Here is a 72,089-nt window from a genome sequence, read left to right as displayed (position 1 = left end):
TGAAGAAAAAAAAAAAAAAAGAAAATTGATGGAAGGAACTGAGCAAAGCATAAGCTGAAAATACTTGTTCAGGACATGTATTGTTAACATTAAATACAAGAAAGTTCAAACGGAAGCTCATATTATACATACATGTACAGTATTTACCTATTTACATTATAGGAAGTTGTTATATTAGTTTTTTCCCTTCCGTGTATTACACTTCTAACATATATGGGTAATGCTGAATAAACAAGGAAATTTGATATAAATTGCTTGACTACAAGAATTTGTGCGTCATTCTGCTAGTCACATGACTTGGACCAAGCTTCAGTTTGAAACGTTAAAAGATAGCCACCAAGCATAAAATAATGTGGAAAATTGTTTCCAACCATATGATTTGCATAAAGAAGAAAAAATGCAAATGGCAGTGCTACTTTAATCATCTAGGTAACTGATGCAGGACCTTTGTGATTCAGCACTATTCTTGCAACTAAACTCAGGTTGTAGGTGTACAAAACAGAAACAAATATCAGATTAAAAGAAAGAAGAGAAGATGAAAGAAGATTACCCTAGGCAATCACACCTAAGGGTGAGAGAAATCACACCCCCAACTTGGCAATCACACCAAATTCTATAGAGAAACCTTCTTTGTTCATCAGCCAAAGCTGTCTTTCCAAATGAGCCTTACAAGCTTAATAAGAAGCTTTCAAAGGAAGAAACTTGCCCCCCAAGTTAGCTTGCCCAAAAAGCTACTTACAAAAAGAAGCTAGATTAGACTAAACCCGCCCCAAACAATTACAAACATAAAGCCAAACAAAGGGAAATTACTGGACTAAGACCTGTTCCCAAACATAACCCACTAAACATGCAAAATTATAAAAACACCCTTGCTGTCCAGAAATGTAAGAAAACCAAATAAGTCCTGTCCAGCAACAAGCTCAACCACACAAAGAGCATCTTAAGGTGGATTGAAGACTCTAGGGTCTTCCCAAGTTGATGCACAGCTAACTCAGCACCCATGGTGGCCCGACATCTTCATAATGATGCCAAATGAGCATAGGAGCAGCTTTGGTTCTCTTTTGATATGCCTTAGGTTGATCCCCATCAGTAACCAACTCAATCTGTGATTATGTAGAGGACAAGCTCTCTCTTATGCTAGATTATTACTAGTCAATAGGTATATGTCAAAGCCAGGAACATGATAAGGGAATGAAAATGATTGTTTATTGATATAAATAGAATCAATATAAGGGGAATCACAATTAAAATACATCTCTAATGAAGTTTGCAGCTGTGCTAGGATGAAAACCAATAAATGTTACTGGGACAGCTAGAAAGCAGGAAGGACAGTAATATTTATCTGTTTGCTGCATACAAAGTTACAAGAGCAAAGATACCAAAACAAGGAAGCAGGAAGCAAGTCTACTATCTGTTGTAATGTCATCTTAGATAACAGAAGATTGTACATCATAGAAAAACAAGTTACTGATCAGTCCCCTGGGATATTACTGATCTTGTATTTAGTGTACCGGCTAAGACAGCAGGCAGTGATTTGTAGCTGACGTCACAAGTCTAATCATCTAAGCCTTGTCCCAACCATTTGAGGTCGGCTACATGATAACATGAATACTGTTTCACAAGTCAGGATCCATAACAAAAGAGTTTGGCAGAAGTTCTAATGCCAGCTGCCAACCTGACACAATCCTCCTCCTTTATCTGGGCTTGGGACCATAAGTGTGAAACAAACTCCTACCTGCAGATTTTGACTTCTCCAGTCTCAAAACCACAAAAAAAAAAAACGTTCTATAATCGGTTCCAATTTTATAAATTTATTATATATTTGAGAGCATCAAATATAGAGTTACAGACATTCTAAACCAAAGGGTCAGAATAGATCTCTAATCCCACTTTCTGAAGGAGGATTATCATTTCTTTTTAAGGAGATGATTCTAAATGGTAATGATAGTAACTTTTCTAATTTATAGAAAGGGGATGTTAGTAATAATATATCCTGGCATGAAGAAAACTTACTCACCAGGGATAGGGACAACATCATCCCCTTGGTGGAGAATCCATGCTAGTGTTAATTGAGCAGGAGTGCATCCATGCTTCACAGCCAAGTTTTCAAGCCGAGTGAAAAAGATTTTGTTCTTTTCGAAGTTCTCCCCCTTGAACCTAGGATGTGAGGGCTAATAACAGAACCATGTTCATCAGTTCACTGGGATTATCATAAAGAAAGGGTTAAAATCTAAAATCATTTCTATCCTATAGAGTGTTCCTATGTGCAAATAAGAAGAAATAAAAAGATGGCCAAAATGCATGATCAAAACCATCTTCATACCAAGAAACTATTTGCAGGTAAACTTTCCACTACTGCCTTCCCAGCAAAGAAGCCCCTACCAAGAGGGCTGTACGGCACTATTCCAATGCCAAGTTCCCTGCAGAATAAAATGTAGCAAAGGGTATTACTTGCATATATTAGAATAAGATGGTAGAAACAAAATCAGATTGGCAAGATAGTGAAGGAAAATATACAGCAGACAATAGTTGAAGTCTATGATGTTTCACTTCCACAAGATAACAAACCATTCAGCATTCTAAATCGAGAGGAGAAAAACTAAGGAATTTAAACAATTGAACTCTTTAGAGATGTTTCTACAAATGACTTGTCATGGAAATGGACTGAAGTGGCACAAACAGATACACACAAAGAAGCAATGAGAATGAAATGGAAACCTCCAGGACCAAATGAGCTGAAACTAAATTTTGATGAGAGCTCTTCTGGCAATCCATTCCAGGAAGGGCAGGTATGGGGGGGAGGGGTTAGAAACCATCAAGGACGAATAGTGGCCTTGTTCTTGGGGCCAATTGGTTTTGGAACTCGGTTAAGGCTGAAATAATAGTCCTATTACAAGGACTAAAACTAGCAATACAGCTGGGTGGAGAGCTCGAAGTAGTGGGAGACTCCTTATTGGTCATTTTTTGGGAGAAACAAATCAACTCAGCCCCTTGGAATTATAGATTTTCCTTTAGGAAAATTGACTTTCTAGCAAAAAGTTATAACTCAGTTTTGGCTGGGTAAAAAGAACAGCAAATGGGTTGGCAGATGTCCTAGCAAAACAGGGAGCTGACAGATCCACATTATTTTGGGCAATATTGTAATCTGTGTTAGTAAAAAAAAGGGGGGATGGTAAACCAAAATAGGGTGGGCAAGCTGCTTTTCTGTTGAGTTTTTGGGCTACTGTGTAGCTAAAACTTTGTACCTTTCTCAAGCATTAATTAATGAACTCATTTTTCTGACAAAAAAAAAAAAAGAAAACATCTAAGGAATTTAAACTTGAAATCACCTTACATGAAAACATATATATACATGGGACAAGAACATAACAAATACTCCTTGAAATTAAATCGTTTGCCCAAAAGCTAGCTTTGCTCAATATGAAGGTTTCTTAAGAAATTGAATTGGGATTTTACATATACCTGCAAAGTGGGATAATCTCTTCCTCAATTTCACGAGTCCAGAGGGACCACTCCATTTGTACAGCAGTTATGGGATTAACTGCATGTGCCCTCCTAATTGTGTCTGGACTGGCTTCAGACGGACATATTCAGGAGTTCCCTTAACTACAAGATGAGTTGGCTCCATTCTGAAAATACCAAACTTAGTTGCCAGCTGGATGTTCTCTCGAGGCAACTGCTTCAGTGCCTGCAAAACTTTAGATATCTTTAATCACAATTGCAAGAATATCTCTCATAACCAACCACAACAAGTTACAACCAGTGTTTTAAAAGGCGTGGGAGGCATACGCCTGGAGGTGCACCTCCAGGCGAGGTGTTCCCAAAACGCCCTGAGGCGATGCCTCTTGCACTTTTTTCATGAGGCATGTTAGAGGCGTACGCCTCATGCGCCTCATGCACATCTGATATAAAAAGACAGAAAAAAAAAAAGAAAAAAGAAAAAAGAAAAAAAAAAGGAAAGGAAAGGAAAGGGAAGGGAAGGGAAAGAAAAAGAAAGAAGAGAAAAAATTGAGTTAGTGGGGGTCTTGCTCCTCCTCGGTGAGCGAGCGAAGCGAGCTCACCTCCGCTTCGACAAGACCCCCCCTTTCAACTAATGTTATGCATCTTTATTCTTTTTAATATAAAAGATTTTTATTAAAAATAAAGAAAAAATGAGATCCCCCCTTCCTCTTCATCCTCCTCCTAACCCCCCTCCTCTTAAGGAGGCTTATGCCTCCTTGTGTTCGGGAAGCTTACGCCTCTTGCGTTCTGAACTATGCCTCACACCTCTAGGTAGTGGAACGCCTTGCGTCACATCTCCGCGTTTTAAAACATTGGTTACAACTTACAACAAGAAAAACCACTAAAGTGAAGCTTTAGTTAATTGAGCCAAGTTATTTATACAGCAGAAATTTCTTGCCTAGTTTCACATTTTGTTTGAAGAAAGGTAAAGTAAGAAGCTTCATCAACATCATGAATTAAAATGTGGTTTGCAGTTATATGATAATTTTAACTGTATAAAGCCAATCTTTTAGAAACCTGAGGTGTTGAACCTTCAAACCTAACCTTAACTTAACACAACCTTCTTCCAATACACTTAACCCTAACCCTAACCCTAACCTAATCTATTTGAATACAGACTCCATTATTGATACTCATTTTCAAACTAGGACTTTTATTTCTCATCACACTTCATACTTTCTCAATTCCATTGATTGTGGCAACACCATCACTTCTTTTGTTATGCCTTACTTTATTATCAAGACCTTAACCCTAGTAAAACCTAATTTTAAATCACACATTTACTAAATTCATACAATGTCCAACCCCAGCCCAACCCCATTTGGATCAGTTGGATTAAAGTTGATCCCAACCTATAGAGAAAACACAGCACAATTTCCAGAAAAAAAAAAATCTTGTCCTGCCCCTTTCCATTAACCAGTCAGAAAAGAATGTTAGCCTAGTGCTCAAACTATAAAGAATCACCTTACTTGAATTATACAAAACCAGCAAAGACATTTACCTTTCCTACTAGGACTTCATTGGCATTGGCTCCATAAACATCAGCTGTATCAAAAAATGTGATTCCTTTACTAAAAGCATCCGTGATTATTGAAATACCAATCTCCTCAGAGACGGGAGTGTTGTAGATTCCAGTTAGGCCCATACAGCCAAACCCCAACTTTGAGACCTATAAAAGAAAAATTAATTAGAAAAAAAAAACATTTATTAAATACTTTGCACAGTGAGCAGGATAATTTCAAATCCCTCCCCCACAATACAAGCGGAGCACAACAATCATTCCCCAAGAAATATTTGTATTAGAAAGTAAAATGCCCATGGTTGCAACTCTAAGGCCCCGTTCGTTTACCGACTTTACAATGTTCTTTTTGCATTAACTAATGGGCCCTACGGTAAAATAAACTCCACTTACCTAGGTAAAAGTTACCCATCTCTCAGGTAGGTAAGTAACTTTCCCACCTAGGGGGAATTTTATAAAGCATAATGGGACAACTTTGCCCATTTTTATATTAGCTTTCTATGGATAAAAATGTCATTTTGTTACTTACCTGGGAATCCTGGAAATCAAAATAACATGGGCAAGTGCACTTACCTAAGAAACATTTACCCTGGGTAAGTGCACTTACCCAGGTAAGTTACAAAGATGCAAACGAACGAGGCCTAATTTAATTCTTCCATGTATTAAGTTTTCTCACACAAAACCTAGATTAGATTGGTTTTTCAATTTTCATCTTTAATTGTATCAATCCCCATGACCTCTATCATTTTAATCCTATTGTGTTTCCACTTATGCCCCGTTCGCTTTTTGGTAAGTCACTTACCCAGGTAGGTAAGTGCATTTACCCATGTTCTTTTATTTCCCATGTAAATAAGACAATGACAATCTTAGCCATAAAAATTCCATTATTAAAAGGGGCATTTTTGTCTCATCCAAGTATTGGCAACTTTCCCCTAGATGGGAAAGTTAATTTACCCACCTAGGAGGGTAAGTGCTACCCAAGAAAATGAACTTTCACTGGTCCCCACATAAATCTGAAAAATGAACATGGGTTTCTTGGTCAATGGGAATCAAAATCCCATTGACCAACTTTCCCCCCTCTCAAAATCCAAAAAAGAACACCCCTTAGTTATAAATGAGGAAAAAATTAAATTTCATAAATAGAAAAATTATTGCTGATAAGACAAAGGCTATAAAAGAAAAGAGTAGCTACACTGACAAGCAAAGCCCTTCCTATCCCAGAATTTACAAATTATCTTTAGTCAAATTCATCTACCTAGGAATTCATTTTATCTGAGCTATCGTATTAGCCAAAATCTCATTTAAAAGGTGAGCTAGGCCCTAGAGTTATGCTTTCCACTGTTTTGACACAATCTTACTGCATTAACCATTTTTCCGCCAATTATCAATTAAGATAATCAAGATTGTCTAGCAACCTGAACCCCCATAGGACCCTCGCTTCTGCTTCTATCAAGTCTATGTTCCCCATGGATCCACTAGAAACCAAAAAGTTTGACCATTCAGCTTAAGGAAGAACCTACCAACCATAGCAGGTGCTTAGTTCCCCTTAGAACTGCCATCAAATTGAAGTTTCATCACCCCATTCAGTGGAAATGAGTAAATGCTCATAGGATCTCAAGAAAAAAGAACTTACCAACCCTAGATGGCACTCAGTTCCCCTTAGAACTGCCATCCAACTGAAGTTTCATCACCCCATTCAGTGGGAAAAATAGCTGCTCATAGGATCTCAAGGAAAACAATGGAGGATCTAGATAAGTTTCTTCTTAGACCAGCAGCTGAGATGCCTTTAATTCCTCTGGAGTCAGCACCCATAAGCTAAGGAACAAGAGCACCCATACTTTCACAGGCTAAGAGTAGGCCTGGACATTATAAAAAATACACCTATTTTATTCTCCTCGCACCTCCAAATGAATGGATCTATTCATTGTTTAGAAGTATTTGAAATGAATAAAGTGATTTACTCAATCTAGACCGTTATGGCTCAATCATCAATTCTAATACTTTAATGATTCATACAAAATTTGACTAATTCATAGCATGAAATTTGGCCATATAGCTATTTGTTCTATCACCCCTTAATTCTTGCATGTAAGAGCTTTTGTTTCCGTTTCTGTTTTTTACCTTTCTGCCCAAATAATTGTTTTTCACTTACAGCACAGCACATGGAAGAGTTGTCTAAGTTATCAAATTCCTTACTCTAAGAGGCACAACCCAACAATAGCTATAACCCAGTTAAACAGTTTGTGCCTCAAAATCCAAAATTTAGTGCCCAATAGGGAGGGCTTTCACGTAGCAGCTTCTGGCTTTACAAGGTGAGCTCCACTCAGACAGCCCATAGGCAATGTTTGGTCATGAACACGGAGAGACAAAAAATAGTATCTTACAGCCGAAAATATGGCTTTCGACTTAAGCTTCTTTTAGTGGCTTCTCTAAAGCAGCTCAGAGAAAACAGCTTAATCAAAGCTTCAGTGCTCCCAAACGGGCCATTAGACCCTTTGGTTATCAAATGGCATATAGAAAACACATACTTACACCCTGATCAAACCTCACTTTAGTGGGAGAAAGAGAACAAGAAAAACCAAGAATCTTTATAGACTTGAAAGTGTCACCATATTCAAATTTCACGATGTTTCCGCTCTTCAGGTAATAGTTGGAGGAAGTCATTGCTTATAAAACAAAAGCTCAGTTAACTTCACAATGGACAGAAAAAGATAAAATGTTTCTATAAAATTTCAAGACAACAGAAACATACAAGTGAATTTCAAGGATGTCATTAATCCATAAATGATTAAACAAGAATTCCAATGAAGCTCAGGAAAATTGTCTAAAAGTCATACACACCATGGAGGCATCTTTAAAAATCTGCAAAGGAAACATTCTGCAATGCCAATAAAGTCAGAAATCAGGTTGGCTTAAAAAAACTGCAGAGACAGCTGCCTCATCCAAGATGGCAAAATATTGCGCTTCATCACCAATTTTTCAACTTTACATGCTTAAAATGACTCAGCCATAGTTTCTCACTTAAATAGGTAAGGTTTCATAAAGATTGAAATTTGTCTCGCACCTAGAAAATGGTATTTCTTCATTTAGCCCCATTGGAACTTCCGTAAGGGAAACATGTAACTCATGAAATAGCTCTATAGCCTAAAGATAATTGAATGCCATCAATCTCAAAGTCCAAAGCATTGATGAATTACAGGATTTACCAGCATTGGTGATTTACAGAGCTGATAACATAACAATAAGAATAATCCAACTGGCATTTATTTCTTCTCTATTAATAATTGAAAAAAAAAAGAAAACATTTCAAGTTTAACCAAATCAGTCGGAGGATAAATAAACAGTGAGAGCACATTGCCCTCTCTATCAAACTACACCCTCTGCAGAAAATGAATATGACAAAAAGAAGAAACTTAATTTTTCTTGGAGATTCTCAAATGGGTAATCGAGGAATTAAATAGGGCTTTACCTCAAGTCCTAGATTTCCCAGTTTCACTCTGGGAATTTCGACCTTGTGCTCTCCCGCCATCTTTCTGATCTTAATCTATCTGCGACTCGGAGCTGAAGGTGAGTTGGGTGAATTCGGCCGATCACGTAAAAGAAATAGCTGAACAGAGTGAACAAGCGGGAGAGTGGAGACTGCTAAAACAGCGAAGCGAAAAAGACAAACGCGACAGAGATTTTTTAGGCTGTTGTCCATTTTCATTTTTCCACGTGGCACCACCAACCACCTACCTCATTTAGTTGACTTTCGATCACTGCTATTATAAAAGAGAATACGGTCCGATTCACGGTGGATGTTGAAGCCACTTCATCGATCTACAAAAAAAATCCGAAAACAAGAGGCGTGGTCTTATCATCCACCGTGAATCGGGCCGTTTTCTACCTAACCAGTAAGACAGTAACCAACCTCCTTTCTTGGAAGTCTGGAAGCTGATAGAAAAAGCAATCCAATCCGCAATCGCCTACCCATTGCAGTCTTATTTTTTACGCTAGGTATATAATATAGGGAAAAATTCGATTTTATTATCCTGAAATTTTGGGGTAGTTTCAAGTTTGTACCCGAATTTTAAAATGTGTCAATACAGTATCTAAATTTTCAAAAAGTGTCAATACAGTATCTAAATTTTCAAAAAGTGTCAAGTTGATCTCTTTAAAAATTGTCATTCAAAAGAAAGACACTATTGTTGATCCCTGTCAAAATTATCATTCAAAAGAAGACATTATTCATTGTCTTCTACCTTAAGAAACCGATTGAGGTGTTTGAGATTCTAGACTAGTTATTTCTAAACTAAATCAATTGAAGTCATTGTCTTCTACCTTTAGATCTGAAACACATTCTTATATAGTTATTTCTTTGCTTTCAGTTATTGTTTTCTTCTATTATTTCATGTTTTTTCTCTCTTTTTCTTTGAAAACAACTGGTTCAGTCTCAAGGTAGAAGACAATGATCAGTGTCTTCTTCTGAAGGGTAGTTTTGACATTTTCAATATATAATTGATGACCGGTTAACGACAGGGACCAATTTGACACCTTTTGAAAGTTTAGGTACTGCAATGACATATTTGAAAATTCATATACTAACTTGACACTACCCCCAAAGTTAAGGATATTAAAATAGAGTTTTCTCTACCTTGCATTCTTTATTTTAAGTACTTATTTCCTTTTGCTCCTATGAACACTGAGTTTTTAATAGCAAAAAAGAGAAAAATCCTTAAAATAAGGAATGTCAAATGCAGCCTTAATATTGATTATCGTAGAATTGCCAATGGATAGTCAGTTTTGGTTCTATGATTTACTGTTTGTGTCTTCATTAATAATTTGATTGAGACCGATCTTTATTGTTTAGAATCCGTTAAGATTCAAACTAATTATGTAATTAATGATATATAAAAAGTCTCATGATTTTCTTATAATTTTTCTTATATTTTATGTCTAAAAGTAAATTTGATAAGCACACACACACACACACACACACTCTCTCTCTCTCTCTCTCTCTCTCTCTCTCTCTCTCTATCTATCTATCCACGTTACCATGCCTCTCCTTGCTCCAAACCTATTGGATCATAATTGGATATGAGATCTGATCCTATTTAGTCGAATTTAGATCACCTTGGTTGGATCTTCAGATTAGATCTTATGATCCGATAAGAAATTGGATTGGATTCGGATAAACTCCCTGTTCGATCCAAGAAGATGTGATCCAATATGTTATATATTTATAAATATAAATATATAAATATATAACACATATATATCTTAATTATTTATTTATAAATATATTATTTATATTGTATCTTCATAAATTTGTTATATTATTTATTTTTTTATAAAAAACATGTATGTATGATGAAAATAATTAAAAAATACTTTTAATAATTTAATAATTTATTAATTCTTAAAGAAAACAAGTCATATCAAATCAGATATGAAGATTCGATAGGATTCAAATTTAGGTCGAGTCCTATAAGATCCGATCATATCTTTGAAACCAAATCGGATCCGACATGAACAATGTCGGATCGGATTCGAATATACCCTGATTTGAATCCGTTCCAATATGTTTGCATCCATATCCAAACCCCCTTTCTAATTACCTTTTTTTTTAATTTTATATTTTTAAATTCCATATAATTTCCCATTAAACCTGTAAGAAAATAACATAGGCTTAACTATTTATAACGACCACAAAAGAAAGAGGGATTTGCTTTTCTAATGTTTAGCCAAGTGGCATCACTTCCCCCACTTTCTCCCAAATTGTCTCTAAATCTTATTTATCTCTAATTCTTAAATTCTCTCCTAAACTATCTCTAATTTCTATTCACTTTTTATCCACATCTATCTAACTAAAGTTTCAATTAAAAAAATTCACAATTATTTAAATATTATAACAAAACTATATACTAACTTTAACATATTTATTCAAAATATAAAATAAATTATAATAGTTTTGATAATATTCTTATTATTAATAATTATATATTTTTACAAATTTCATCATGAAATTATGTAGTAACAATATAAATCATAATTTTACAAATTATTCAATTTGAATGTTAATCAAATAACAAAAATTTAATATTAAAAATTAAAAAATATTTCAATATTTCAATAAATAAATATCTTAATTAAAAAATTAAAAATAGCTAAATAATTATATAACAAAATATTTAATATTACGTAATATCATTAAAAAAAGAAAATTCACATAATTAAAATTTTTAAATATTTCACATATTATTTAAATGTTTAAATAACAAAATATTTAACGTGACAATACTTAAAATAGTTAAAATAACGAAATTATGTAATAAATTAAAAAAAAATTAAGTAGAATAATAGTTATAATAGATTTCATAATATTTTTATTAATAATAATTTAATACTTTACAAAATTAATAATGAATTGTGTAATAATAGTACTAACTATGATTTTATGGATTATTAAATTCAATAAATAATTAATATTTTAAAATTTAAATAAAAATTATTTAAATATATAAATAATATTGTAAATAACTAATTTCACCTATATCAATTAATAATTATAGAAAATAACTTTCAAAAAAAATAAAGTTTATTAGTAATAGTTTTACAATAAAAGTGTATATTCAATATATATTTATATATACACTAAATTAATATTTATTTTATATTCAGTGATTATATATTGTTATTTTTTGATAAATATGTTTTCAATAATTATTTATAAATCTTTTTTTTTGTTTAACAAAAAACTTTCAATAATTATTGGAGATTAAACAAATACTGTTTAGCTTTTGAAATTTAATTTATCGTATTTATTGTAATTTTATAATTTTATTTTTAGTAATTATGCATTTTTATAATTTATTTTTTAATATAGATTAGAGATTAAACTATTATTTGAGTTTACACTATTTATTGACTAATTTAATATATTTTTTAGTATTTATTGTATTTTAATTATCTGTATATTTTCAATAATTGTGAATTTTTGCTATAAATTTTCAATAATGATTGGAGATTAAACTATTTTTATTTATTTGAGATTAGACTATTAATTTAGCTAAAATTATGAGTGTTCACGGGTTGGTTCGGTTCGGTTGTAGGCTGTTTGACCAACCAAATTAATCTGGTAAGGTTGGGGAGTTGGTCACTCAAAATCAACTAGCCGTTAGTGAAAACTGGCTAACTCGGGTTGTATCATTTTGGGTCAATTTTCGGTTTGGTCGGTTGGTTCAAAAGATTTAAATTTAAAAATTATAGTGGAATTATTAAAAAATAAAAAATTAAATTTATGATATAAAATATTTTAAACTAAGAAATATAAGAATTTTCCCACTTTCCTATATTAAAAGATATATATTAAAAATAATATATATATATATATATATATATATATATATATATATATATATGGTCAGGTCGTTCAATTTTGGTCAATTTACAAATGGCCAAAGTGGAGCTGATCCAACCTCGTTGGGTTGGGGAATTGTTGAACCAAAGCTAATTGGAAATACTAGAAAATCGATTAACTCAAGTTGAGTTGGTTGGGTTGGTTAGTTTCATCAGTTTGATGAACAACACTAGCTGAAATTAATTATTGTTATTTTTGTATTGTATAAATATTATTAACAGTAGTATATAAAAGATATGATAAAATCTATGATGTGGGAAAGATATGGTATCAGAAGAGTTTTGACCAATCAAAATCCACTCATGAATTTTGGTAAATAACACTTGATTGGCTTTTGGCTATCATATTAGTTGATTGATCAAAAAATTTTCAGATACCATATCTTTATCATATTATAGTCAAACCCAAAATATAAATATTTATTAATTATTTAAAAAGTTAAAAATATAAAACAATTGTATACTCTTATGTGTTTCTATTGTTTAGCTTTCGCTTAACATATCCTGTGCACCACACGGGTCCCCACTAGTATATACCTCTCTCTCTCTCTCTCTCTCTCTCTCTCCCTATATATATATATATGGTCCACCTCATCATGCCTCTCCTTGCTCAATTACCTCCACCATGCATTCTCCTTGACTATCTCTTCTCTCCCCTTCCCACAACTCCTATTAAGCAAACTCATCACCCTCTATCTTCATTTCCTAATTAGCTCAATATATTTTACCTAAAACTCTCTCTCTCTCTCTCACTCTCTCTCTATACAACGCATGTTTTACACTCTCTCTACCCAAATAACTGCTCTCCTTAATTATCTTAACTCATATCTTTCTCTCTTTCTCTTCATTCCTATCCTATTGAGACATCTCCTTGATAAAAACATTACTAAAATCTCTCTCCTTAATAAAAAATTACTAAAATCTCTATTTATCCCCACTCTCCTAAAACCTCTCCACACTCCTAATTTATTGTTCTTAAGATGAGTCCAGATCAAACTGGTACGGCCACAAGAGTAGGAGAGAATGAGACAGTGCAGTCAAACTGTGTTGTCTCTCTCTAGAAATCAGCAGTCACTTAGATAATTTTTGTTGTGTACTAATGGTTCGCCCTGGTCTCTTATTTATAGCCTTAAAGAGAGGTTCTCCTAATCCCATTAGGAGTTTCCTAATCCAAATCTTGTATTTGGATGTAGACTCTCTTTAAGAGATAAGGATAATCCCTTATCTTATCTACAGATAAAGATTAGCCCTCCTAATTTAATTAGGAGTTTCCTGATCCAAATCTTTATTTGGATATGGACTCTCTGAGTGGATAGGGATAATCCCTTATCCTATATGCTGATCTAAATCCCAGAACTACCCCTTTTAATTAATCTCATTAAGCTAGTTTGAATTGGGCTTTAGACCCATTAAGTCCATCTGCTCACTTACCCTCCAAATTGCTGCCCAATTGGATATCCTTGTATGGCATGAGACCCAAACATTGATCTACACATCAGTCACATGGGTTCATCCCAGCCTCTGTTACAAGGCCTGGCCGAATTCACTGTAGGAGATAGTGAACCATTGAGTTCATCACCATGGTCTCTTAATGAGCCCAACATTTACACTTAATGGCCCTTGGGTCAAGCCACCTTATAAAATCCCAAGGACTATGGGCAGATGCAAGATTAGCCCATCAGGTATTACCCTCAATGGTCTCACACTTAACCTTTTAGCCCATAATGATCAAACATTGTCCGACAAGAGAGGACCTCTCCCTTGGCTATAAAAAACAGTGCTGCACTCTCTACTCACATAGATCCTGGGAATTAAAACCTTTTGCAAACATTTTGAAACCATAATATATATGTATATTGAAGGGATGAGAGATCCATCATATGGATGGCCGAACCGTACAGGTAGGTTGGGCGAAATTTCAAAAAATTTCTCTCCCATGTGGGAATCACATTCCCTATTTTAGAAAACTGTTTTTTTAAGGATCAATTTTGAACCCAAACCGAACCAGAGTTGAAACCAAAAGTTAGGAAAGGGATATACTTGATACGGAGTAGTAGTAACCCCCAATGAAGGTGTTCACACACAAGGAGATTACCAAAGATTGCTCCCATTGAAGATGACACAGTGTAGGGTGGAGCAGAATCAACAGGATGGCTCTTTAGCAAGAACCTGATTCTTCACCAAGAATCTGATGGAGGGCGAGTGAGCACAACTTCTTATTATCTTTCCTCCAAAAGATAATGTCAAGAACCCCTTCTTGATCGAACTGGTGATGGCGACAATAGCAAGAGAAGGCAAGAGCAGAAGATGGTGCCAGTCTAATTGTATGATGTCTTCTCTCTTGAATCAGTAAGCTAAAGGATGAATTGGAGGTTCGCCCTTCTCCTCTATTTATAGCCTTAAAGAGAGGTTCTCCTAATTCCGTTAGGAGTTTCCTAATCCAAATCGTATTTGGATCTGGACTCCTTTTAAGAGATAAGGATAATCCCTTATCTTATTTGCAGATAAAGATCAACCCTTCTAATCTAATTAAGAGTTTCTTTATCCAAATCTCTATTTGAATTTGGATTCTCTGAGTGGATAAGGACAACCCATTATCCTATCTACTGATCTAAATCCTAGAACTGCCCCTCTTTAATTAATCTAATTATGCCAGTTCGAATTGGGCTTTAGGCCCATTAAGTCTATGTGCTCACTTATCCTCCAAACTATTGCCTAGTTGGATGTCCTTATCTGACGTGGGACCCAAATATTGATCTACACATCAGTCACATGTGTTCAACTCAGCCTCTGTTACAAGTCCTGGCCGAATTCACTATAGGAGACAGTGAACCCTTGAGCCCATCACCATGGGCTCTTAATGGGCCCAACATTTATACTAAATGGTCCCTGAGTCAAGCCACTTTATAAAAACCCAAGGACTGTGGGCAGATGCAAGATTAGCTTATCAGGTATTACCCTCAATGGTCTTACACTCAACCTCTCAGCCCATAATGATCAAACACTGCCAATAAGAGACGACCTCTCCCTCGGCTACAAGGAGTAGTGCTGCACTCTCTACTCACATGGATCCCGGGAATTAAAACCTTTTGCAAACATTTTGGAACCATAATATATACATGTATATCTCTATATAAATATATTTTGCAAAACAAATTTCAACGGTTGAAATAGGCTGTTGGCAGCTTTGGTTTCCATCTGAGAGAGTGCATCCCCGATCATTCACTTTGTTTGACAAAGGGGCTAATCCTATCACTATGATCACCCACTCAAATGAATTCTCAGACTGTCCCAACATACCCAGGTTTTGACCCCCTCTAAGGATCTCACTAATTGCCATATCAAAAACAACCCAATTTGACACCTAGTGCAATATCATAATCGAGTCTAGGGGTTAGGTGTAACATTCTAGTTTTGCCCATCTATCTCCAAGGTCCAGGGCAACATTGGAATTTTGGTCTGGTTTAGGGTTTCAAGAAAATCCACACTACATATACCTCAGGTCTCACCCTGGTAGCTGAGACAAGCCACCACAACCAACTTGGCGACACATCAATGTCAACCTTGGCAAGATAAATCTCCCTAGAACTATCCAACAACTGTGAAGATTCTAAACTAACACAAGTCTCATAAGTGTCCAGTTTAAGGGTATTACACAGAAACACACCATAATAACATGAATCAAATATGTATTTTGTTCATTTACATTAAATTTCATAATGTACATCATTCTGATTGGAGCTAAGGGCATACATTGTCTGACATATATCTCTATATAAATATATTTTGCAAAATAAATTTCAATGGTTGAAATTGACTACCGATAGTTTTGGTTTCCATCAGAGAGAGTGCATCCCCGATCATTTACTTTGTCCAACAAAGGGGTTGATCCTGTCACTATGATCACCCACTTAGGTGAATTCTCAGATCGTCCCAACATACCTAGGTTTTGACCCCCTCTAAGGATCTCACTAATCGGAATATCAAAGACAACCCAATCCGACACCTAGTGTAGTATCATAATCGAGTCTAGGGGTTAGGGTGTAACATTCCACTTTTGCCCATCTATCTTGAAGGTCCAGGGCCATACTAGAATTCTGGTCCGATTCAGGGTTTCAAGAAAACTCACATTGCGTGTACCTCAGGTCTCACCCTGACTACTGGGACAAGCAACCAACTTGGTGACACACCAGTGTTAGCCTTGGTAGGATAAATCTCCCCATATCTATCCAACAACTGTGAAGATTTTAAACTAACACGAGTCTCATATGTGTTAAGTTTAAGGGTATTACATAGAAACACACCATAATAATATGAATCAAATATGTACTTTATTCATCTACATTAAATGTCATAATGTACATCATTCTGATTGAAGCTAAGGGCATACATTGTCTAACATCTACCACTTGCACTTAGGTCCAATCTAGTATAAGCTGGAGTCCCATGCTTACCACATGTTTCTAAAACACTTTCTGTGTCAGTGGCTTAGTCAATGGGTCTGCTACATTTTCCGCTGATGCTACCTTCTAAATTAGGACGTCCCCTCTTCTAACTATCTCCCACAGTACATGGTATTTCCTCTTGATGTACTTCGACTTCAAGTGGGCTTGTGGCTCCTTAGCCTGTGCAATGGCTCTGGTGTTGTCACACAACAATGAAATGGGTGATGTGCTGGATGGAACTACTCCCAATTCATGAATGAACTTCTTCATCCATATGACTTCTTTGGCAGCTTCACTTGCAGTAATGTATTTGACTTCGGTTGTGGAATCTGCCGTGGACCCCTGCTTGTTGCTTTTCCAGCAAACAACACATGATCCTATCATGAAAATATAACAAGATGTAGACTTTCTATCATCTGGATCTAACTGGAAGTTGACATCAGTATACCCCTGGATCTGTAGTGAAATACAATCGAATATTAGACAAAACTCTTTTGTCTTCGAAGGTATTTTAGTATGTTTTTAATAGCAGTCCAATGCTCCTGCCCTGGGTTTGATTGGAATCTGTTTACCACACTCACTGCCTGAGAGATGTCAAGATGAGTGCACAACATGGCATACATGATGCTCCCTATGGCTGAGGCATAGGGAACCCCTTTAATGCCCTCAATCTCTTCGGGAGACATACCCTTGGAGAGAGTGACTCCATGCTTGAAAGGAACATTTCCTTTCTTGGAGTTCTACATGCTGTATCTCTTGACTATTTTGTCAATGTGAGTAGATTGGGATAATCCTACCTATTATCCTCTTTGATCTATCTCTATAGAGCCGAAGACCCAGTATGTAGGAGGCTTCTCTAAGATCTTTCATGGAGAATTGTTGTGAAAGCCACACTTTCATCGTAGTCAACGTTCATACATCATTCCCAATTACTAGAATGTCATCTACATATAGAACCAGGAATGTAACCTTATCACCACTGGTTTTTCTATAGACACAGGGCACATTCAGATTTTGCTCAAAGTCAAACTATTTGACGGTAGAATCAAACCGGATGTTCTAACTCCTATAAGCTTGCTTAAGTCCATATATGGATCAGTTTAGTTTACATACCATGAGTTTCTAACCCACAGCTATGAAACCTTGTGGTTGCTGCATATAAATATCTTCATTAAGATCTCCATTTAGGAATATAGTTTTGACATTCATTTGCCAAATCTTGTAATCATGGTATGCTGCTACTGCTAGCAGGATCCTAATGGATTTAAGCATGGCCACCGACGAAAAGGTTTCCTCATAATCGATTCCTTATTTCTAAGTGTACCCTTTTGCCACAATGAGCATTGTAGGTCTCAACCTTACCATCGGGGCCCTTCTTCCTCTTATAGATCCATTTGCAACCAATTGCTTTTACCCCAAGGGGTGGATCTACTAGAGTTCAGACTCCATTGGTCTCCATTGAGTTCATCTTAGCTCTCATGGCATCTATCCACTTCAAGGAATCTATGTCCAACATACCTTCCGTATAAGTCACAGGATCCTCCTCACTGGTCATGGCTTCCACCAAGTAACTTTCTTGGCTATAACCAAAACGGACTAGAGGCCTGGAAACCCGGGTAGATCTCCTAGGTTGTTCATTAACTAGAGCTTGTGGAACATCTCCCACTACCCCTAAGCTCTCCTCATCAAGAACAATTTCTTGACGATGATTGTTCAGGATGTAATCATCTTCCAAGAAATGGGCATTTCGACTATAGAACACCGTCTGTTCTCTTGGGTAATAGAATAAGTAACCCACAGAGCCTTTAGGGTAGTCTATGAATAGGCAATGACTGGTCTTGGATTCCAATTTGTCTGCACTCGTTCTTTTAACATGTGCCGAACAACCCCAAACCTTTAAGTGTCTTACACTTGGTTTCTTACTGGTCCAAAGCTCATAGGGTGTCTTTGGAACTGATTTGGTTGGAACCCGGTTCAACACATATATCACAACCTCTAATGCATAACCCCAAAAGGATGTGGGTAATTCTGAGTGTATGAGAAATGATCGGACCATATTCATTAAAGTCTGGTTCCTCCTCTCTGACACACCATTTAGTTGTGGTGTAGCAGGAGAAGCTAGTTGTGATACTATCCCATTGACCTTTAAGTAGTTCCTGAATTTGTTAGAGATACTCGCCACATCGATCTGATCAAAGGGTCTTAATTTCTCTCCCTAATTGTTTCTCGACTTCTTGTATGAATTCTTTGAACTTTTCAAAAAATTCAGACTTGTATCTCATTAGGTACACGTAACCATACCGTGAGTAATCATCAGTAAATGTTATGAAGTAAACATGTTGGTTACGTGTCCTAACATTCATGGGACCACATACATCAGTATGTATAAGGTCAAGTGTGCCTGTCGATCTTTCAAGCTTACCGTTAAATGGCCGTTTTGTTATCTACTCTAAAGGCAATGTTCATAGGTTGGAAGATCTTCTACAGTTAGAAAAGCCGAAGGACCATCCTTTATCAACCTTGTGATACGATCTATGTTAATATGGCAAAGTTGGTAATGCCACAGACATGTGGGATTCACTGTATCACGGGTTCTTTTCTTGGGGATATCATCTGACATAGTTTCGGTTATATTTGTTTCTAGAGAAGGATGGAGAACATAGAGACCATTCTCAAGTTCTCCATATGCGAGAAATTTTTTATTTCTTTTAATAATAATCATTTTACTAAAGAGAACAAAATATCTATCCACACACAATTTTGAAATAGAAATCAAAATTTTTCTCAAAGTGGGTACATAAAGACAATCTTTTAATGTAATTAATCATTCTCTGAAATACAATTCCATAGTCCCTATGGCTGTAGCTGCAATACTTGCAGAAGTCCCCAAGTAAGAATCACCTCTCTGTCACTAAGTCTTCTGCTTGTCCTGAACCCCTGCAGTGAGTTACATGCATGAATTGATGCTTCAGAGTCAATACACCAGGAAGCAGAAGTTACCAACAAATTGGTTTCTATGATAAAGGATTCAAAATTACCTTATGATGTAGCAGTGGGCAAGGGAATTTTTCTCTTCCCATTCTTCATAGTCCCTCCTATGGGCATCTGAAGCCCTATCACCTGGACCTTTCGGGGTAAGGTTTTTAGCTACATTTTCCAATTTCTCGGACGTCAGGATCAGCATAAGGTTACGGTACCAGTCAGCATAATTTAGGTCCTTAAGTTTGTTGTCGTCCAATAATTTAGCAAATTGTCTGTTTGCCATTCCTAATAAAGGGCAAAGCAAATATTAGTCCACAACCTTATTTGATTCATGTTATCTACATAGATATGACTTTTAATCTATGTTCTATTTCCATTTATTCATCTATGAGATTTCCCTTCAATCTCAGTGACGGAGACTGCGAATTATGTCTCTGGAAATCTGGAAAATCACATAGGGTGCATAGAGCCAACTGTTTCAGTTGCATAACCCCACCACCTTTTTATGAAGGATCATATCCACTCATCTTATGAGCTTTCCCTTTAACTTCTGTCAGATAAGGTGCATTGCCATTTTAGGTTAAACCTTTCTGTCCAGTGAGTGCTCACCCATCATATTCGTGAATGCCAAGGTACCATGAGGCAGTCTTCCATTTTAGGATAGGCCCCTCCCACATCGGTCTATGACGCCCCTATGATCTTATGAAACAATCCAACAGATCCAGCAGCAAATGAATAACCCAATTTTATGGTGCGTTTCCTCATTACTGAATGACCCATCTTCATGCTAATGATGGAAGGCCTTTAGGGAGTTCATCATATGGATCTCCCTATCACATGCAATCATATTTCAGTGGAGGGAATGAAATATTATGCCCTACTTTAATTTAGGTCAAACCAAAGTGGCTCCCACTAACTTTCATAAAGCCAGATTTCGATGGGCCCTAAATGGCTAGGGTTCCACACGGTTCCTCTTGGGGAGGAAGCTGGTGTGGGGCCACCACAAAGGGAGATCATCCAATGATCTTAAGGACACCATGAGAATGATGTGCATTCAACCATGATGTGTGCTAGAGCTATTACCGTATTAGCACGTGTTAAGTACTTGTGGCCCATGAACGTTGCACATCACACATCCATACATCACATGCAGGAAAAATCATATTTGATCCAATCAATTAAATAACTATAAAATCCATGATTAAAGCCCATAAAAATTCATAGTATTACTGATTAATATTATCTAGGTATATGGGCTAAATTGCAAAGAGCAGTTCGGCCCATATAGCTTTTATGCTGAAATGGGTAAAGCAATTTTAACATATTAAAACTGGGTTTTACAGGTGTGGGCTAAATTGCATCTTGCAATTAACCATCAACTCCTAGACCCATGAGTGAAAAATTAGGGCTGAGAATAGCCCCCATTGAACCACAGATTTGGTCCAACCAATTTGGTCCAATCTGGTTTGAATGGGTTTAGGGTTTGATTTTTAGTTCAAGATTTTATTCAAGAACAAGATCTAAAATTAAATTACTGATACAAGACATTCAAGAATCAGTAGGAGGGCTATTCATAGCACTGCTATCCTGCAAAACAAAAGTTAGATCGCAGCATACAGTTTCCAAAACTGTAAATCATAGATAGTCGAACCCTAATCTGCGAAAGTCTCCTCCTTGCGCTTTCTGCTTCAACTTTGAATGGAGTAAAATAGAAAAACTAATTTCTATTAATATTACATCAAAATTTAATTCCTATAAATTCCGTCTAAAATTAAAAATAATTAATTACAGACCAAGAATGAAAAAGAACAGCAGATGCGTAGATTTCTTGTGCCATTAAAGATTTCGATCTCCACCGTATGAACAACCCAACAATCAAGAAAAATATGCAGAACAGTTCTAAACATAATTCAGATTTATAAATATTTAATTTCAGATCAATCGCCCAAAATCTATGAACAAATTTCCCAAAAAACACTAATCTGTGCAAATCGGGTAGAACGCCTTCTGCCCATTTGCGTAGTTTCATATCTGGTTAATTTTGGTTCAATATTTGAACCTGGCTCTGATACCAATGAAGGGATGAGAGATCCATCATATGGATGGCTGAACCCTACAGGAAGGTTGGGTGAATTTTCAAAAATTTATCATTCTCCCATGTGGGAATCACATTCCCTATTTTAGAAAACTGCTTTTCAAGGATCAATCTTGATCCCAAACCAGACCAGATCTGAAACCAAAAGGGAGTGGAGGGATATACCTGATACGAAGTGATAATAACCTCCAATGAAGGTGTTCACGCACAAGAAAAGATCAAAAGACTGCTTCCACCGAAGATGACACGGTGCAGGATAAAGCATAATCAACAGGATGGTTCTTCAGCAAGAATCGAATTCTTCAAAAAGAATTTGATGGAGGGCTATTGAGCATGACTTCATATTACCTTTTCTGCCAAAAGGTAATATCAAAAACTCTTCTTGTTCGCTCCCACAGGTGGAGATCGAACTGGTATGGTGGAAAGGGCAGGATAGAAGGAGACAGTGCAGTCAAACTCTTCTTGATCGCTCCCTTTTTATGTACCCATTATAAAAATATCTTATTTACATATATATATATATAATACAATTTGAAATTCACATAGAATCAAAGAAATACAACACTACTCCAGGTTTGATCATGGCGTCAATTGTTACCCTGCATGATAGCATCACCAAAACCTCTTCCTTTTTCGATGATATCAATAGCCCATTTTCCTTCATCACTTGGATGGTGTTTGGTATTGATGTAGCTTTTTAGAGCAACGATGTCAATTTAGCATCATAGTTGTGTTTAATAAAAAAACCAAAAAAAGTTATTTGGTTGAGCCATTTTTCAGATAAACAACTTTCTTGAAAATCATGAGAGTTGTTTATAAAAAAAAAAGCCAAATATGACATTTTTTATTTTCAAGACCATTTTTTACTATTTGGTTTATATGGTGCTTAATGGCGTTAAGGTGTAAAAAATCGTATAAAATGTTTAAAGCAGATTTTGTCTTATTTTCAAGACAAAATTGTACAAAATGTTCATTTTATAAATGCCATCTATACCAAACAACTGCTTATGCACTAACCTTGTCACATCCCTCTTGACTAGCGAGAACTACATGACTAGGTCACGAGCATGGCTCTTTCAGCCAAAAAATGAGTTGGGATTCATCGATGGCCTAATCGCAAACCCATATTGTTAGCACCCAATTTTTGCTTGGTCCCTTCACCCTACCTCTTTGTATCCACCTCTTAGACCCAAAAACTAAAAAACACAACTAGATCAACTTGAGACTTGCAAAAACCTGAAATGCCCTCATTTGACACAATCCACAGAACAAATAACAACCTTGAGATCAACATCAACGTCGATCAAACACCACTCCTGGACATGGAAAACTATAACTTAGTTACACATCAATTTTCATGATTAAACTCTAAAGATTCATTATTCATTACGCCAACTCCCTACCTAACGTCCCAAATCTATTTGATATTCAAACTCCAACTTCTCAAAATCAAATCCAACATGCCTATAACCTTAATATCACTAGGAAGCAATCAACTAGCGAATACCACCCCAAATCTACGTTGATTAACCGCAAAAACGAAAAGATCCCATTCTAATGGCCCAGAATGATTAACAAGATTGACCATATCTTTCTCAGATCAGAACCATTCACTTGACTCCTCACCCTAATCCTTGCTTACATACCAAATTGTAACTCAAAATTCACTTGTTTGACCCACCATTAAGCTTAGGTCTTATTTCAGTAAATTTCATTAATTAAAGCTTATCATTTGTCATCCCAACTTCACATGACCAATCAAACCTTACCACTATGTTCAGAGACCCAAAAAACCTCCCAATGTCAAATTTCACTACCAAACACCTCCATTTGACCATTAAAAAAGTAAGGTTCCATTTCGGGCCCTCTCATTGATTAGAAACCATAAGCTAATACATTGATCTGAACTAAATCAATCAATCTATACCTCTGATCAAAATCCATAACTTCCATTAGATTCAAGACATTCATAAGTTCCCATCCACCAAATTTCATCCCAAAGTTTCCCTGTTTAACCCTTTATTAAAGAAAGATTCTTTTTTAACAAATCTTGCTTGTCTGAACATGTTGCCATAAATCTCTATTATCCCAAGCCCATTTGATCAATCAGACATCGTAACTATCTCAATTATCCTAATTCACCCATTTGACCGTTAAACAAGAAAAATACTATTTTGATGCACCATATTAAATTGCCACATCATCTGTCCCAACCTGAAGCTTCAAAAGGGTGATGGATAATTTCAGACTCATTAAAACACCTAGACAAATGAATTTGAGATTAATAGGCTTAAGAAGCTCAAAATACCAAATAAACCTTACTTAAAGCTATAAAAAAGAGAACCACATTTAAAAGTTGATCAAATTTACATTTTCTGCCACTGATAGCCCCGAATACGAGACTGCCATGATAGGCATGCCCTAAGCTCTCATTGGACACACAAAACTCATGAAAACCACCCCCAAATCAAAGAAAATGTTTCACCAAATAAGAAAGCTTGAAGAATCTTTGACTATTTATGTAAAAAACCTCTGTTGAATCCTAGGCATTGTGGCTGAGCGAATTCAGACCTGTCCTTCCTCCCTTTTTCTATAAATTCTAATCGAATTTGAAACCATGTGGGGGGAAACTGGAGATTAAAAGAAAAATGAAGGGGGATTGAAGAGAAAAAACCTGAGGGAGGTCTCTAGAGAGAGAAAGAGAGAGAGAGAAGGGAGCTTTTTCCTAGCCTATATACTGCCTCTTGTTCATCCGAAATTCAGAGTTACTTTGAACCTTAGATTCCGAACTCGTCTCCTCTATTTTCAAGTGGAAGTTGTTGTAACAAGAAGCATTCCCTAACTCAAGAACCCATTTGAACTTCATTTTATCTCATAGTAGCTGTCGAAAAACTTTTGACAAGGTACATGCGAAAGGTAAGTCATTTTTTAGTTTTTTTTTTTTTTTTTTTTTCTGGGTTTCCTGAGGTTCTGAAATCAATACCTAAGACCTAATAACATCACCTTAAAATCGGACTTAGGAGAAGTTGAAAGCATGTTCCTCCAGATTTAAAAAATTTTTGCAACCATTTTTATTTTTCTCCGAAAGAAATTGAGCCTGAACAACTCCTGTATTAGGCTACTATAGCAGCTTGGATAGAGGGGTTCCTAATACATTCCCTTTCCCAATCCTTGGGATCCAAAATCTCTCGGTTGTGTCTTTTCCATGGAGGACAGAGTCACTATTAAAGACTGAAATCAAGCTTTTCAAACTTGAAAATGAGGATTCATTTCCTCTAAAATATGGGTGATGACTCCATCTTTTGAACCGATTATGAACTTCCTAGAGCTCACACATATCTTCTTAAACTATCTTTCCTACTTGTCAATGAGCCAATAACATGGTCCTTTCTTGGATTTTGAATGCCATTCACAAGGATCTAACACCCAACATATTGTATGCAAACACAACGATGGTTGTTTAGAAGTACCTCAAGGAATGCTATTCCTTCAGTAATGTGCCACGTATTTATGATGTTGTAGTAGAATAACCTATTGGTTGCCTCCTACCCTCAAGGGATATTGGGATGAGTTGCTCACTTATTCCCCACTTCCCTCTTGTTCACGTGCCGTAGCCACGGAGATCACCACTTAACACCAGAACCAACAACTCATATGCAATTTCTTGTGGATCTACATGTGACTTATTTGAGTGTCATATTCCAGATCTTAATCTTAGATCCTTTGCCCACCATAGGAAAAGCACAGTCACTAGTGTTACAGGGTGAAGCCCATTGTCTTATTCAAACATAAACTACCATTTTCCTCGACAAATGCAGCCTTAGTATCCAAGTTAGCTTCTACAACAAAAGTGGAACCCATTGGATCAACAAATGTTGGAGTTCACATCAACCCCCCACAACGTCCCACAAGACATCCTAGTCATGTATTGGGAACATCTCCCAATGATAAGTACAAAAAATAATGAGACATCATCAGGAGATGTTCCCATTACAGGATTGGGATGTGCTGTGGGATGTTGTGGGGCACCCCCTTGTGGGGGGCTGATGTCAACTCCAAATGGTGTTACAGGCAATAGAGCACCTAACTCCAAACACAAATGTTCATATTGCAATATCATCAACTCATGAACCATACAAGAGAAGTTTGTTACAAATTGAATGTGTACCCTCTACATCTCATGACTGGGTGACAAACATAAGGGAAGCAGTGAACAATGACAACCTAAGGAAGACTTACTAGAATCCTAACAAAATATTATCACTCCACCACCACTTACTATGGATCAGCACAACCAATTTATCAATATTTTTCATGAGGTAAAAAGTGGCTTGTCTATTGCAAATTTGGCAAGTATGGTTTCTCGCCACATAGCCTTCGTGTATGCATCCCATTGGGTGTAAATGGGTGTATAAACCAGTGTCTGCTTGCCATAGCTATAACTAAGGATTGGTTTGTATTTCAACTAGACATCAACAACACTTTCTTGCATGATGATTTAGATGATGAGGTCTATATGCAAATTCCTGGGAGCAGTGTGTCTTCCATCTTTGCAATTCAATTTATGGCCTTAAACAAGCTTTAAGTTCACTAATTTTGTTACTGCTTTAATCCATTATGGTTTCACTTAGTTCAAAGTGATTGCATATTATTCACCAAATGCTTTGGCTCTTCCTTCACTATCGACTTCATCTATGTGGTGGAAATTGTAGTTATTGGAAATGATCTAGCTCACATTACTAGCTTCAAATCCACGTTGCATTCATGGTTTCATCTCAAAGAATTGGGGCCATTGAAATTCTTTCTTGTTATGTCAATGAAAAACGTTTTATATTTTCTCTTAGATGCCTCTCTCATTGAATGCAAGCTTGCTTCCTTCCTTATGGAACAATGCAACCAACTAGACAGGGACCAAGGGCCCTTCATGACCGAGCCCTCCATGTATCACCGCCACATGGGTCATCTCCAATATTTAATCATCACTGGGCCAGACAAAGTCTATGTTGTCAATCATCTTAGTCAATTTCTCAATGCACCTCGTAAAGCCCATTGGAAAGTAGCCTTGCGCATCCTACACTATGTGAAAGCCACTACAGCCGCCACAACATCCTTCTCTATGCTCATAGACACACATTCCACTCACCTTGAATACGTATAGCGAGAGTTATTTAGAGGTGTTAAGTGGCCGTGCCAGGCCGGCATGGCACGGTTTGTGGGTGGCCCGTGCAAAGTGCGGGTTATGCCATGTTAGCTTGCGGGCTGTCACGGGCCTTGCCGCTCTCCCCGGTGAAAATTTTGGGGGTCGACTCAGTACGACCCATGACCCAGGCCCATGGGCCAAGGCTTGGGCCAAGTTGGGTCGTGCATTGGACGAAAGCTATTTATTTAAAAAAAAATTGACAAAAAACTTAAAATTTTAATTTTATATGAATTCTGTGTATAAAATTGCTTATATATATACAATAATTAAATAAATTAGTATAATAAAATTAAAAAAATATTTATTTTATTAATATATTATATACTATATATTATTATATAATATTATATAAAATGTATATAAATATATATTATATATATGGGTCATGCCGGCCCATGGACGTAAAACCTCAGGCCAAGCACGGCTCGCATGATTGTGTCGGGCCTGACACTGCCAATGGACTATCGTGCTAAGTCAGTCCAAATTTGTGCTGCGCTATGTCGGGCAGCGGACGACATGGCCCGATTTACACCTATAGAGTTATTGGGCTAATTGCTTTCTTCATTGCCGATTATTGTGTTTTTCTTGACAATAGTCTGATCTCTTGGTAGTAAAAAATAGAAAATAGAATATTGTCTCTCACTCTTCTATTGAAATTGAATATCGTTCTATGGGTAGTTTAGGACTTGGGTTCAAACATCTGATGCGCATCTCTTTTGTGATAACAAGGTCACACTCTGTATTGCCAACAATCTGGTCTTCCACGAGTGAACTAAACTTATAAAAATTGATTGCCATTTTGTCTACGAGAAGGTTCACTTTGGCCTCATCAAGCCTTCTTACATTTCCATTGACATTCAAATTGCAGACGTCTTTACCAAGGTAATTGGAATCACCAGGAAGTTGGTGCATACCATTTATTCGCATTCCCCAACTTTAGAGGGAGTATTAACATATATTGTAAGGCTCATGCATATCATTTATATCCACATAACCGCCACTCTGAGTAGACTGTTCATGGGCCGGGTAGCCCAATGGGTTGGCTCGTCCCAACCTGCTATTAAGTCGGGCTTGGTCATAATTTTAAGGCCACGAGTTTGGGCTCGGGCCTAAAGCACTGGGATCGAATTATTTTTGGGCCAGGCTCGGGCTTTCTAAAAAAACTTGGGCCGAGCCTGAGCCTAACTTGATACAATACATTAAATAATAAAAAATATATTTTATTTAATAAAAAAAATATATATATATATATATAATATTTTTCTTTGATTTTCTCTTATTTTCGAAGTAATAGTGAGATGTTTGTTATTTTTGAGTTTTGAGAGTTTTTAATATAAATAAAACACTTTTTTATTGAATAAAAAAGAAAAAAAATTATGTTTTCAAATTTCTAACTAGGCTCGGGCTCGGGCCTGGGCTTCAGGTTTTATATGATGGCTGGGCTCGTACCCTCAAGGAATGCTATTCCTTCATTAATGTGCCATGTATTTATCACTTGCAGCACTCTATTATGATGTTCTATCAGAATAACCTATCGGTTGCCTCCTACCCTCAAGGGATATTGGGATGAATTGCTCACTTATTCCCCACTTCCCTCTTGTTCACATGCCGTAGCCACGGAGATCACCACTTAACACCAGAACCAACAACTCATGCAATTTCATGTGGATCTACATGAGACTTATTTGAGTGTCAAATTCCAGATCTTGATCTTAGATCCCTTGCCCACCATAGGAAAAGCATAATCACTAGTGTTACAGGATGAATCCCATTGTCTTATTCAAACATAAACTACCATCTCCCTCGACAAATGCCGCCATAGCATCCAAGTTAGCTAACCCATTGGATCAAGAAATGTTGGAGTTCACATCAACCCCCCACAACGTCCGACAGGACATCCTAGTCATGTATCGGGAACATCTCCCAATGATAAGTACAAAAAATAATGAGACATCATCAGGAGATGTTCCCAATACATAATTGGAATGTGCTATGGGATGTTGTGGGGTGCCCCCTTGTGGGGGGCTGATGTGAACTCCAAATGGTGCTGCAGGCAATAGAGCACCTAACTCCAAACACAATTGCTCATATTGCAATATCATCAACCATACAAGAAAAGTTCGTTACAAATTGAATGTGTACCCTCCACATCTCATGACTAGGTGATAAACATAAGGGAAGTAGTGAACAGTGACAACCTAAGGAAGATTTACTAGAATCATACCAAAATATCATCACTCCACCACCACTTACTATGGATCAGCACAACCAACTTATCAATATTTTTCATGAGGTAAAAAGTGGCTTGTCTATTGCAAATTTGGCAAGTATGGTTTCTCGCCACATAGCCTTCGTGTATGCATCCCATTGGGTGTAAATGGGTCCTTGCCATAGCTATAACTAAGGATTGATTCATATTTCAACTGGGACATCAACAACACTTTCTTGCATGATGATTTAGATAAGGAGGCCTATATGCAAATTCCTCTAGGTTTTGCCAGACAGGGGGGAGTAGCATGTCTTCCATCTTTGCATTTCAATTTATGGCCTTAAACAAGCTTTAAGAAAACTAGTTCACTAAATTTGTTAATGCCTTAATCCATTATGATTTCACTTAGTTCAAAGCTGATTGCACAGTTCTAAATATAATTCAGATTTATAAATATTTAATTTCAGATCAATTGCAAAAAATCTGTGAACAAATTTCTCAGAAAACACTAATCTACGCAAATTGGGTAGAACACCTTCTGTGCATTTGCGTAGTTTCTGATCTGGTTAATTTTGGTTCAATATTTGAACCTGGCTCTGGCACCATTGAAGGGATGAGAGATCCATCATATGGGTGGCTGAACCCTGCAGGAAGGTTGGGCGAAATTTCAAAAATTTATCTTTCTCCCATGTGAGAATCACATTCCCTATTTTAGAAAACTGCTTTTCAAGGATCAATCTTGATCCCAAACCAGACCAGATCTGAAACCAAAAGGGAGTGGAGGGATATACCTGATACGAAGTGGTAATAACCTCCAGTGATGGTGTTCACACACAAGGAAAGATCCAAAGGCTGCTTCCACCGAAAATGACATAGTATAGGATGAAGCATAATCAACAGTATGGTTTTTCAACAAGAATTTGATGGAGGCTAGTGAGCACCATTTGAAATTACCTTTTTTGCCAAAAGGTAATATCAAGAACTCTTCTTGATTGCTCCCACAGGTGGAGATCGAACTGGTATGGCGGCAAGAGCAGGAGAGAAGGAGACAATACAGTCAAACTCTTCTTGATCGCTCCCTCTTTATGTACCCATTATAAAAATATTTTATTTACATAAATATATATATATAATACAATTCAAAATTCACATGGAATCAAAGAAATACAACACTACTCCAGGTTTGATCATGGCGTCAATTGTTACCCCACATGATAGCATCACCAAAACCTCTTCCTTTGTCGATGATATCAATAGCCCATTTTCCTTCATCACTTGGATGGTGTTTGGTATCGATGTAGCTTTTAGAGCAACAATGTCAATTCAGCATCATAGTTGTGTTTCATAAAAATACCAAAAAAGCTATTTGGTTGAGCCATTTTTCAGATAAACAACTTTCTTTAAAATCATGAGAGTTGTTTATAAAAAAAAGCCAAATATGGAATTTTTTATTTTCAAGACCGTTTTTACTATTTGGTTTATATGGTGCTTAATGGCGTTAAGGTGTAAAAAATCGTACAAAACGTTTAAAGCAAATTTTGTCTTATTTTCAAGACAAAATTGTACAAAATTTTCATTTTATGAATGCCATCTATACCAAACAACTGCTTATGCACTAACCTTGTCACATCCCTCTTGACTAGCGAGAACTACATGACTAAGTCACGAGCATGGCTCTTTCAGCCAAAAAATGAGCTAGGATTCATCGATGGCATAATCGCAAACCCATATTGTTAGCACCCAATTTTTGCTTGGTCCCTTCACCCTACCTCTTTGTACCCACCTCTTAGACCCAAAAACTAAAAAACACAACTAAATCAACTTGAGACTTGCAAAAACCTGAAATGCCCTCATTTGACACAATCCATAGGACAAATAACAACCTTGAGATCAACATCAACATCGATCAAACACCACCCCTGGACATGGAAAACTATAACTTAGTTACACATCAATTTTTATGACTAAACTCTAAAGATTCATTATTCATTACGCCAACTCCCTACCTAACGGCCCGAATCTATTTGATATTCAAACTCCAACTTCTCAAAATCAAATCCAACATGCCTATAACCTCAATATCACTAGGAAGCAATCAACTAGTGAATACTACCACAAATCTATGATGATTAACCACAAAAACGAAAAGATCCCATTCTAATGGCCCAGAATGATTAACAAGATTGACCATATCTTTCTCAGATTAGAACCATTCACTTGACTCCTCACCCTAATCCTTGCTTACATACCAAATTGTAGCTCAAAATTCACTTGTTTGACCCACCATCAAGCTTAGGTCTTATTTCAGTAAATTTCATTAATTAAAGCCTACCATTCGTCATCCCAACTTCACATGACCAATCAAACCTCATCACTATGTTCAGAGACCCAAAAAACCTCCCCATGTCAAATTTCACTACCAAACACCTCCATTTGACCATTAAAAAAGTAAGGTTCCATTTCGGGCCCTCTCGTTGATTAGAAAACCATAAGCTAATACATTGATCTGAACTAAATCAATGAATTTATACCTTTGATCAAAATCCATCACTTCCATTAGATTCAGGACATTCATAAGTTCCCATCCACCAAATTGCATCCCAAAATTTCCCTGTGTAACCCTTTATCAAACAAAGATTCTTTATTAACAAATCTTGCTTGTCTGAACATGTTGCCATAGATCTCAATTATCCCAAGCCCATTTGATCAATCAGACATCGTAACTATCTCAATTATCCTAATTCACCCATTTGACCGTTAAACAAGAAAGATACTATTTCGATGCACCATATTAAATTGCCACATCATCTGTCCCAACCTGAAGCCTCAAAAGGGTGATGGATAATTTCAGACTCATTAGAACACCTAGACCAATGAATTTGAGACTAATAGGCTTAAGAAGCTCAAAATACCAAATAAACCTTATTTAAAGCTAAAAAAAAGAGAACCACATTTAAAAGTTGATCAAACTTATATTTTCTGCCACTGATAGCCCCGAATACGAGACTGCCATGATAGGCATGCCCTAAGCTCTCATTGAACGCACAAAACCCATGAAAACCACCCCCAAATCAAAGAAAATGTTTCACCAAATAAGAAAGCTTGAAGAATCTTTGACTATTTATGTAAAAAACCTCTGTTGAATCATAGGCATTGTGGCTGAGCGAATTTAGACCTGTCCTTCCTCCCTTTTTCTATAAATTCTAATCGAATTTGAAACCATGTAGGGGGAAACTGGAGATTAAAAGAGAAATGAAGGGGGATTGAAGAGAAAAAACCTGAGGGAGGTCTCTAGAGAGAGAAAGAGAGAGAGAGAAGGGAGCTTTTTCCTAGCCTATATACTGCCTCTTGTTCATCCGAAATTCAGAGTTACTTTGAACCTTAGATTCTGAACTCGTCTCCAGTATTTTCAAGTGGAAGTTGTTGTAACAAGAAGCATTCCCTAACTCAAGAACCCATTTGAACTTCATTTTATCTCATAGTAGCTGTCGAAAAACTTTTGACAAGGTACATAGGAAAGGTAAGTCATTTTTTAGTTTTTTTTTTCTGGGTTGCCTGAGGTTCTGAAATGTTGGAGAACCATTGTTTTCAATTTCTTCTTTATTGAGAATAGAGGTAGAGAGGCGTGGGTCTTAGGGAAATCAATACCTAAGACCTAATAACATCACCTTAAAATCGGTCTTAGGAGAAGTTGAAAGCATGTTCCTCCAGATTTAAAAAATTTTTGCAACCATTTTTATTTTTCTCCGAAAGAAATTGAGCCTGGACAACTCCCGTATTAGGCTACTATAGCAGCTTGGATAGAGGGGTTCTTAATACATTCCCTTTCCCAATCCTTGGGATCCAAAATCTCTCGGTTGTGTCTTTTCCATGGAGAACAGAGTCACTATTAAAGACTGAAATCAAGCTTTTCAAACTTGAAAATGAGGACTCATTTCCTCTAAAATATGGGTGATGACTCCATCTTTTGAACCGATTATGAACTTCCTAGAGCTCACACATATCTTCTTAAACTATCTTTCCTACTTGTCAATGACCAATAACATGGTCCTTTCTTGGATTTTGAATGCCATTCACAAGGATCTAGCACCCAACATATTGTATGCAAACACAATGATGGTTGTTTAGAAGTACCTCAAGGAATGCTATTCCTTCAGTAATGTGCCACGTATTTATGATGTTGTAGTAGAATAACCTATTGGTTGCCTCCTACCCTCAAGGGATATTGGGATGAGTTGCTCACTTATTCCCCACTTCCCTCTTGTTCACGTGCCGTAGCCACGGAGATCACCACTTAACACCAGAACCAACAACTCATATGCAATTTCTTGTGGATCTACATGTGACTTATTTGAGTGTCATATTCCAGATCTTGATCTTAGATCCTTTGCCCACCATAGGAAAAGCATAGTCACTAGTGTTACAGGGTGAAGCCCATTGTCTTATAAACTACCATTTCCCTCGACAAATGCAGCCTTAGTATCCAAGTTAGCTTCTACAACAAAAGTGGAACCCATTGGATCAACAAATGTTGGAGTTCACATCAACCCCCACAACGTCCCACAAGACATCCTAGTCATGTATTGGGAACATCTCCCAATGATAAGTACAAAAAATAATGAGACATCATCAGGAGATGTTCCCATTACAGGATTGGGATGTGTTGTGGGATGTTGTGGGGCACCCCCTTGTGGGGGGCTGATGTCAACTCCAAATGGTGCTACAGGCAATAGAGCACCTAACTCCAAACACAAATGTTCATATTGCAATATCATCAACTCATGAACCATACAAGAGAAGTTTGTTAGAAATTGAATGTGTACCCTCCACATCTCATGACTGGGTGACAAACATAAGGGAAGCAGTGAACAGTGACAACTTAAGGAAGACTTACTAGAATCCTACCAAAATATTATCAATCCACCACCACTTACTATGGATCAGCACAACCAATTTATCAATATTTTTCATGAGGTAAAAAGTGGCTTGTCTATTGCAAATTTGGCAAGTATGGTTTCTCGCCACATAGCCTTCATGTATGCATCCCATTGGGTGTAAATGGGTGTATAAACCAGTGTCTCCTTGCCATAGCTATAACTAAGGATTGGTTTGTATTTCAACTAGACATCAACAACAGTTTCTTGCATGATGATTTAGATGAGGAGGTCTATATGCAAATTCCTGGGAGCAACGTGTCTTCCATCTTTGCAATTCATTTTATGGCCTTAAACAAGCTTTAAGTTCACTAATTTTGTTACTGCTTTAATCCATAATGGTTTCACTTAGTTCAAAGTTGATTGCATATTATTCACCAAATGCTTTGGCTCTTCCTTCACTATCGACTTCATCTATGTGGAGGACATTGTAGTTGTTGGAAATGATCCAGCTCACATTACTAGCTTCAAATCCACCTTGCATTCATGGTTTCATCTCAAAGAATTGGGGCCATTGAAATTCTTTCTTCTTATGCCAATGAAAAACGTTTTATATTTTCTCTTAGATGCCTCTCTCATTGAATGCAAGCTTGCTTCCTTCCTTCCTTATGGAACAATGCAACCAATTAGACAGGACAAAGGACCCTTCATGACCGAGCCCTCCATGTATCACCGCCTCATGGGTCATTCGAATACTTAATCATCACCAGGCCGACAAAGTCTATGTTGTCAGTCATCTTAGTCAATTTCTCAATGCACCTCGTAAAGCCCATTGGCAAGTAGCCTTGCACATCCTACACTATGTGAAAGCCACTACAGGCGCCACAACATCCTTCTCTATGCTCATAGACTCACATTCCACTCACCTTGAATACTTATAGCGAGAGTTATTTAGAGGTGTTAAGTGGGCCGTGCAAGGCCGGCATGGCACAGTTTGTGGGTGGTCCGTGCAAAGTGCGGGTTATGCTGTGCTAGCCTGCAGGCTGTCACGGGTCGTGCATTGGACGAAAGCTATTTATTTAAAAAAAATTGACAAAAAACTTAAAGTTTTAATTTTATATGAATTTTGTGTATAAAATTGCTTATATATACAATAATTAAATAAATTAGTATAATAAAATTAAAAAAATATTTATTTTATTAATATATAATATACTATATTTTATTATATAATATTATATAAAATGTATATAAATATATATTATATATATGGGTCGTGCCGGCCTATGGACCTAAAACCCTAGGCCAAGCACGACTCGCATGATTGTGCTGGGCCTGACACAACCCGCAGACTATCGTGCTAGGTCGGTCCAAATTTGTGCTGCGCTATGTCGGGTAGGGTGCGCATGGCCCGATTTACACCTCTAGAGTTATTGGGTTAATTGCTTTCTTCATTGCCGATTATTGTGTTTTTCTTGACAATAGTCTGATCTCTTGGAAGTAAAAAATAAAAAATAGAATATTGTCTCTCACTCTTCTATTGAAATTGAATATCGTTCCATGGGTAGTTTAGTGGTGGCCTACCTACTTTAGGACTTGGGTTCAAACATCTGATGCGCATCTCTTTTGTGATAACAAGGTCACACTCTGTATTGCCAACAATCTGGTCTTCCACGAGTGAACTAAACTTATAAAAATTGATTGCCATTTTGCCTACGAGAAGGTTCACTTTGGCCTCATCAAGCCTTCTTACATTTCCATTGACATTCAAATTGCAGATGTCTTTACCAAGGTAATTGGAATCACCAGGAAGTTGGTGCATACCATTTATTCGCATTCCCCAACTTTAGAGGGAGTATTAACATATATCATAAGGCTCATGCATATGATGTATATCCACATAACTGCCACTCTGAGTAGACTGTTCATGGGCCAGGTAGCCCAATGGGTTGGCTCGTCCCAACCTGCTATTAAGTCGGGCTTGGTCATAATTTTAGGGCCACGAGTTTGGGCTCGGGCCTAAAGCACTGGGATCGAATTATTTTTGGGCCAGGCTCGGGCTTTCTAAAAAAACCTGGGCTGAGCCTGAGCCTAACTTGATACAATACATTAAATAATAAAAAATATATTTTATTTAATAAAAAAAATATATATATATATATATAATATTTTCTTTGATTTTCTCTTATTTTCCAAGTAATAGTGAGATGTTTGTTATTTTTGAGTTTTGAGAGTTTTTAATATAAATAAAACACTTTTTTATTGAATAAAAAAGAAAAAAAATTATGTTTTCAAATTTCTAACTAGGCTCGGGCTCGGGCCTGGGCTTCAGGTTTTATATGATGGCTGGGCTCGTGTTCAAGACTTAGGCCCGATGGTTGGGTTGGGCTCGGGCTCAGGCATGAGTGTATTTTGTCGATACATATACAAAACCCAGCCCGAACTTGGCCTGGCCCAGCCCATGAACATGTCTAACCCCGAGCCATATAAAACTCTCTCTCTCTCTCTCTCTCTCTCTCTCTCCCACGCTGTTATATACTTAGTGTAATCGTAAATATTTTAGGGCAAATTGCTGAAACCTCCCTAAAGTTTATGACCATTGATGAAGCATCCCTTGAAGTTTGGTAATTGCGATCACCTCCCCTGAACTTTTAACATAGTTGCAAATAAATCCCTTTTCATAGAATCTTCTAAAAGCATGAAAATGTCCAAAATACCTATATAGTTATTTTTGACTAAAATGTTGGTTTTCCAATTTTTTTCTTCATATGAATGGCTAGTCCAAAAGCCCCTCCAATCTATTTTTCTAAAATTGTTTTATTTTTCTAAATTTATCTTCATATCAATCGTTCAAAGTTAAAACTACAAATTTAAATTCTCACTTTTTTTTGTTGTTTATAAATTTTATATTATTGTTTCTGAGAAAACCAGCTTCAATAAAAATTGTATGGACATTTTAGACATTTTTGTACATCTTGTTAGAGAATTCTAAAGAGGTATAATTACATTAGATAGTTCAGGGGAGGTGATTGCCAAGCGCTTTCAGCTGAGATCAGCAACTTCTGGGGAGGTTTCAGCTAAGGTCGAATTTCACACTTTTTTCAATATTGGGTGTGGTTGTTGCGGCAATGCCCATGGGACTAGGCGCAATACACCATAGGGTGCACCGGGTAAACCTGTCTTTCCCCGGTTTGAACCCAATTCTTTCACCAAATTTTGAATGGCTTCGAGCCGACGAGCCAAAAGCCCGGCTGATGATAAAAGGTAGATGAGGCAGGTTTACTTCTGCATACAAATCGGATTTGATGATCAAAGACCGTACTCACAACTCTTTTGTAGGGTTGTCCTTTCTAGTCGTGTATTGGAAATATCTCTTTAAAAAATATATAAATATAAAAGATATTGCACGGCTGTAAATGGCTATGAAGAACGTTCTGTAAATAGTCTAAAAGACCAAATCCGATCTCTCGATCATAGGAGAGATGAATTGCATTCTGCCTCTTATGTTAGTCTTTGTAAACCAATCTAGATCGTTAAAATTTAAAAGCAGGGAGATCCAAATTGAAGATCAATACAAATGAAATTGGTAATGATAATTTCATTCATTGTAACTTTAATTAACTGCATAATGAAATTGAATACAAATGCCACATCTAAAGCTTCTTCTGTTACGTAATCTCACAATCATTCATACACTTCTTCTATGGTTTCTTTTTTCTACAAAGCATCAAGCAGCAAGCCAGCCTCATCAATAAATCAGCGGCAGGCCAAAGCCAAAGCCCAAAAAAAAAAGAATAAAAAGAAAAAGCCCAAAACTCAAGATCTAAATAAGGGCCCCACCCTTCACATATTCGGTGAAGACCAGTGCCACCAGGCCCAACATGGCGAACCTCCCGTTCCAGAGCTCTGCGTCGGACGTCATCAAACCCTTCGATTTCGACTGCACGTCGACTCCCTTGAACAACGGGATCAACGACGCAAGAGACAACACGGCCGTGGTCCCCAAGAACCATGTAAGCCCTCCGTTCGCCAATTGTGCCGCCACGTCGTCACCATTGGCCAGCTCCACTGCCATCGCAGCTACAAACCCGATCATCGCAAGCCTGCCGTTGATCCTCTCGGGTGCGGGCCCACTGAACGCCAGCACGTCTGTAAATTTGGTGCTGACCTGTAGTATGTATTAGCACAAACACGAAACAACCAGATCAAGATTAAAGCATGCGTCAGTCGGACGATGAAGCTAACTTCCAAACTCACGCGCATGGGCAATCATAGAAACTCACCTTCGGTGAAGCAGAAGGGAAGGTGGGCTGGGATGGTGACGGGGGAGCATTCACCGGCGATGACTTCTGCTCTTTCCGGCTTTCCTGCTACACCGACAAATAAACCAAAGATGTTAGGTGTTAGTGCTGGTGAACTAAAAGAAACGAAACCAGGGCCAAAGATTTAGCATATCTCTCAGCGACAAACGAGATGCCGGACTTATTACCTCAGCCATGCAGCGAACTTGCAGAGTGCACCCATTCTTTTGTTGGCGTGGGAAGTATGTAGAGGGGAAGACCATGCTTGATGGCCTGCATCTGTGACCGAGGCGCCCCACGGCCACGGGGTTCACCAAGATGGATTGCATGGATACTGAGCTCGCCATCTGAACGATGATCTCTTTGAGGAGGTTTGAATGAAAGCTAAATCGTCAGCACAAGAGTGAGAAACCGAGCGTTACGACTATCAGCTACGGCTAGCTTTCAAGTTTCAACCTGCTCGAGTAACAACCATGCACTTCGTCTTGCGAGAATATGGGAGAGGAAATGTTTATATAGAATCCGGGAGCAGCACGAATGGTGGAAGATAGAGTTCCACGTCACCGATCTGGGCCTTCCCATTTATTTGATGTATCGTGGATGGCTTTGGCTTCGCATGAAGTAAGTAGGTGACGTGGGTTCCACATATACCAGGAACCTCTATAGAAGATTCTGGAGAGTGGAGGGTCTCGAGGCCAAGAAAGTTCGAGGTTTTACGATTGTGCTTGCGTTGCGTTGGACCGTTGGGTAGATCGACCTTTTCCGGTAACATGTCATAAGTTCATAGAACGCCACGTAGTTGTAAAGATTTGTGATGGAGAGCTAAGTCGTAGAGCTTAGCCCAACTGCTAATTTCTCAGCCCAAGAAAACCATGTGTATTTTTAAGATCCAAGCTGGCACATACCTAGATGTTAGATGTGTAAATTGGGCCGTGTCAAGATACGGTACGATCGTGTGAACCGTGGGGTTATAAGTTCATGGGCAAGGATGGCACGGCATGGCCCACGGGCCAGTAATGGGCCGAGCACAACCCGCCCGACAAACTAGCCATCAGAGGATCCCAACGGTTAGAGATGTAGCGTAATCTGGCGATTCTCACGTGTCTGATGATTCGGACGCCGATTTGAATGCTTGCTTTGTCAGTAGCTGAGCTATACTAGGCCGAGCTAAGGTTGGTTGAGCTGAATGGTTCCACAAAAGTGGTAGAGTTAGAGTACCCGGGTTGTTTTTACTCAGGGTGGGCACTCTGATACTTAAGTCAGGGAATTGTGCTTGAGAGTTATTTAAGAGATAAAGAGAATGCGAGAGTTTGGGCGCGCCTACATTCTCAAGTGAAAATGAGTGCTTTATATAGACATTAGTGACCTGAGACCTATTGCAACGGAACTTAGGTTCTCACAAAGCCGTTTCCTTGAAGTGGGGAGAGTAATGGTGTCTATTACGTAATTTGCACAAGGGCTGAGGTCCGTCAAATTAACTCTGATGCATGCGATGCAGTAGGCCTGCCTAATGGTCGACTCATAAAGGATTCTAGGTATTGAGGACAGTTCCTCTTCCACTGGCCGGTCTGTTTGCAGAAGTGACATGCATCAGATGCGCTGTCCTTCTTCTGCTTTTTGGACTTGGTGGCTTTCTTTTAGGGTTTCTTTTTTGCCTTCATCCAGCATAAGGTTACGGTACCAGTCGGCATAGTTTGGGCCCTTAACCTTGTTGTCGTCAAGAAGCTTTGCAAATTATCCGTTTGCCATTTTCTTATAAAAGAGCAAACATCAGTCCACAACCTAATTTGATTCATGTTATCTACATAGATATGTTTTTAATCTATGTTCCATTCCCATTTATTCATCTATGAGATTTTCCTCCTATCTCAATGACGGAGACTGCAAATTATCTCTAGAAATGTGAGAAATCACATAGGGTGCATGGAACCAACTGTTTTAGCTACATAACCTCACCACCTTTCTGTGAAGGATCATATCCACTCATCATATGAGCTTTCCCTTTGGCCTATGTCAGACAAGGTTCAAAGCCATTTTAGGTTAAAACTCTCTCCAATGAGTGCTCACCCATCATATTCGTGAACGCCAAGGTACCGTGAGAGTCTCCCATTTTCTGGTGAGGTCCTCCCACATCGGTCTATGACACCTCTATCATCTTATGAAACACTCCGACAGATCCAACAGCAAATGGATAGCCTAATTTTATGGTGCGTTTCCTCATTACTGAAGGACCCATCTTCATGCTAATGATGGAAGGCCTTTAGAGAGTTCATCATATGAATTTCCCTATCACATGCACTCATGTTTCAGGAGGGAACAAAAGTTACGCCCTAGTTTAATTTGGGTCAAACCAGAGTGGCTCCCACTACCTTTCATAAAGCTAGATTTCTGGTGGGCCTAAACAGCTAGGGTTCCACACGTATCGTTTCTAGGGGTGTGGGACCCACCACTGAGAAAGATCATCCAATGTACGTAGCACATCACACATTCATACATCACATGCAAGGATAGAATTGATCCAATTAATTAATATCTATAAAGTCCATTTTAATCCATAATATTACCAATTAATATTATCTAGGTATATGGGTCGAATATAGTTAGGCAGTTCGACCCATATAGCTTTCCTACAGATTGTGGGCTTTTGCAGTTTTAACACCTTAAAACTGGGCCTTACAGGTGTGGGCCGAATTAAGTCTCTTAATTAACCATCAATCCCTTGACCCAAAAGTGGAAAATTAGGGTTGACAATCAGCCTTCATCGAACCATAGATTTGGTCCAACTAGTTTGAACAAATTTGGTTCGAATGGGTCTAGGGTTTGTATTTTAATTAAATAATTAATTCAAGAAAATGATCTAAAATTAATTACTGATTAAAGAACAAGCAAGAATCAGTCATAGGGTTGTTCGCACACCTCCATCCTTCAAAACAAATGTCAGAACCTAGTTTTTAGTTTCACAAACTGCAAATCGCAGATAGCGATTTATGTATCTGCGAAATCTCCTTTTACACCGCCATCTTCGATCAAGAAGATAAAATAAATAAAAAAACCCTAATTTTTCTATTAATATTAAATATGATCGAATCCTATACATTTAGTCTAGAAAATAAAAAAAATATTTACAAACCAGATTGTAAAAAGAAAAACTGCAAATCGCAGGTTCACAGCGCCAATCAAGAATTCGATTTTCAGTTGTACGAACAGCCCATAAATCAAGAAAAAAGAACAGTTCTAAATATAATCTAGATTCATAAAAATTAATTTCAAATCACTCGCCCTTTAACTAGGATCTGATTTCCTAGAAAAAACCCTAATCTGCGCAAATCGGGTAGAACGCCTTCTGCCCATTTATGCAGGTTCAGATCTGATTTAATTTGGTTCAAGATTTGAACCATAGCTCTGATACCACTGAAGGGATGAGAGATCCATCATATGGATGGCCAAACCCTACAGGAAGGTAGAGCAAAATTTCAAAAATTTCTCTCTCTCCCATCTAGGAATCACATTCCCTGTTTTAGAAAAACTGTATTTTAAAGGATCATTCTTGAACCAAGAACTGAACCAGATCTGGACCAAAACTGTAGGAGAGGGATATACCTGATACGAAGATGCAATATTTCCCAACGAAGGTGTTCACGCCCAAAGAAAGACTCCAGAGACTGCTCCCACTGAAGATGACATAGTGAATGGTGGAGCAGAATTAGCAAGATTCGTCCAATGAACCGAATTCTTCAGCAAGAATTCGATGGAGGCAGTGAGCATGAATTCTGATCAACCATTCTCCAAAGACTGATATCAAGACACCTCTTGATCGCTCCTACAAAGGAAGAAGATCGAACTGGCAGCATGGCGGCAACTAGAGGAAACGTAGGGAGAAAATGGCCCTGTCACACTGTTGTTGTCTTCTCTCTGGGTGCTGTGAGATCTGATCTCTGAGAGGCTTGGGATGGTGAGGATGATCTGAATGGTTCACCCCCTCCTCCTTTTATAGGCTTAAAGAGAGATCCTAATATCATCAGGTGTTTCCTAATCCAAATCTGTATTTGGATTAGGAGTTTTTTTTAAGAGATAAGGATAAGTCCTTATCTTATTTGCAGATTAGATAAGCTCTCTCCTAATCTCATTAGGAGGTTTCCAGATCTGAATTCAGATCTGGACTCTCTAAGTGGATAGGGTAAGACCTTATCCTATCTACTAAAATTCAGTGAAGAACAAGAAGGCCGGATCACAACATTGTTCAGAATCTCGAGATATAAATTCAATTCTCAACGATAAATTTTCCATTGTCGTGAGTGGATTAATCCCAAAAGAGAAGAGAACTTACTAGATCTCATACTCTGAAAGCAAAGTAGACCTCTTACATGAATGACTTAACTAGTGATTTTGCAATCCTTTGCGGGAGTATCAGCAAACTTCCACGACCAGTGTAACATATTTTCATAGATTCTTGCGCCTGCCACCTCATTGACAGGTATTGCATTAGAAATCTCTCTCAAATCTTCTTCAGTGAGTTTAACCACCACCGAGCCAATGTTTTGATCAAGGTTCTTAATTTTGGTTGTTCCTACAGAAATTCATAAAGAGGATTAGAAATAATAGTTAATGCATTTGTATCAAGCTTTTTTGTTGACACCCTACCCAGACGAATACAATTACTACAGAACAATCTTTAGCAAAATCAGTTCAATCTAAGTAACAGAAACTAAGCTGCAAGAAGAGATCTGACAACTATTTGATCGTTAAAAGTTCAAATGAAATCATAATTTAGAATTGGCATCATGTATTAAAGCATTCTTTAATGCCACTTCCTACTAATCATTCTGAAAAATTGTAAACGGGAGGAAAAAAATGAAGAAAAAAAAGAAAAAAGAAAATTGAATGGAAGGAACTGAGCAAAGCATAAGCAGAAAATACTTGTTCAGGACATGTATTGTTAACATTAAATACAAGAAAGTTCAAACGGAAGCACATATTATACATAGGATGGATCTCTCATCCCATCATGTTTATTGATATAAATAGAATCAATATAAGGGGAATCACAATTAAAATACATCTCTAATGAAATTTGCAGCTGTGCTAGGATGAAATGAAGTTTGCAGCTGTGCTAGGATGAAAACCAATAAATGTTACTGGGACAGCTAGAAAGCAGGAAAGACAGTAATATTTATCTGTTTGCTGCATACAAAGTTACAAGAACAAAGATACCAAAACAAGGAAGCAGGAATCAAGTTTATTATCTGTTGTAATGTCATCTTAGATAACAGAAGATTGTACATCATAGAAAAACAAGTTACTGATCAGTCCCCTGGGATATTACTGATCTTGTATTTAGTGTACTGGCTAAGACAGCAGGCAATGATTTGTAGCTGACTTCACAAGTCTAATCATCTAAACTTTGTCTCAACCATTTGAGGTTGGCTGCATGATAACATGAATACTCCTTTATCTGGGCTTGGGACCATAAGTGTGAAACAAACTCATACTTGCAGAGTTTGACTTCTCCAGTCTCAAAACCACAAAAAAAAAAAAAAAAAACGTTCTATAATTGGTTCCAATTTTATAAATTTATTATATATTTGAGAGCATCAAATATAGAGTTACAAACATTCTAAACCAAAGGGTCAGAATAGATCTCTAATCCCACTTTCCGAAGGAGGATTATCATTTCTTTTTAAGAAGATGATTCTAAATGGTAATGCTAGTAACTTTTCTAATTTATAGAAAGGGGATGTTAGTAATAATATATACTGGCATGAAGAAAACTTACTCACCAGGGATAGGGGCAACATCATCCCCTTGGTGGAGAATCCATGCTAGTGCTAATTGAGCAGGAGTGCATCCATGCTTCACAGCCAAGTTTTCAAGCCGAGTGAAAAAGATTTTGTTCTTTTCGAAGTTCTCCCCCTTGAACCTAGGATGTGAGGGCTAATAACAGAACCATGTTCATCAGTTCACTGGGATTATGCATAAAGAAAGGGTTAAAATATAAAATCATTCCCATCCTATAAAATGTTCCTATTATAGAATTTTGTGCAAATAAGAAGAAATAAAAAGATGGCCAAAATGCATGATCAAAATCATCTTCATACCAAGAAACTATTTGCAGGTAAACTTTCCACTACTGCCTTCCCAGCAAAGAAGCCCCGTCCAAGAGGGCTGTATGGCACTATTCCAATGCCAAGTTCCCTGCAGAATAAAATGTAGCAAAGGGTATTACTTGCATATATTAGAATAAGATGGTAGAAACAAAATCAGATTGGCAAGATAGTGAAGGAAAATATACAACAGACAATAATTGAAGTCTATGATATTTCACTTCCACAAGATAACAAACCATTCAGCATTCTAAATCAAGAGGAGAAAAACTAAGGAATTTAAACAATTGAACTCTTTAGAGATGTTTCTACAAATGACTTGTTATGGAAATGGACTGAAGTGGCACAAACAGATACACACAAAGAAGCAATGAGAATGAAATGGAAACCTCCAGGACCAAATGAGCTGAAACTAAATTTTGATGAGAGCTCTTCTGGCAATCCATTCCGGGAAGAGCAGGTATGGGGGGGATGGGTTAGAAACCATCAAGGACGAATAGTGGCCTTATTCTTGGGGCCAATTGGTTTTGGAACTCGGTTAAGGCTGAAATAATAGTCCTATTACAAGGACTAAAACTAGCAATACAGCTGGGTGGAGAGCTCAAAGTAGTGGAAGACTCCTTATTGGTCATTTCTTGGGAGAAACAAATCAACTCAGCCCCTTGGAAATATAGATTTTCCTTTAGAAAAATTGACTTTCTAGCAAAAAGTTATAACTCAGTTTTGGCTGGATAAAAAGAACAGCAAATGGGTTGGCAGATGTCCTAGCAAAATTAGGGAGCTGACAGATCCACATTATTTTGGGCAATATTGTAATCTGTGTAAGTAAAAAAAAGGGGGGATGCTAAACCAAAATAGGGTGGGCAAGCTGCTTTTCTGATGAGTTTTTGGGCTACTGTGTAGCTAAAACTTTGTACCTTTCTCAAGCATTAATTAATGAGCTCATTTTGCTGATCAAAAAAAGAAAACAACTAAGGAATTTAAACTTGAATTCACCTTACATCAAAGCATATATATACATGGGACAAGAACATAACAAATACTCATTGAAATTAAATTGTTTGCCCAAAAGCTTGCTTTGCTCAATATGAAGGTTTCTTAAGAAATTGAATTGGGATTTTACGTATACCTGCAAAGTGGGATAATCTCTTCCTGAATTTCACGAGTCCAGAGGGATCACTCCATTTGTACAGCAGTTATGGGATGAACTGCATGTGCCCTCCTTATTGTGTCTGGACTGGCTTCAGACAACCCAATGTATTTTATCTTCCCCTCTTCCACCAACTTTTTAAGTTCCCCCATCTACCTCCTCAAAAAAATATAATTTCAACTCCAGTTATCCAGAAAAGCATATTATCATTAACCAATATTGGTTTAAAGAAGGTCTAAACTTTAGATAAGAAAAGAATGGAAACCATAAGTTCCAAGATCAACCTTCCAAAACCAAGGGAAGAAGACAAGAAATAACTTACAGTTTCCTAAATTGGTACTGATGTGTCTATCCGGTGTATATAATAAAGGTCAATATATTCCACATCCAGACGCTTCAGGCTAGCCTCACAACATGAACAGACATATTCAGGAGTATCCTTAACTACAAGATGAGTTGGCTCCATTCTGAAAATACCAAACTTAGTTGCCAGCTGGATGTTCTCTCGAGGCAACTGCTTCAGTGCCTGCAAAACTTTAGATATCTTTAATCACAATTGCAAGAATATCTCCCATAACCAACCATAACAAGTTACAACCAGTGTTTTAAAAGGCGTGGGAGGCATACGCCTGGAGGCGCACCTCCAGGTGAGGTGCTCCCAAAATGCCCTGAGGCGACGCCTCTTGCGCTTGTTTCATAAGGTGTGCTAGAGGCATACGCCTCATGTGCCTCCTGCACATCTGATATAAAAAAATAGAAAAAAAAAGAAAAAAGAAAAAAAAGGAAAGGAAAGGAAAGGAAAAGAAAGGGAAGGGAAAGAAAGAGAAAGAGAAGAAAAAATTGAGTTAGGGGGGTCTTGCTCCGCTTCAGTGAGCGAGCGAAGCGAGCTCACCACTGCTTCGACAAGACCCCCCATTTCAACTAATGTTATGCATCTTTATTCTTTTTAATATAAAATATTTTTATTAAAAAAAAATGAGATCCAACCTTCCTCTTCATCCTCCTCCTAATCCCCCTCCTCTTAAGGAGGCTTATCCCTCCTTGTGTTTCGGAGGCTTACGTTTTAAAACATTGGTGAAGCTTTACATTTTAAAACATTGGTGAAACTTGTGTCATGTCTTCACATTTTAAAACATTGGTTCCAACTTACAACAAGAAAAACCACTAAAGTGAAGCTTTAGTTAATTGAGTCAAGTTATTTATACTGCAGCGATTTCTTGCCTAATTTCACATTTTGTTTGAAGAAAGGTAAAGTAAGAAGCTTCATCAACATCATGAATTAAAATGTGGTTTGCAGTTATGTGATAATTTTAACTGTACAAAGCCAATCTTTTAGAAACCTGAGGTGTTGAACCTTCAAACCTAACCTTAACTTAACACAACCTTCATCCAATACACTTAACCCTAACACTAACCTAACCTATTTGAATACAGACTCCTTTATTGATACTCATTTTCAAACTAGGACTTTTGTTTCTCATCACACTTCATACTTACTCAATTCCATTGATTGCGGCATCACCATCACTTCTTTTGTTATGCCTTACTTTATTATCAATACCTTAACCCTAGTAAAACCTAATTTTAAATCACACATTTACTAAATTCATACAATGTCCCACCCCAGCCCAACCCATTTGGATCAGTTGGATTAAAGTTGATCCCAACCTATAGAGAAAACACATAGCACAATTACCAGAACAAAAATCTTGTCCTGCCCCTTTCCATTAACCAATCAGAAAAGAACATTAGCCTAGTGCTCAAACTATAAAGAATCACCTTACTTGAATTATACAAAACCAGCAAAGACATTTACCTTTCCTACTAGGACTTCATTGGCATTGGCTCCATGAACATCAGCTGTGTCAAAAAATGTGATTCCTTTAGTAAAAGCATCCTTGATTATTGAAATACCAATCTCCTCAGAGACGGGAGCATTGTAGATTCCAGTTAGGCCCGTACAGCCAAGCCCCAACTTTGAGACCTATAAAAGAAAATTTAATTAGAAAAAAAAACATTTATTAAATACTTTGCACAATGAGAGTAAATAAGTTTGGGAAAATTGATCAATGGGTATCTTTTTCCCATTGACCAACTTTACAATGTTCTTTTTGCATTTACTAATGGACCCTATGGTAAAATAAACTCCACTTCCCTAGGTAAAATTAACCCATCTCTCAGGTAGGTAAGTAACTTTCCCACCTAGGGGGAATTTTATAAAGCATAATGGGACAACTTTGCCCATATTTTTATATTAGCTTTCTATGGATAAAAATGTCATTTTGTTACTTACCTGGGAATACTGGAAATCAAAAGAGCATGGGCAAGTGCACTTACCTAGGAAACATTTACCCTGGGTAAGTGCACTTAACCAGGTAAGTTACAAAGATGCAAACAAACGAGGCCTAATTTAATTCTTCCACGTATTAAGTTTTCTCACACAAAACCTAGATTAGATTGGTTTTTCAATTTTCACCTTTAATTGTACCAATCCCCATGACCTCTATCATTTTAATCCTTTTATGTTTCCACTTATGCTCCGTTCGCTTTTCGGTAAGTCACTTACCCAGGTAGGTAAGTGCATTTACCCATGTTCTTTTATTTCCCATGTAAATAAGACAATGACAATCTTAGCCATAAAAATTTCATTATTAAAAGGGGCATTTTTGTCTCATCCAAGTATTGGCAACTTTCCCCTAGATGGGAAAGTTAATTTACCCACCTAGGAGATGGGTATCACTTACAAGAAAATAAACTTTCATTGGCCCCCACATAAATCTGAAAAATGAACATGGGTTTCTTGGTCAATGGGAATCAAAATCCCATTGACCAACTTTCCCCCCTCTCAAAATCCAAAAATAGAACACCCCTTAGTTATAAATGAGGAAAAAATGAAATTTCATAAATAGAAAAAATATTGCTGATAAGACAGACTATGAAAGAAAAGAGTAGCCACAATGATAAGCAAAGCCCTTCCTATCCCAGATTTTACAAATTATCTTTAGTCAAATTCATCTACCTAGGAATTCATTTTATTTGAGCTATCGTATTAACCAAAATCTCATTTAAAAGGTGTGCTAGGCCCTAGAGTATGCATCCCACTGTTTTGACACAATCTTACTGCATTAACCATGTTTCTGCCAATTATCAATGAAGATAATCAAGATTGTCTAGCAACCTGAACCCCCATTAGGACCCTCGCTTCTGCTTCTATTAAGTCTATGTTCCCCATGGATCCACTAGAAGCCCAAAAAGTTTGACCATTCAGCTTAAGGAAGAACCTACCAACCATAGCGGGTGCTTAGTTCCCCTTAGAACTGCCATCAAATTGAAGTTTCATCACCCCATTCAGTGGAGATGAGTAAATGCTCATAGGATCTCAAGAAAAAAGAACTTACCAACCGTAGATGGCACTCAGTTCCCCTTAGAACTGCCATCAAACTGAAGTTTCATCACCCCATTCAGTGGGAAAAATAGCTGCTCATAGGATCTCAAGGAAAACAATGGAGGATCTAGATAAGTTTCTTCTTAGACCAGCAGCTGAGATGCCTTTAATTCATCTGGAGCCAGCACCCATAAGCTAAGGAACAAGAGCATTCATACTTTCACAAGCTAAGAGTAGGCCTGGACATTGTAAAAAATACACCTATTTTATTCTCTTCGTACCTCCAAATGAATGGATCTATTCATTGTTTAGAAGTATTTGAAATGAATAAAGTGATTTACTCAATCTAGACCGTTATGGTTCAATCATCAATTCTAATAATTTAATGATTCATACGAAATTTGACTAATTCATAGCATGAAATTTGGCCATATAGCTATTTGTTCTATCACCCCTTAATTCTTGCATGTAAGAGCTTTTGTTTCCGTTTATGTTTTTTACCTTTTTGCCCAAATAATTGTTTTCACTTACAGCACAGCACATGGAAGAGTTGTCTAAGTTATCAAATCCCTTACTCTAAGAGGCACAACCCAATAATAGCTATAGCCCAGTTAAACAGTTTGTGCCTCAAAATCCAAAATTTAGTGTCCAATAGGGAGGGCTTTCACGTAGCAGCTTCTGGCTTTACAAGGTGAGCTCCACTCAGACAGCCCATAAGCAATGTTTGGTCAGAAACATGGAGAGACAAAAAATAGTATCTTACAGCCGAAAATATGGCTTTCGACTTAAGCTTCTTTTAGTGGCTTCTCTAAAGCAGCTCAGAGAAAACAGCTTAATCAAAGATTCAGTGCTTCCAAACGGGCCATTAGACCCTTTAGTTGTCAAATGGCATGTAGAAAACACATACTTACACCCTGATCAAACCTCATTTTAGTGGGAGAAAGAGAACAAGAAAAACCAAGAATCTTTATAGACTTGAAAGTGTCACCATATTCAAATTTCAAGATGTTTCCGCTCTTCAGGTAATATTTGGAGGAAGTCATTGCTTATAAAACAAAAGCTCAGTTAACTTTACAATGGAGAGAAAAAGCTAAAATGTTTCTATAAAATTTCAAGACGACAGAAACATACAAGTGAATTTCTAGGATGTCATTAATCCATAAATGATTATACAAGAATTCCAATGAAGCTCAGGAAAATTGTCTAAAAGTCATACAAACCATGGAGGCATCTTTAAAAGTCTGCAAAGGAAACAATCTGCAATGCCAATAAAGTCGGAAATCAGGTTGGCTTAGAAAAACTGCAGAGACAGCTGCCTCATCCAAGATGTTAAAATATTGCGCTTCATCACCAATTTTTCAACTTTACATTCTTAAAATGACTCAGCTATAGTTTCTCACTTAAATAGGTAAGGTTTCATAAAGATTGACATTTGTCTCGCACCTAGAAAATGGTATTTCTTCACTTAGCCCCATTGGAACTTCCGTAAGGGAAACATGTAACTCATGAAATAGCTCTATAGCCTAAAGATAATTGAATGCCATCAATCTCAAAGTCCAAAGCATTGATGAATTACAGCATTGGTGAATTACAGGATTTACCAGCATTGGTGATTTACAGAGCAGATAACATAAAAATAAGAATAATCCAACTGGCATTTATTTATTCTCTATTAATAATTGAAAAAAAAAGAAAACATTTCTAGTTTAACCAAATCAGTCGGAGGATAAATAAACAGTGAGAGCACATTGCCCTCTCTATCAAACTACACCCTCTGCAGGAAATGAATATGACAAAAAGAAGAAACTTAATTTTTCTTGGAGATTCTCAAATGGGTAATCGAGGAATTAAATAGGGCTTTACCTCAAGTCCTAGATTTCCCAGTTTCACTCTGGGAATTTCTACCTTGTGTTCTCCCGCCATCTTTCTGATCTTAATCTATCTGCGACTCGGAGCTGAAGGTGAGTTGGGTGAATTCGGCTGATCACGTAAAAGAAATAGCTGAACAGAGTGAACAAGCGGGGGACTGCTAAAACAGCGAAGCGAAAAAGAAAAACGCGACAGAGATTTTATTGGTAGTTGTCCATTTTCATTTTTCGACGTGGCACCACCAACCACCTATCTCATTTAGTTGACTTTCACTCGCTGCTATTATAAAAGAGAGTACGGTCCGATTCACGGTGGATGTTGAATCCATTTCATCGATCTACAAAAAAATCCGGAAACAAGAGGCGTGGTCTTATCATCCATCGTGAATCGTGCCGTTTTCTACCTAATCATGAAGATAGTAACTGATGTAGCGTGATTTGGTCACTCCTAGTTGAGAGGGGCCTCGCTCCTAACTGGCAACGGATAGCACCTGAGAAGGAAAAGATGAAGGATTTCCGGGGAGTTCGCTCGACGGGAACACTCCGATGCTTAAGTTAGAACTCTGAGAGAGAAGTTTAGAGAGTAATGACAAGTTAAGAGTGGGGATGCGCACTACTCGATTACCAAAAATTCAATTACCTTTTTCTTGGGGTCAGAGCCCTTATATATTAATGCATTGCAAATTCGGTGTAACCGCCTCTGGCTCTCTGCTACAGTTGTCATTCATCAGACTGATTTGATTGGCGCAGGTATCTATCACAGGGTACGGTCCTGTCACCTGAGAGACGTTATGCAGAGCTGGCGTGTACGCCGCTTGACGTGAGACGTGGGCACAGTCCTCTGGGCTGGCAGGTGCTGTGCCGCCGGACAAGAGATGTGGGAGCAGACTGAAAAGCACGGTCTTGTCGGATAAGACGTTACCCGAAGACTCCGGGTTACTCAATAGCGAGCTCCTTTGTAGCGAGCTCCCTTGTAACGAACTCCTTCGTAGCTAGCTCAAATAGCGAGCTGTCTTGCAGCAAGCCGTTCTGTAGTGGGCTGTAGCGAGCTGTCTTGTGGCGAGCTGTTCTGTCGGGGTTTCAGCGAGCTCATTACGTAGAGTTGTGACCAGGCTATCATGCCAAGCTGTCAGTTACGTTGAGTCATATCCACGTGTCCCTTAGTTTGGAGGTCGGGTCAAATCACCCTCCATCAATTGCCCCCCCCTCCCCGGGCTAAGAGTCTCACTCTGGCACGGGGAGTTCATGAAGTGATGGGTGGATTTGACCCATATTCAAAACAAGGTTGAGTGATTGCATGATGTGTACGCGCGGATGTCAGGTGACTTCTGGATTTCTAGGCGCAAAAAAACATGCCAAACTGCATTCAATTTGGGAAGACGTGCAACCGTCTTTACTTCAGTTTCGGAGGACGTGCGGTTGACGTTATTGTAGGCCGTCGAATATGCTTTGATCGAGACTATTGTTTTTTTTGTCACAACGGCTATAAATAAGAGGGCCCATGCCTCATTTTCTTTACGCCAACTTGCCTTGCATTCAATTTTGAGGTCGCGCCTTTGCCTTGTTTGCTCGAGCTCTCTCCGTTTCCATCGCTTTCTTAGTCCACTTTTCTGGTGAGTCCTCTATTCTGTCCAAGCAATGTCTAGGTATTTGTACTATAGTGGCTTTTCCCGAGACGGTAACCAGGGCGAGGTCCCCTCGAGCTCGAGGGGAGCTTGGGGGTTTCCTGAAGGGTAGGCTCCGGAAACGTGACTTTCACTTCCTGGGGTTGGGAGCCTAATAGTTTCGGCCCTTCCTCCATGTCAATGGAGAGGCTTCGGGCCCTAGTCTCTTACTATAACCTCCCTAGGGACCTCATCTACAGCCTCCCATCCAGTAACTTTCCTTGGGAACACGGCCATGACGAAATCGTGGTCTTTGAGGAGCAGCTCGTGGCTGGTCTTTGACTCCTTCTACATCCTTTGATAGTGGAGGTCCTCACCCATTTTAATGTCACTATAGACCAACTCTATCCGAACTCAATCCAGAATGTGGTTGTGACAATTTCTTTGTTTTTTGAGTATTGTCTTCCTCTTTCCCTTGATATCTTTGCCACCATCTTGTCCATTAAGAATGCCTCCCCCGCAGCCCCTCCAGAGAGCCGCTCATACTATTTTTCCCCTCATCCTAGCTTCAAGTTCCTCCACGATCTGCCGAACAGGATCCCGGCTTGGAAGCGGGGTTACTTTGTAGTTCGCAACCCCGAAGGGTGGCCCTTTCCGACCCACTAGAGGGCCGCCATTCAAGATCCAGGTGTTGAGTTGAACTCGAAAGTTCGGGAAACACTGCAATCTTGAGCGAGGGTAGGCTTCCTCTGTTGGGACTACTTGGCTGAGGTCGAGCTCGTGCAGGCCGGCTTGAGCCCCGGTAGGTCACCCTTAGGTCAAATTTTTTTTTCGAGCTAGACTAATGCCTTGTGATTATTGCCGCCGACATGACTGGTGTGGATGCGCGCATCGCCTTCTGTCAAGCAACCAAAAGCGCAAGGCAAAGAGGTTGTGCCTCAACCAGGCGTCCACTTCTGGGGCCGCTGAGTTCGAGGCTACGGACCCAGCCTTTGTTCCGTCGCCAAAGGTCCCACTTGTGTCCTTTGAGGGAGTAGCTGTGGGAGGCGGTGAAGAAGAAGAAGAAGAGGCCCCACCTCAAGAGCAGTACCCTTCAGCCGTGCGATCCGGCCCCACCGTGTTCCCGCGGTTTCCTACCGAGGGAAGGGATGAAAGCGTCACCAACTACCTCATGGCCTCACGGAGGAGCCGGCGGGCGATCACTCATGATGAGGTCGCAAGCTGGGCCGGGATGCACCATAGGGAGCTCGCTAAGCTGGTCTCGGCTCACTGCATGGTGGTAAGTGCCTGCTTCTTTCCTTTTTCTCCTCCCTTCTCTTTTCTCTCTCCCCCCTTACTTACTTCGGCTTTCTATTGACAGCTGAACTCCGCCATCCACGCCATGGCTTGTCAAACTACTATCCACTCCCAGGACATCGTCAATCAGAGGTTGACAGGTTGTCGAAGCCCTCAAAATTAGTACTAGTCCCACAGGGAGCTAACAGTAATCTCTCAACCGAATGAATATTATCACTGAGTGGGAAAATTAAATAACTGAAATTAAAAGAACAAGAAAGCAATAGCAAATTCAACTAACAAGAAGTAATCAGTCTCACCGAATCCTGGTTCAAGGGTTCAGTTTAGTCAATAGGCCATAAATCATAGGTAGACTTCGGTGGTCTTGCAATTCAAGCATTTAACTTTAGATCTATTAGGATAGCCATAATAAACCTTGTGTTTTCCTAAATCAGTTGACCAAACCCAACATTCGATCAACACTTATCACTTATCGACTGGGTGCGATAGCATTCCATGCCAATTAGTGATAGCATTAAGCCTTGTGAAAACTGTTAAACCAAAATAACAATGATTGATATAGCTGCAATTATCGAATTCTGCTCCATCGATTCCCTTTAGGTTAAAACATGTCAATACATTGGTCAAGGGCTGTGCTGTCACAAACAATTGACCCAGAAAGATATTAGCCTAATTGCTACTTGTACCATTATTCGTGACAATTACGGATCACCGAACTATGGATTGTAGTAGGAAAATCAACATTAATTAATTTGTCAGACTAATTAACATTAGCATCCAATGGAAATATGCACAAGAACCAATGAATACTTGAATTAAAAAGCAAGATCTTAAATTAAATACAGAACCTCACAATGGCACAATCGAACCTCCCCCCTTGAAATAGAAAAGAAAAATTTAGCTGCTCATGATCTTCGAACTCTCCATGCTCTGTTTCTCAGTGGCCGAACTGCTCTTTTGGTAGCTTGAGTTGCTGGAATGATCTCTAGGATCTCGGGTTGAGTGATGCTAGAGCTGGTCCGCCCCCCTCTTTATATAGCCAAAGGAGAGGGCTGTTTTCCAACTCCTTCTAGGAGATTAACCTTAGCTTAGAAAGTCCTGATCTATTTTGAACTAATCCTATCCTATCTCTTATCTAGTGATCTAATCCAATCTTCTTATCTTTATAGGATTACATTAAAAACTTTAGATCTGATAAGACTCTCTCTCAGGAGGTTACATTTGAAATTGGGACTCTTGGCTCTTGAATTCGAGTTGGGTTGCTTTAAGAACTTGGGCTGCTACAAGGCTCTTCTGCGAGTAGGGCTTCAGCTGGGAAATGGGCCTAGCTACGAAGTTGCTCCGACTTCAGGCCCAGTTTCATATTTGATGCGGACCGAATCTGTCAAAACCCAAAACATAAAATTTGTGGGCCTTTCTTTCATCTTTCTGATTCTTCTTGAATTGTCCAATTCGGAGCCCAGAAATGAGAGTTATGCCCAAATTACTGACTATTGCCGAAATTGTGCAAAATCACCCGATTTGCCCTAGTTTTTTCCAATTGCCTTTTTGCTTTACCTGAATCGAAATACAAGAGCAATAAGTCCATTTAAGTGCTAATTTAATGTAAATGAGTGAATACTAGGGGATAAAAATAGGGTTATTTTTTCTCTCATCAGAGGTCAAACGTGTTAAGCCTCCAACGCAAGCTCGACCGGGCCCGGGAGGAATTCCTCCAGGCTCAGAAGGGGAGTGAGGCCCAGAAGCTACTCGTTAGGGTCTAGGACGCACGAATCTCCCATCTGTTTGAGGAGAGCACCTATTACAAGGAGGATTCTTCGAGGGTGGCGATAGAGATGGAGCTTCTTCGCCAGCAGGTCCAGACCTTGGAGTCCACACTCCATAAGAGGACCCCCAACTTCGACACCGCGGTGGAGGCAGAGTGTGCTAAGGTGGTGGAGGACTTCAAGGAGTCCCAGCAATTCCACGACCTCTAGGTTGAATACGGCTATAAGTCCTACCGCTCGGGGTTCAAGCTTTGTTGGTGGCTGATCTGGAAGAAGTTCTTCGGCCTCAACCTGGAGGGCGTAAGGCTGGTTACTCTCTTTTTTTTTCTTCTGAAATGATTCTTTTGAAGTTGTTGCTCCCGGGCGATTGAGTCCGGTTCTCTTTCTTTTCTTTCTGCTTTGCTGATGTACTCTCCCGAGCTGTTAGGCCTGGTTTTCTTTTTTAAAAAAAAAAAAAACTAGTAATGAAATGTTTCTTTTTCCTGCTAAGTATTTGTGCGATTCTTTCTTTTTCCGAAGTGACTATTTCACTCGAACTGCTAGGGATAAGCACCCGAAGTGGGGTTTCCCGACTATCGTCATCCCGAGCTATTTCCCCGTACTTAGTAGGGATGATTTTATAATGTACACCGAGGTGATCAACATAGTGAGCATGTGCCTGACCTGTATGTACCTGGGCTACTTAAGTTGAAGTCAGTTGTCCCTAGCGGGTCCAATTTGTATATCAGAGCGGGCTATGCATCATAGGATCCACACTCGAGTTGCATGTGCCCTTGGTATTAACACTTAGCCTATGTCGACGAAGTGGTTAGGTCTTATACGGTGTCGAGGTCTTTGTTAGCTCGACATTTTACCCCTTAGGTTGGGGGAGTGACTTATGGTCCACTCTCCTAGAGTTCGCCCATGCGACAAAGGTGACTGGGTTTTGTAGTGCCGAGGTCTTTGTTAGTTCGACATTTTGGTCCTTAGGCTTTGGGAGCGACTACAGTCCACTCAGCTCAGTGCTTATAAGTAATACTGCCTTAAGTTGACAATATTTCATCCTCGAGGTACTTGTTTCCCTTCTAGGATTTTGAGCTCATACGTTCCTTCTTCGAGCACCCGTTTTACTCGGTAGGGTCCTTCCCAATTTGGCTCGAGCTTACCAACACCGGGCTCAGGCACCATAACCTTACGAATGACCAGGTCACCGACACAGAGGTTCCGCTTCTTGATCCTGGTGTTATAGTATTGAGCTACTCTCTGCTAGTAGGCTACGGTTCTAATGTATGCGAGGTCCTGTACTTCATCGAGTAGGTCAAGGTTGGTGCGTAGCTCATCTTCGTTTGCCTTGTCATCATACACTTCCAGACGTAGCGTGGGGACTTCGATCTTGGCTGGGATAATTGCTTCAGTGCCATAAGTGAGGTTGAAGGGAGTCTCACCTTTTGTGGTCTTCACCATGGTCCGATAAGCCCATAGTACACTGGGTAGCTAATCTACCCAGAGTCCCTTATATCGGTCGAGGTGTGCCTTTAGTCCACGGAGAATGACTCTGTTTGTGACCTCCACCTGACCGTTTGCTTGATGGATCCCATCCACTCATCAGAGGTGTTTCCCTTTGGCCTCTGTCAGACAAGGTTCAGAGCTGTTTTCAGGTAAACCTTTCTGTCCAGTGAATGCACACCCATCATATTCAGGTTACGCCAAGGTACCGTGAGAGAGTTCCCATTTTCTGGTGAAGCCCCTCCCACATCGGTCTATGACGCCCCTATCATCTAATTAAACACTCTAACAGATCCAACAGCAAATGGATAGCCCAATTTTATGGTGCGTTTCCTCATTACTGATGGACCCATCATCATGCTAATGACGGAATGCCTTTAGAGAGTCCATCATATGGATCTCCCTATCACATGCATTCATATTTGCTGGAGGGAACAAAATTACTTCCTATTTCTAATTTAGGTCAAACCAAAGTGGCTCCCATTGACTTTCATAAAGTCAGATTTCTGGTGGGCATCAATCGGCTAGGGGTTCTGTACGCATCCCTTTTCAGGGTTGTGGGGCCCACCAAGCAAAGAGGGGGTCATCCAATGACCTTAAGGGACACCATGGCAATGGTGTGCATTCAGCCATGGTGTGCGCAAGAGCCACTAACGAGTCAACATGGGCCAAGTGCTTATGGCCCATGGTCGCAGCACATCAAACATCCAAACATCACATGTAAAGGAGGAATTGATCCAATCAATTAACTACTGTAAAGCCCATCGAATAGCCCATTTAAAAACCTAAAGCATTAACAATTAATGTCTACTAGGTGTATGGGCTGAATAGCAGTTAGCAGTTCGGCCCATACAACTTTTCTCACAATAATGGGCTTTTGCAGTTTTAACCCTTTAGAACTGGGCTTTATAGGTGGGCCGAATAAATCCCTGTAATTGAACATCAGATTTGGAATAACTAGTGTGAGAAATATGGACTGAAAAACAGCCCCCTTCGAATCTCAGATTCGGTCCAAACAGCTTTGGTCCAATCTAGTCCGAAATGGTCCAAAACTAATTTTCAATTCAAGAATTAATTCATGAGAGATCTGAAATTAATAATTTTGATTTTAGACAATCACAAATCAAATATGGACTGTTCGTACCACCTGCAAAATAGAGGTTAATCACAAATGTTACAGTTTCATAAACTGAAAATCACAGGAGGCGATTTCTCCATCTGCAAATCTCCAGCACTGCCATCTTCTTCCTTCTTCTTTAATCAAGAAAATAAATAAAAAACAGAAATCCTATTTCTATTAATTAATTACATTTTTGACCAAATCCTATACATTTAGTCTAGAAAAAAAATATTTACAGATTTAATTGAATAAAATAAATGAAAAAGGGTGCGCAGACCATCTGTGCCAAAACTGCAGTGCGATCTCAAGGCTCGAACAGTCCATTAAATCAAAAAATAAATAAAGAACAATTCTAAATAAATTTTTGGATTTAACAAAATTAATTTCAGATCAAACGCCCTTAATAAGAAACATTTCTTGAAAAAAAGAAAGCAATCTGTGCAGATCTTGGCAGAACATCTTCTGTCCATCTGCGCAGGGTCAGATCTATTTTTCTTTTGGTTCAAGATTCGAACACGACTCTGATACCACTGAAAGAATGGTAGGATCCATCTAATGGACACCGAGAAAGGTGTGGAATGGGTGGGCGAATTTCAAAAACTTTCCTACCTTCTTCCAACTGGGAATCATATTCCCTAAATTTAGAATACATTATTCAAGGATTCTACTTGAACCATAATTAAATCAGATCTGAACCAAAAGGAAAAAGGAAGGATTATACCTGATCCGGATAAATAATATCTCTCAAAGTTGGTGTTCACACCCAAAGAAGAAACCAAGATCCGCTCCTGCTGAAGATGACACAGCTGTGGATGGAACGGAACCAACAGGGTGCGTCCTACACACTGGATTCTTCACAAGAACCCTCTGGAAACCTTGAACACTGAATCCTTTTGTCTTTCTTACAAGACTGTTGTGAAGAACTGATTTCTTGACTTCCTGTTGTTGCAAAGATCCAATCTTCCAACAGGGAGTGGCGGTGGCTGAAGGAGGAGAAGTCCAGGGACGAAGAGGGCAGAACTGTCTCTTCTCTTTGGAGTCTGTGAGAGATCTGATCTCAAAATTGCAGGATGTGTTTCTTGCTTACTCAAACCCCTAGTTCGAAATGTGATATTTCTTCTAGGGTTTTCTCCTCTTTCTTCTTGATTAAGAAACCTCCCAATATTTTGGGAGTTATCCCAATCCAAACTAGTATTTGGATAGGGGTTAATCTTAATCCTATCTGTAGATTAAGTTAGTTAACTCCTGATCTTATCAGGAGGTTACCAGATTCAAATCTAATTTGAATTTGGTCTCTTAGAGTGGATAAGGTTAAAGACCCAATCCTTTTACTAACATTAATCTCAAATTCGCCCCATGAACAGGTGATCATATCAACCCAGTTCGAAATGGGCTTTTGGCCCATTAAGTGTTCAGTGTTTAACCAGTTTCCAATCTGCTGCCCAGTTGGGCTTCTTTGTATGGCGTGGGACCCAACCACATGCGTTCAGCCGCTATATATCAGCCCAAATCTGTCTAGCTCAAATATATTAAGCTGTTCAGTCCACAAATTTACAGAAACCTGAAATCAGGTCTGCACTGTTTGGCATTGTTACTACTGCAATTTAACAGTGTTGCAGAACAGAACTGAGTCCAATTTCAGATCATTCTCAAAAGAGATCAAAGCTGGTCATCATAAATTTTTTTTTTCTCTTTTTTTTTTTTATTTTGCAAAGAGCATCCAAGAATGTGTGGGTGTTCAAAAGCACAAACCTGACCTGAAATCAGGTCTGCTAACTGTTGTACTGTAGCAGCCCTACTACAGATCTGAATGCTAATAGAAATACTTGGAAATTGCTAATTTTTATTAAATATCTGAGGCATAACAATTATTCAATCCAAACATACACCTCCTTAGCTAATGTAACTCGGTTACAAGTGGATAAAGCAAATGTTCAGTTCACCCAAAATCCAAAAATGTGCTCTGTATCAGTTCAGTCCTCAACTATAGTTCAGATCTGTATCAGTTCAGATCTGAATTTTCTTTTTCATTCTTTGCTATCCAATTACCTTTGGGGTATGTTGGATTTATCATAGGGTGAATTGGGGTGATGATGGCACCCAATTCACCTTAAACTTGTATCAGTTCAGTTCTGAGTTCATTTGAACTCAGATCTGAACTGAGCAGTTCTGCAATAGCAGAATTCAGGTCTGAACTCAAGTCTGAGTTCGGATCTGAATTCTCAATTGCCTTACCTTCAGTTATTGCTACTAAATTGTTTTTGAGGAGTAGCAGAAGTGTCCTAGGGTAAATTGGGGTGGTTATGACACTCAATTGCCCTCAAAATTGCATCGGTTCAGGTCTGAGTTCAGAGGAACTCAGATATGAACTGTTGCAAATTTTGCTGTAGTAGAATTCAGATCTGAACTCAGATCTGAGTTCTGATCCGAATTCTCAATTGCTCCTCTTGTTGTTCAAAAGATCTCCCCTTTTTTTTTCATTATATATATATATATATATATATATATATATATATATTTGTAATGAAAGAAAAGAATAATAAAATCTGAAACACAAGCAATTCTTTTTGGCTGAATGCTGCAGATCTGAAATCTGCTGATCTGAGTGCTGAATGCAACTCAGAACTGCAACACTCATGTTTTTGTGAATTTTTTCTTTTTTTTTTTTTCTTTTTGAAGGGAACAACACCAAGATTGAATAGAAATCAAATATGCCTTTATTAAAATGAAACTGAAACCAGAAAAAGAAAGTAATCTACTTAAGAAAGAAGAAACATAACTACAGTAGTACAGCAGTTGCATTCAAAGCTAAAATGTAAAGTTAAGCAAATTAAACCAACTATGAATGCAATGCTGAATGATACCAGATTAAGAATGCTCAATGTTTCCTAATATTGCTTCTATAAATCCCCGGCAACGGCGCCAAAAACTTGATGTGTTGCTCATTGTGACACTAGCAAGTGCACTAGCCATTCAAGTAATAAAGTAGAGAGTGAAGTATCGTTCCCACGAGGATTTAGGAAACAATTACCAATACTAAATTGAGCACTTCTTATCTGATCAACAAATAAATCAAAACTCTAATGAAAGCTAAGAAATCCTAAATTAAAATCTATCTAAATCATTGGCCCAATTGCCTTCAAATCAGGTTAGAAGAGTAAGCAGTAAATGTCAATCTCAGAATTCAACAATCTATCAATTTGGATCATTCGAATAAATCATGATTGAGCCTTGGTTTGGTGAAACCCCAAGGTCATGAATAGCCTCTCTCAAGCGCATGTTCATCCTATGCATGAGTGACGGTTCTTCTATCTCTAGCATGAATCTAATCCCCATGCATGCATTTCTTCAAACACTTCTAAGGCATCAATTCAAATCTGAATTGATCACCAACTGAATTGTGCAAGTTATCTCTAATCTTGCACTCAATTCAGTTCTTGAATAGTAGATCTGAATTCCTAGAGTCTCTCTCAAGCACTCTAGGAATTCCAAGCTGTAGATTAATTCGCCCAATCTGAAAATTGCAGATCTGAATTCTCTTTCAAGCAATTCAGATCTTGCAATCTCAGATCTGAGAATTCAGATCTGAGTTTTGAAGGTTAGTTGGCCGAATTAATCTACAATCACACCCTTATTCAAGAAACTTCAAGTACAATGCATGACCATTTGAATGAATAAAAAAGAATTAGATTGCTGAACTGAAATTTTACAAGCTAAAATACATCAAGGAAGAATGGAAACAAGGAGAAAGAAGAAATAAAATATAACAAAGAAACTGAATTCAAATCAAAAGAGAATGAAACTACAAATGATTTATTACAAAAGATCTTTGAATCACAAACCCTCAATTCGAACTCACCTTCTTCTTCTAGCTTGCTTGTCTTGAACTTCCTTCAGCCCTTCTTCTTCTTCTTCCTTGCGCCTAGCCTTCTTCTCTTCTCTTCTCTCAAGGTGGCCGAACCTCTAAGAGTGGGAGAGCCTTCCTCTCAAGCAATTGAACCACTTTCTCCCCTCCTAGAGGCCTCCTTATATAGTTTTTCAAGGGGGCTCTTGCCCCTTCTTGAAGTCTCTAGAATTGGGTGTATTACACCCCTCATGAACCTTCTAGAGTGCTCCCTCTTCTCTTCAAGAAACATCTAGGAGTTGCCGCCCCTAACTCCCTTTGGGCTGCTATTTGGGCTACAACTTAGCTTGCTTTTGAGCCAAGTGGGCTACACTCTAGGCTGTTATTTGGGCTAAAAATGGGCTGGGCCAAAATTTCCTTCTTGCTAGGCTTCTTCCCTTGGATTTTCCAAAGAGTTTCACTTGCTCTTCTTGGGCCGAATGAAATTCTCTTGCTCTCATGGCTGGGCCGGGCTGAACTTGATAAATTTTGGGTTTTCTTTTCTTGCTTTTGCCTTCTTTTTGTTGATTTGGCTCCCCCTGAAATCTTTCTTGCAATCAAGCTAAAATAGGGCAAAATCTAATTAAACCAGCATAAAATTTCATGCAAAAACCTCATAAAATATAGATAAATTGTAGGTTCATCAAAGGCCCAGCCGAATTCACTGAAAGACTTAGTGACCCCCTTGAGCCCATCACATGGACCCTATGGGCCCAACACTTACATTAAGTGGTCCCTGGGCCAAGCCATCTTATAAAACCCAAGGACTGTGGGTAGGTGCAAGATTAGCCCATCAGGTATTATCCTAAATGGTCTTACACTTAACATCTCAACCCTTAATGATCAAGCACTGCCCGACAAGAGAAGACCTCTCCCTCGGCTACAAGGAACAGTGCCACACTCTCTACTCACATGGATCCGGTGAATTAAAACCTTTTACAAATCTTTTGAAACCATACATATACATATATATATATATTAATTTTGCAAAACAAAATTCCAACGATTGAAATCAACCACCGGCAGTTTGGTTTCTACCAGAGAGAGTGGATTCCCGATCATTACCATTGTCCGACAAAGGGGTTGATCCTGTCACTATGATCACTCACTCAGATGAATTTTTAGACTGCCCCAACATGTCCAGGTTTTGACCCCCACTAAGGATCTCACTGATTGACACATCAAAGATAGCTCGATCTGACACCTAGTGATGTGTCACAATCGATTCTATGGGTCAGGTGTAACTTTCCAGTTTTTCCCATATGTCTCCAAGGTCTAGGGCAATACTGGAAATCTAGTCTGGTTCAAGGGTTCAAGCAATCCCATATTGCATGTGCCTTGGGTCTTACCCTGATGGCCGAAATAAGCCATTCCAACACTTGGTGGCACATCAGTATCAGCCTTGGCAGGATAAATCTCCCCAGACTTATCCAATGGCTGTGAACATTTAAAACTAACACAAGTTTCTATAAGTGTCCAGTTTTAGGGTCTTACACAGAATTATACCAAACAACATGAATCAAACATGCACTTTAATTTATTTCCACTAAATAACAAAAGTACATCAAATCCGATTGAAGCTAAGGGCATACAAGACTATCTAACAGATGACAATATGAGCTTGAAAATATGGGCAAAGCTTTCGAGCTACAATAACTAGAGCATACGCCGACTTTTCAATCTCTGGATATCTCATCTCTGCTCCTTGAAACACCTTGATAACATAGTAGATAGGTCGTTGGACTCTATCTACCTCTCTTATTAGTACCGAGCTGACCACCTCGTCACTTGCAGAGATGTACAACTCCAAAACATCACCTCCTCGGGTCGAGTTAAGACCAGGATACTGGCGAGGTACTTCTTGAGCTTGTTGAACGCGAGCTGGCATTCTTTGGTCCATTCAAAGCCTTTACTTTTAATTGCCTTAAAGAAAGGCTGGCAACGATCTGCTGATTTGGACATGAAGCGGCTCAGAGCGTCTATGCGGCCATTCAGCCTCTGAACCTCCTTCAATTTTGGGGTGGTCTCATATCTAGGATGGCCTTAATTTTTTCTGGGTTGACCTCAATGCCATGCCGGTTGACGATGTACCCTAGGAATTTGCCTGAGGTGACACCGAAGACATACTTGTTTAGAATTAGTTTCATGTTAAACTTACGCAGAATTTCAAAAACAGAATGCAAGTTTAAATCATTTGAAAACCGAGTCTTGACGACCATGTCGTCTACATAGCATTCTATTTTCTTGCTGATCAATGGCTCAAACAATTTATTTACAAGTCTTTGGAACATTGCCCCGGTATTTTTTAGTCTGAAGGGCATGACCTTGTAGTTGTACAGGCCGAGCTCAGTTATGAAGGCTGTCTTTTCTTCGTTAGTAGGGTCCATCCTGATCTGGTTTTAGCCCAAATAGGTGTCTAAGAAACCCAGCAACTCATGCCCTGAGGTTGCATCCATCAGATGGTCGATCCTAGGGAGTGGGAAGCATCCCTTTGGGCAAGCTCGGTTCAGGTTAGTATAATCGACGCACATGCCACTTACCATTAGCCTATTTTACCAGAATGGGGTTGGCCACCCAGCTCGAGTAATGGACTTCCCTAATAAAGTCAGTTGTGAGAAGCTTCTCGACCTCCTCATCAACTGCTCTCTAGCGCTCAGGGGCTAAGTTGCGTTTCTTCTGTCTAACGAGCCTAACTACAGGATCAATATTCAGCTTGTGAGTGATGATGCTAGGGTCTATGCCGGGCATCTCTGCCATGGACCATGCAAAAACATCTAAACTTTCTAGTAAAAAACTTACAAGTTGGGATCACAAAGGCTCCTCGATTGAAGCGCCGATCTGGAATGTCCGAGTTGGGTCCTCTACCGAAGTCAGGATGGAGATGGTCTCTTCTATGGGTGCAGCTCGCTCCTCGCACTGCTCCGCAGGTCGCTCCAGCTCGAGGTTGTCTGCCACTTTGGCTTTCCCTTTGTGGGTGGCGATGTAGCACTTGCAAGACTCAAGCAGAATGCCTCGCGCCACCTCAACTCCGAAGTCCATAGGGAACTTCATCGCCAGATAGTAGGTGGAGACCACTGCACGTAGGGCATGAGTGATGGGCTAACCTATTATGGCGTTGTACGAGGAGGGAGTCGCGACCACCAAGAAGTCATGGTTGAGCCTCACTATGCTAGGCTAGGTGCCGACCTCCACAGGTACAGTGATGGTGGCGGCTACAAAAGGGGAAAGCTAGAGAAGAAGATGGCGAACTACTTTTTCTTCTCCAAGGTTTCTGAGATCCTATCTCAAAACTACGGGTTTTCTATGAAAATCCCTAGGGTTCAAATTCCTGTAATTTGAAATTAGGGTAGTTCTCTAGTTGCTTAATGATTAAGAAAAATCTTCTAATCATATCAAGAGTTGCCTTATCCAAATCTGTATTTGGATTGGGACTTTTCTTAATCTTATCTATAGATTAGATAAGCTTTTGGGCTCATCTTAATCTCAAATCCACCCCCTGTTAATGACTGATCAAATCAACCTAGTTCGAAATGGGCTTTAGGCCCAATAAGAATCAAGTGCTCAAAAGTCTTTCAAACTGTTGCCTAGTTGGGCTTCTTTGTATGGCGTGGGACCCAAGCATTGATTTATACACCAACCACATGGGTTCGGCCCAACCTCTGTTACAAGGCTTGGCCGAATTCACTAGAGAGCCCATTGAACCCCTTGAGCCCATCACATGGACCCTATGGACCCAATATTTACACTAAGTGGTCCCTGGGCTAAGCCATCTTATAAAAACCTAGGGACTGTCGACATGTGCAAGATTTTCCCATAAGGTATTATCCCAAATGGCCTTACACTTAACCTCTCAGCTCATAATGATCAAGCACTGCCCGACAAGAGAGGACCTCTCCCTCGGTTGCAAGGAACAGTGCTGCACTCTCTACTTACATGGATCCCGGGAATTAAAACCATTTGCAAATATTTTGAAACCATACTTAGGTATATATCATATATATAATTTTTGCAAAACAAAATTCTAACGATTGAAATCAACTACCGGCTGTTTGGTTTCCATTAGAAAGAGTGCATCCCCGATTATTACCTTTGTCAAACAAAGGGGCTGATCCTGTCACTATGATCACCCACTCAGATGAATTTTCAGACTGTCCCAACATACCCAAGTTTTGACCCCCGCTAAGGATCTCACTGATTGGCATATCAAAGACAGCCCGATTCGATACCTAGTGTAGTACTATAATCGAGTCTAGGGGTCAGGTGTAACTTTTCAGTTTTGCCCATCAATCTCCAAGGTCCAGGGCAATACTAGAAATCTAGTCCGGTTCAAGGGTTCAAGTAATCCTACACTGTATGTGCCTTGGGTTTCACCCTAGCGGCTGAGACAAGCCACCCCAATAGTTGGCAGCACATCAGTGTCAGCCTTGGTAGGATAAATCTCCCCAGACTTATCCAAAGGCTATGAACATTTAAAACCAACACAAGTCTCATTAAGTGTCCAATTTTAGGGTCTTACACAGAAGTATACCACACAACATGAATCAAACATGTACTTCATTTATTTACATTAAATATCCAAAGTACATTAGAATTGATTGAAGGTAAGGGCATGCAAAAACTATCAAACAACTCTCACTTGCACTTAGGTCCAATCTGGTACAAACCAGAGTCCCATACTTTCTGCGTGTTTCTCAAACACCTTCTGTGTGAGTGGCTTAGTTAATGGGTCTGCCACATTATCCGCTGATGCTACCTTTTGAATCAAGATGTCCCCTCTGCCAACGATCTCCCACAGTACATGGTACTTCCTCTCGATGTGCTTTTACTTCGAGCGGGCCCGAGGCTCCTTAGCTCGGGCGATGGCTCCATTGTTGTCACACAACAATGGGATGGGTGACGAGGCAGGGGTGACTGGTCTTTCCTTCCTTCTGTGGAATGAGACTTGACTCTTAAGAGGATTTTGGGTCTGAGAGGTCTCACCCCGGCAAGAAGGACGCTCGTTCTGATGGTGAGACGGACTTGTTGCGCGGCCAGATGCCGAGAAGGAAGGGGCTACTGGATCTGAGGTAGCGTGGGGAACTGCTCCTGATAGTGATGTTGAGAGACTTGGTACAACACTTGTTGCTGATATAGTTGGAACTGCTGGACATGTTGCATCTGAGCTTGCATGGTTCGCATGCATTGCACCAGGTCTTCAAGCTAGTTTTGGGCTGTCACGAGGGGAACAAGGGAGGGTTCGGTGAAGGAATCGTGAAAGGGAGTGGAGCATTCATGGGTGCCATTATCCGTGGCACGTTCAAAATGGGAACTCCATCTGCGGAGAGTGGGATGGTGAACTGTCCAATACATACCACTGGGACCTGGAGTTGCTCTCTGGCGGTGTTCATTTATGCATTGCGTGCTGCATTGCTGGAAGAAGCCATAAGAACTAAAGTCTGCAAAGTTTTGGTGGAAGGCTTTTTGAAGCATTCCCATAGACAAAGCCAAATGATGTAGCGCGATCTGGTCACTCCTAGCCACTACAGTCGTTATTCATTAGACTAATTTGATTGGCACAGGTATCTGTCACAGGGTATGGTCCTGTCACTTGAGAAATGTTATGCAGAGCTGGCATGTATGCCGCCTGACGTGAGATGTGGGCACAATCCTCTGGACTGGCAGGTGCTGCATCGCCAGACAAGAGACGTGGGAGCAAACTGAAAAGCACGGTCTTGTCGGATAAGACATTACCCGAAGGCTACAGGTTACTCAATAGCGATCTCCTTTGTAACGAGCTCCCTTGTAATGAACTCCTTCGTAGCGATCTCCAATAGCGAGCTGTCTTGCAGCAAGTTGTTCTGTAGCGAGCTGTAGTGAGATGTTCTGTCGGGGTTTCAGTGAGCTCATTACGCCGAGTTGTGACTAGGCTGTCATTCCGAGCTGTCACTTACATCGAGTCATATCCACGTGTCCCTTAGTTAGGAGGTTGGGTCAAATCACCCTCCATCAGTAACCAACCTCCTTTCTTGGAAGTCTGGAAGCAGATAGCAAAAGCAACCCAATCCGCAATCACCTACCCATTGCAGTCTTATTTGACGCTAGGTATATAATATAGGGAAAAGTTCAATTTTATTACCCTGAACTTTTGGGGTACTTTCAAGTTTGTACCTGAATTTTAAAATGTGTCAATACAGTATCTAAATTTTCAAAAAGTGTCAAGTTGATCCCTGTAAAAACTATCATTCAAAAGAAGACACTATTGTTGTTCCCTATCAAAATTATCATTCAAAAGAAGACAATATTCATTGCCTTCTACCTTAAGAAACCAGTTGAGGTGTTTGAGATTCTAGACTAGTTATTTCTAAACTAAATGAGTTGAAGTCATTGTCTTCTACCTTTGGATCTGAAACACATTCTTATCTGGTTATTTCTTTGCTTTCAGTTATTGTTTCCCTCTATTATTTCATGTTTTTTCTCTCTTTTTCTTTGAAAATAACTGGTTTAGTCTCAAGGTAGAAGACAATGATCAGTGTCTTCTTTTGAAGGGTAGTTTTGATATTTTCAATAGATAATTGATGACCGGTTAATGACAGGGACCAATTTGACACCTTTTGAAAGTTTAGGTACTGCAATGACACATTTGAAAGTTCATATACTAACTTGACACTACCCCCAAAGTTTAGGATACTAAAATGGAGTTTCTCTAGCTTGCATTCTTTATTTTAAGGACTTATATCCTTTTGCTCCTATGAACACTGAGTTTTTAATAGCAAAAAGGAGAAAAATCCTTGAAATAAGGAACGCCAAATGCAGCCTTAATATTGCTTACCGTAGAATTGCCAATGGATAGTTAGTTCTGGTTCTATGATTTACTATTTGTGTCTTCATTAATAATTTGAATGAGACCGATCTTTATTGTTTAGAATCTGTTAAGATTCAAACTAATTATGTAATTAATGATATATAAAAAGTGTCATGGTTTTCTTATAAATTTTGTTATATTTTGTCTAAAAGTAAATTTGATAAGCACTCTCTTTCTCTCTCTCTCTCTCTCTCTCTCTCTCTCTATCTATCTATGCAAGACTATCCACGTTACCATGCCAATCCTTGCTCCAAACCTATTGGATCATAATTCGATCTAAGATCTGATCCTATTTAGTCGAATTTGGATCACCCCTGGTTGGATCTTCATATTAGATCTTATGATCCAATAAAAAATTGGATCGGATTCGGATCAACTCCCTATTCGATCCAAGAAGATGCGATCCAATATGTTATATATTTATAAATATAAATATATAATGCATATATATCTTAATTATTTATTTATAAATATATTACTTATATTGTTTTTTATAAATTTGTTATATTATTTATTTTTTATAAAAAGCATGTATATATGATGAAAATAATTAAAAAATACTTTTAATAATTTATTAATTTTTAAAGAAAACAACTCGTATCAAATAAGATCTGAAAATCCAAGAGGATTCAAATTTAGGTCGAGTCTTATTAGATCCGATCATATCTTTGAATCAGATCAGATCCAACATGAACAGTGTCGGATCGGATTCGAATATACCTTGATTTGAATTCGATCCAATACGTTTGCATCCATACCCAAACCCCCTTTCTAATTTCTTTTTTTTGAATTTTATATTTTTTAATTTCATATAATTTCCCATTAAACCTATAAGAAAATAACATAGGCTTAACTATTTATAACAACCACAAAAGAAAGAGGGATTTGCTTTTCTAATGTTTAGCCAAGTGGTATCACTTCCCCCACTTTCTCTCAAATTGTCTCTAACTCTTATTTATCTCTTGAATTATCTCTAACTCCTATTTATATCTTCAATTATCTCTAATTTAGTAGATAAGTTCTCTCCTAAACTATCTCTAATTTCTATTCACTTTTTATCCACATCAATCTAAATAAAGTTTCAATTAAGAAATTTCACAATTATTTAAATATTATAACAAAATTATATAACTTTAAAATATTTATTCAAAATATAAAATAAATTATAATAGTTTTGATAATTTTCTTATTATTAATAATTCTATATTTTTACAAATTTCATCACGAAATTATGTAGTAACAATATAAATCATAATTTTACAAATTATTCAATTTAAATTTTAATCAAATAATATAAATTTAATATTAAAAAATAAAATAAAAGAAAATATTTCAATATTTCAATAAATAAATATCTTAAGTAAAAATTAAAAAGAGCTAAATAATTATATAACAAAATGTTTAATATTATGTAATAACATTAAAAAAAATAAAAGATAATTTTCAATAATTATTGAAGATTAAACTACTATTATTTAACTTTTTCAATTTAATCTATTATACTTATTGTATTTTGTTATAGTTTATTGATTAATGTTTATTAGAAATTAAACTATTATTTGAGATTACACTATTTATTGATTAATTTAATATATTTTTTAGTATTTATTGTATTTTAATTATTAGTATATTTTCCACAGTTGTGCATTTTTGCTATAAATTTTCAATTATTATTGGAGATTAAACTATTGTTATTTATTAGAGATTAGATTATTAATTTAGCTAAAATTATGAGTGTTCATGGGTTGGTTCGATTTGGTTGTAGGCTGTTTGGCCAACCAAATTAACCTGGTAAGGTTGGGGAGTTGGTCAGTCAAAATCAACTCTCTGTTAGTGAAAACCGGCTAACTTGGGTTGTATCATTTTGGGTCAATTTTCATTTTGGTCGGTTGGTTCAAAAGATTTAAATTTAAAAAATTACAGTGGTATTATTAAAAAATAAAAATTAAATTTATGATATAAAATATTTTAAACTAAGAAATATCAGAATTTTCCCACTTTCCTATATTAAAAGATATATATTAAAAATATAATATATATTTATATATATATGGTCAGGTTGTTTGATTTTGGTCAATTTACAAATGGGCAAAGTGGAACTGGTCCAACCTCGTTAGGTTGGGGAATTGTTGAACCAAAGCTGATTGGAAATACTAGAAAACCGATCAACTCAGGTCGAGTTGGTTGGGTTGGTTAGTTTCATCAGTTTGATGAACAACACTAGCTAAAATTAATTATTTTTATTTTTTTATTGTATAAATATTATTTAAAGTAGTATATAAAATATAAGGTAAAATCTATGATGTGGGAAAGATATGGTATTAGAAGAGTTTTGACCAATCAAAATCCACTCGTGAATTTTGGAAAATAACACTTGATTGGCTACCACGTTTATGATACTAGTTGATTGGTCAAAAAATTTTCAGATACCATATCTGTATCATATTATAGTCAAACCCAAAATATAAATAATTATTAATTATTTAAAAGGTTAAAAATATAAAACAATTGTATACTCTTATGTGTTTCTATTGTTTAGCTTTCACTTAACAAATCCTGTGCACTGCATGGGTGCCCACTAGTATATATATATATATATAAAGAGAGAGAGAGAGAGAGAGAGAGAGAGAGAGAGAGAGAGAGAGCTTTCTCCTAGCCCATATACTGCCTCTTGTTCACCCGAAATTCATAGGTACTTTGAACCTTAGATTTTGAACTTGTCTCCTCCATTTTAAAGTGGAAGTTGTTGCAATAAGAAACATTCCCTAGCTCAAGAACCCATTTAAACTTCATTTTATCCCATACTATTTTTCGAAAATCTTTTGACAAGGTATATACGAAAGGTAATCATTTTTTAGTTTTTTTGGGTTGCCTGAGGTTCTGAAATGTTGGAGAACCATCGTTTTCAATTTCTTCTTGACTGAGAATAGAGGCAGAGAGGAGTGGGTCTTAGGGAAATCAGTACATAAGACCTGATAACATCACCTGAAAATTGGTCTTAGGAGAAGTTGAAAGCATGCTCCTCTAGATTTAAGAAATTCATGCAACCATTTTTATTTTTCTCCA

At 38.3% G+C, this 72,089-nt stretch overlaps 1 protein-coding gene and 2 pseudogenes across 4 annotated transcripts in view; all 3 read right to left on the bottom strand.

Moving 5' to 3' along the window:
• Window positions 1-8,682, bottom strand: part of LOC148879121 (putative aldo-keto reductase 1) — a 9,300-nt pseudogene extending 618 nt beyond the window's left edge. Inside the window, exons 1-5 of the transcript XR_016104124.1 lie at window positions 8,490-8,682; window positions 5,003-5,170; window positions 3,463-3,688; window positions 2,324-2,420; window positions 2,018-2,171 (exon numbers count right to left, since the gene is read on the bottom strand). The product of XR_016104124.1 is annotated as a putative aldo-keto reductase 1 (transcript). The remainder of the gene's footprint in view (window positions 1-2,017; window positions 2,172-2,323; window positions 2,421-3,462; window positions 3,689-5,002; window positions 5,171-8,489) is intronic.
• A 29,124-nt stretch (window positions 8,683-37,806) lies between these two features.
• LOC148879120 (early light-induced protein 1, chloroplastic-like) lies at window positions 37,807-39,011 on the bottom strand. 2 transcript variants are annotated; one of them, XM_088960516.1, is made up of 3 exons: window positions 38,713-39,011; window positions 38,507-38,593; window positions 37,807-38,391 (listed from the first exon to the last, which is right to left on the bottom strand). In XM_088960516.1, the coding sequence occupies exons 1-3, from the start codon at window positions 38,869-38,871 to the stop codon at window positions 38,047-38,049; spliced, it is 591 nt and encodes a 196-aa protein (XP_088816642.1). In that variant the 5' UTR covers window positions 38,872-39,011; the 3' UTR covers window positions 37,807-38,046. The 2 variants fall into 2 exon arrangements, with proteins under 2 accessions (XP_088816642.1, XP_088816643.1); XM_088960517.1 differs by having other exon boundaries at window positions 38,507-38,590.
• Window positions 39,012-44,613: 5,602 nt separating this feature from the next.
• Window positions 44,614-51,217, bottom strand: LOC148879119 (putative aldo-keto reductase 1; annotated as a pseudogene). The gene is made up of 5 exons (XR_016104122.1): window positions 51,024-51,217; window positions 47,592-47,759; window positions 46,098-46,301; window positions 45,755-45,927; window positions 44,614-44,716 (listed from the first exon to the last, which is right to left on the bottom strand). The product of XR_016104122.1 is annotated as a putative aldo-keto reductase 1 (transcript).
• Between the last annotated feature and the right edge of the window lie 20,872 nt (window positions 51,218-72,089).

Source organism: Nelumbo lutea, chromosome 1 (genome assembly GCF_056320005.1).
Source record: "Nelumbo lutea isolate HS-2025 chromosome 1, American lotus-T2T, whole genome shotgun sequence".
In the NCBI taxonomy this organism is placed as follows: Eukaryota; Viridiplantae; Streptophyta; class Magnoliopsida; order Proteales; family Nelumbonaceae; genus Nelumbo; species Nelumbo lutea.
This window is presented reverse-complemented; position numbering and strand designations above follow the sequence as displayed.

Bases quoted from the DNA above. Each gene is read 5' to 3' on its own strand.
- LOC148879120 (XM_088960516.1), bottom strand. From the start codon at position 38,871: ATGGCGAGCTCAGTATCCATGCAATCCATCTTGGTGAACCCCGTGGCC. The intron at 38,594-38,712 runs GTAATAAGTCCG...TTGTCGGTGTAG, and splicing joins AAGTTCGCTGCATGGCTGAG to CAGGAAAGCCGGAAAGAGCA. The intron at 38,392-38,506 runs GTGAGTTTCTAT...TACATACTACAG, and splicing joins TCCCTTCTGCTTCACCGAAG to GTCAGCACCAAATTTACAGA.